Source organism: Siphateles boraxobius, unplaced genomic scaffold (genome assembly GCF_051911475.1).
Source record: "Siphateles boraxobius isolate OS27281-9 unplaced genomic scaffold, OSU_SipBor_1 214, whole genome shotgun sequence".
NCBI lineage: Eukaryota > Metazoa > Chordata > Actinopteri > Cypriniformes > Leuciscidae > Siphateles > Siphateles boraxobius.
In genome coordinates this window covers 472,709-544,797 of record NW_027508827.1, presented here as the reverse complement: position 1 = coordinate 544,797, position 72,089 = coordinate 472,709, and the positions used below count along the sequence as shown (strand labels likewise).

General features: G+C 43.4%; 2 protein-coding genes across 2 annotated transcripts in view; both read right to left on the bottom strand.

Moving 5' to 3' along the window:
- The window catches only part of LOC143746217 (sterile alpha motif domain-containing protein 9-like), a 27,597-nt gene extending 26,969 nt beyond the window's left edge, over nt 1–628 (bottom strand). The window contains exon 1 of the mRNA XM_077237979.1: nt 525–628. The gene's annotated coding sequence lies outside the window, so the exon portion shown is untranslated. The remainder of the gene's footprint in view (nt 1–524) is intronic.
- A 22,834-nt stretch (nt 629–23,462) lies between these two features.
- Nucleotides 23,463–50,434, bottom strand: LOC143746212 (sterile alpha motif domain-containing protein 9-like). Its single transcript, XM_077237973.1, has 3 exons — nt 50,404–50,434; nt 25,820–28,978; nt 23,463–24,748 (listed from the first exon to the last, which is right to left on the bottom strand). Coding segments are annotated over exons 2-3 (3,051 nt in total). The 5' UTR covers nt 28,869–28,978; nt 50,404–50,434; the 3' UTR covers nt 23,463–24,746.
- Between the last annotated feature and the right edge of the window lie 21,655 nt (nt 50,435–72,089).

Here is a 72,089-nt window from a genome sequence, read left to right as displayed (position 1 = left end):
ATTAACTTTGTGAACCTTTATATATGATTTAGGAAATCCAGCAGAAATAAACAGGACAATGCATTTATATGAACATAATTTTAAAGGAAACCAGTCCAATGAATGACAGCAGTACCCGCACAGATGTTCTGTAAAGTAAGACTTAATCAAAATAGAAAAGGAATGAAAATGAAAATAAATAAAATCTAAACTGATCAGTTCAAGGTAGTTGAGTGATGATGTCCGAGTCCCAATAGTCCTTCAAGTTCTCTTCCACATATCCAAGAAAGACAAAACAGCCCACAGAATCACATTCTTATAGTTAGGATATTTGATAATCCACAAATATAATGCAGTGAGAACAATCCATCGGGTAGAAATCACTATATCCGTATCATTACAGCCTTAGCAACTCATACGGATCCAAACCCCAAAATAGAAAGTAACATTTAAAGAGTCCATCTACAAAAAAGAAAAGAAATCTATCATATATTATATACATTAAATGAAAACAAATACACAACATTAGGAGAAACAAAACGTACAGATTGAACTGGAAAGAAAGTTTCTCAACCAGGACTCCAATGAGTGTTGCTGGAGGTGCAAGGATAATCCCATGCTTCCCTCTTCCATACAAACTGACTTCTTCTACTACCCATTTTAAATACAAGAGGTTCTGACGCTCATGCGCCCCCTAGTGGCGAGAATGAAAATAAATACCAATGTAACAGCTAACAATGTTACAGTATGTCCTCAACATCATTTACCTCTAACCATAAGTTCAAACATGTTCAAAACACTTTTTACAGTCTGGAACTGTTTTGATACATTCTGTCTGTCTCAACATTACGCACACATACGTCCAATTTTGTTGTTTGGTTAAAGTCTGGAACTCCTTTGACACATTCTGTTTTCAGTCCACATAACACATACTGTATACGTCCAATATCTGAAGAAATGTTTGACGCTTTACAGTCCATTGCATGAATACTCCACAGTTAACTTGTGTAACAAAGTCCTCAACTGTGCAATGTTTGTGACATCAGCGGCACCCTGTTTTCTCATGAGTCAACGAGTGCAAAGCAGTTTAAACTGTTCAAAGCAAGAATCTTTTTTTTGTTTTTGTTACATTGCACACAAACAGAGATGCTGGTTGTAGTATGACTGTACTGGTTGTGCCCATAATTGAGTCCTTCCATTAGAGGGCAGTGCAGCAAGGCTGTAGCAGGATGGACAGGGCTCGACATAAGCAATGGCCCGATGGCCCGGGGCCAGTAGAAGAGTATGTCGGGCTAGTTGATTGGCCAGTGACTGGCCATCAGCAAAACAAACAGCAAATGTCATACACAGTGGCGCAAAGAGTGTCAATGTTAATTCAGGTTATTTATAACATGTTAAAATGTCAAAGAACTACGAGGCTGATACGAGAAAGATGACATTTCTAGTAGGGCTGGGCAGTATATCGAGTTTGTACAATATATCGATTTTTTTTGTTTTAACGATATGGAATGAGGCAATACCGTTTATATCGATACAGTAGTTTGATACATCTGAAAAATAGCGGAGGAAGCAGTGTGATCTCCTGCAGTGAAATAACATAGTACAATTGTCCTAAACATGACACAAGCTTATATTAAGCACTTCAAAATAACTGGTAAGATATAGTTAACAAGTTTAAAGCAGCTTGACCTGTCAGATGCCCTGTCAGATACTGGTCCTGACCGACAGATAAGTACTGGCGCTGTTTAATGCGTTTGAGATGTGGCGCTTTCCTCCGTGCTTAACTAACATTTCACTGGTATATTCTCCATCTGTAAATGTTAGAAAGTCAAACAAATATTTCCATTTCACTTCCAGGAGAGGACGAGCTTCTGCAAGTGAATCTTCTTCTCTGTCTCCGCTAAAATTCAAGCCTCCGTTAATGAGCGCCGCCGCGCCCATGCGCGCCAAACAGACGAGCACCATAGAATCGTAGCGCAATAATTCTGACTAAAATATACGTTGCTAAAATGTTTGTTGTTGGAGACAATAAATGTGCCATATGTGGAATTTTAAACCTACGAGTAAATTTTTATGAAAGTGAGCATTATAATGGGGTAATCAAATGCAGGCTAAAATAATTAGTGTTTGCTTTTGTTTTTATTTTCATTTTTAGTTTAGCCTAAAGTTTATAGATTGTAATATTACAATTTTAGAATGTAATGTGATTTTAACCACCTTTTTGCACATAATATAGCCTATTGCATAGCCTACATTACATTCCCTATATTGGTTTCCATATCCTTCAATTTCAACATTGTTTTGTTCTTCTTTTTTTTTTTTCATTGACAGCTTTTTTTAAGTCATAAAGGTTAAACGAATGACAAAAAAATGCAGGCAAACTAATATACTTTTGTCTAATTTCGCCATTTTGAAGTGAAAATAGGCCTATGTAACGTTACCCATCACTCATGTAATGTAATAATTAGTTTACTCTCATTGTGAGGGGACAAGAAAAATTAATTCTAATGTATACAATAAATACAGTTTAATGGAAAAGTGCTTTTCCTTATATTGCTCTTAGGGCCAGTAAAAATATAGAAGGGGCCAGCAAAACTCTTATGTTGAGCCCTGAGGATGGGGTTCCAATTTTGTCATAACTGAAGGTCTTTGGTGGCCTACGTTGTCTCTGCGGCCACTGAGGTCTGGTCTCCAACTCTACTTCGTGTGTGTTATCCACTGAGGGCCTTGATGTTTCCTCCCCAGTCTCAAGTGCGATGTTGTCCTGGACATCCTGGTTGTCTGTTGGGTTATCATCACTGCTTTGTATCTGAGGTTGCTCTGCTGCATGTTCATTTAGATCTGTTTAATTTAGATCTCACATCCGCTGCCATGACAGGGGTCTCTCTCACTGATTCTGGTGGTTGAGCAAAGATCTGAGGCGGCACAAAATAGTAATCCTCATCATCCTCCTCTTCCTCTGAATCCTCTCTGACTTTATCAGCCACTGCAATTTTCTTTTTTGGTTTCACAGGTGGGCATACTTCAGCTTCCAGCTGTAGGTGATCGCATGGTAAAAGGAGGTTTCGATGCAGGATCCTGGTTTTTCCTTTCCCATGTTCAGGTCTCAGCTCATAAATGGGAACATCCTCTCCCACTTGACGGACTACAGTATGGATGGTGTCTTCCCAGTGATTCCTTAATTTTCCAGTTCCACCACGAGGGGTCATGTTTTGGATTAACACACGGTCTCCTGGGCACAACACTGAACTCCTCACCTTAGTATCATACGTCCTCTTGTTTCTATGAGCAGCTTTGTATGCATTTTCTCTTGCAGTAGTATATGCCTCCTGCATTCCTTGCTTCCATATTTCAACATAGTCACGCTGGCTGCAACTTCCATCTTCTGTGGCCAAGCTGAACAACATGTCAATAGGTAATCTTGGAGAACGGCCGTACAATAGATAAAATGGGGAAAAGCCTGTTAACTTCTGTACGTGTGCAGTTATAAGCGAATATGAGCTTATTCAGAGATTTTTTCCAGTTCATCTTGTCTTTGTCTGTGACAGTCTTGAGCATCTGTAGTAATGTTCGATTAAAGCATTCTACTTGCCCATTTCCCTGTGGATGGTAAAGGGTCGTCCTAGATCCAGCTACACTGCAGTATTTGCTCAACTGTGAAAAGAGTTGATTCTCGAACTCACCTCCCTGATCATGGTGAATGCATGTTGGGAACCCGAATTTCAGAGCATAATCGTTGAATATTTTGTCAGCCACTGTCTTTCCAGATTTCGATGTTGTCGGGTACGCCTGTGAAAACGTGTAAAATGATCTACAAGTACTAGTATATACTCGTAGCCGCCTTTGCACTTATATAGATGGAGGAAATCTACTGACACAAGTTCAAATGGCTGGGTGGTGACAATGTTTGTTAAAAGGGCCCTTGTTTCACGGCTTGGTGTTTTCTGTGTCAGGCAAGTACAACTCATTACATATTGCTCTATTTCACGCTGCATGTATGGCCAGAAAAAGCGGTCTCTTATCAGCGATACTGTTCTGTCAGTGCCTTGGTGTCCCTTCTGATTATGCAGCTCTTTTAGTGCTGTAACTTTGTGTTTTTCAGGCAATACCAGTTGTTTCTTGTGGGCGGTCTTTCTCCATAGGACTCCATTTTCGTCTACTTCCAGTTTTTCCCATTCTTGGAGGAGACAACAACTCTGTGCATTGAGTTTTCTCAGTTCCTGACGCACAGGCCTCACTCCGGACAACTAGCACTGCACAACTGGTCCAATATGTAAGTCGTCTCTCTGATACCTGTTGTATCTGTACTGGTGTTAATGAGACAACTGATCCACCTTGAGCATCGAACAGACTCTTAACAGAGATGGCCATCGACCATGAGGCATTTGACTCTGGCTGTGTTTCTACTGCCTGAGCAGTTGTTCCCACTGCATCATAAGACATTTCTTCTGTGCACTCATTCATCAGTTTTTCAACATCGACTGGCATCCTAGACAAACTATCGGCATCAATGTTCTCTTTGCCAGGCCGGTATTTGATGGTAAAGTTGAAGTCTGCTAATTATGCTACCCATCTACTTCCTGTAGCGTTCAACTTAGCAGTGGAAAGCACATAAGTCAAAGGGTTATTGCCGCTGTAAACTGTGAATAAGGGGGCGTAGTACAAATAGTCTCGGAATTTTTCAGTAATTGCCCACTTAAGAGCGAGAAATTCCAGTTTACCTGAATGGAGATGATAATTTCTTTCTGATGCTGACAGTGTCCGTAAACCGTGTGCTATAACACGCAGCTTTCCATCTTGTTTCTGGTAGAGTACGGCTCAGAGTCCCTTATTAGATGCATATGTGTGAAGTACAAATGGCTTGGAAAAATCAGGGAATGCCAGGACAGGTGGTTGGACCAGGCAGTCTATCAGTCGTTCGAGAATTTTTTGGTGTGAGTCTGTCCATTCAATTGGTGTGTGAGATGGCACCACTTTTGCATTTCCTTTTTTCTGCAACTTCTTTCTCTCAGATTGTGCCCTTTACATGTGCGCAGATCCCTTAGTTAACTCATACAGGGGCTAGCAATGCGAGAAAAGTCTTTTATGTACTGGCGATAATAGCTCAACAGTCCCAAATTGGTCTTAACTCGCCAACTGTTCTGGGTTTTTTGTCTTTTAAAACTCTGATGGCAGCAGTGTTAGCAGGATCAATTTTGTTCCCTGCTGCTGATACTATTCTCCCAATGTAGCACATTTCAGCTTTGAATAACTCATATTTGCTTGGTTTTAATTTGATGCCGTACTGTCTCAATCTCTGTAATACTGTTCTTACATCACTGACATGGCTTTCAAATGTTTTGCTGAACACCAAAGTATCATCCAAATATGGGACACAGATTTTGTCTCGGATGCCTTCCAGGCAGTCCTCCATGCAGCGTAGGGAAGCGTCTGGAGCATTCATGAGCGTGAATGGGATCCTGGTCTATTCGTACAGGCCCCAGGGCGTCACAAACGCTGTCAGAAATGCTGTCTTTTGCCATAAACCCCTGATGATAGGCCTTGGTCTAACAGTGAGAACATGGTGTTTCCCCCAAGGCCATCCATGATATCCTGGACTCTGGGTATTGGCTGTCTGTCAGGGTGGGTCTTCTGATTTAGCTCCCTGTAGTCTATGCACAGTCGTAAAGAGCCACATTTCTTTCTTACACAAACAATGGGTGAAGCGTAGGATGAGTGGGATTTCTCAATCCACCCTTGTGCAATCAAATCTGTTATATAATCCTTCATTTCCTCATATAAGGGCTTAGGGACTGACAGGTAGGTTTGGGCTACAGGCTCAGGATCTTTCAATGAGATTTTCAAATGGAGTTTCTCAATACAGCCTATGTCACTATCTGATATGGCGAAAGAGTTTGACTCCTCCCTTAGCATCTCACGAACAACCTTCCTCTGACTTGCGTCAAGATGGCTGAGATCGATAGAGGGATCCCAGAGCTCTGTACTTGTCTCCTGGTCTTTGGTGTGCTGGGCCTAAATGTTGTTCACATCAACAGGTGAGTGTGTTTCCTTAATAGCATTGAGTGGATATACAGATATGACTGATTGTGCTGTACCGATCACTACTCTTCCTGTTAATATGATGTCATGGTCAGTGGCATTCTGTGCACTCTAGATAATGTTTGGTTGTGCACCTTTCCTCATCTGGACAAGTGTTTCACAAAATTCAAGTCCCTCTGGCCACTGAGGATTGTCATCAGGCTCAAATAATAATGTTGTGTCTTCATTAAAGGGTTTCACATTCATACTACACTTTACTTGGACAGCACTATGACAGGGTATACTCATTCTCTGACTGGCTGTTCTCACTAGGTACTCACTTTTTCGCTCAACGCTCACTGCTTTAATGAATGCCTTAGCTGTCTTTTTCTTTTTCTCTGGTTTCGCGAAGTCTGTAGCGAGAGAGGAATCAGCGAGGTGTGCGGTGAGTAAGTAGATCAAGTGCAGATGATGACCACCTGTGTCTGATTGCAGTGATTGGCGTGGAGACCGCATATAAGCTGCAAAGAATGAGGGAGCGGGGAGAGAGAAGGACTTGGGACTTGCACGCGACCCGCGGTGAATGCTGATATCGGAAGGAGTATTTGTTCAAGTGGAAAGAGTCAAGTCAAGTCAAATATATTTATATAGCGCTTTTCACAATACAGATTGTATCAAAGCTGCTTCACAGTATCAATCAAAACAACTTAACAATGTTTGTTTATTACTGGAAAAAAAGACATCCTAGTTTGGTAGAGCTAATCAATGGTATGATTGGTTAATTAATTTGAATATCCCCAACTGAGCAAGCCAAAGGCAACAGTGGCAAGGAACCGAAAAAACTCCATCCAGTGACCTAATGGTGTCCTAACACCCCATCAGATGACCCAATGGAGAAAAAAAAACCTTGGGAGAACCCAGGCTCAGTCGGGGGCCAGTTCTCCTCTGGCGTTTATGAACTAGAGGCCGAATTTACAGTAACTGTAAGATAAAAAATGTATATGAATGCCTGGCTAAATAGATGCGTCTTCAGTCTAGTTTTAAACTGGGAGAGAGAGTCTGAGCTACGAACAATATCAGGAAGGCTATTCCAGAGCTTCGGAGCTAAATGTGAAAATGCTCTGCCTCCTTTGTTGGATCTGGATATCCTAGGAATGACCAGAAGCCTCGAATCTAGTGATCTTAAAGAGCGCGATGGATTGTAAGGCGATAGAAGATCCGTTAAATAGACTGGAGCTAAACCATTTAGAGCTTTATAAGTCAAAAGCAATACCTTGTATTTAATACGGAACTTTATAGGTAACCAATGAAGTGATGATAAAATCGGTGTTATATGATCATATTTTCTTGATCTAGTAAGAACTCTAGCGGCTGTATTTTGGACTAACTGTAGCTTGTTTATTGAAGATGCAGGACAACCAGCTAATAAAGCATTACAGTAATCTAGTCTCGAGGTCATGAATGCATGAACTAACTTTTCTGCATCAGAGACTGATAGCATATTACGTAGCTTAGCAATGTTTCTAAGGTGGAAAAAGACTGTTTTTGTAACATATGAAATATGCTTTTCAAAAGACAGGTTGCGGTCTAGTATAACACCCAGGTCTTTTACTGTAGCGGATAAAGTAACAGGGCATCCTACTATGTTAAAGTCGTGCTGTGAAGGGTTTTGTGGACGGTTTTTAGAACCGATAAGTATTACCTCTGTCTTGTCTGGATTTAATAAAAGAAAATTACGCGTCATCCAATCTTTTATATCATTAACACAATCTGTCAATTTTGATAATTTAGCGTATTCATCTGGCCGTGATGAAATATATATTTGAGTGTCATCAGCATAACAATGGAAACTAATTCCATGTTTCCTTAGAATATTACCAAGTGGCAGCATATATATTGAGAATAATAAAGGGCCTAACACAGATCCCTGCGGCACTCCATAGTTTGCCGAAGTTATAATCGATTTTTCTCCATTTAAGTAGACGAAATGGTAGCGGTCAGATAAGTATGACCTGAACCAGCTTAATGCTTGTCCTTGAACACCAGTGTAATTTTGTAGTCGATCTAAGAGTATTGTGTGATCTATAGTATCGAACGCAGCACTAAGATCAAGTAAAACTAGTACTGAGATACAGTCTTGGTCCGAAGCTAAAAGTAAATCATTTGTGATTCTAACAAGCGCAGTTTCAGTGCTATGATGTGGCCTGAATCCAGACTGAAACTTTTCATAGATGTCGTTTTCTTGCAAGAAAGAGCCGAGTTGAGCGGACACAACTTTTTCTAATATTTTTGACATAAATGGAAGATTTGAAATGGGTCTATAATTTGCTAGGTTATTTGGATCTAATTGTGGTTTCTTAATAAGAGGTTTTATAACTGCCAGCTTGAACGTTCTTGGAACATGACCTAAAGATAAAGATGAGTTAATAATATTGAGAAGAGGCTCTTCCACTGTAGGTAACACTTCTTTCAGTAGTTCAGTTGGTATAGGATCTAATAAACATGTTGTTGTTTTAGATGAAGTGATAAGTTTATTTAACTCTTTTTGTTCTATGGTTGTAAAGCATTGTAATTGTTCTTGCGGGGTGATAATTGCGGCTGAATTATAAGGCGCGAGCAGAGATCGAACGTTTACGATTTTGATTCTGATGCTTTCAATTTTCTCGGTGAAGAAGTTCATGAAATCATTACTACTAAACTGTAACGAGGTATTTTGTTCAGACGACGTCTGTTTATTTGTTAGTCTAGCCACGGTATTAAATAAAAAACTTGGATTATTTCGGTTGTTTTCTATTAATTTGCTGAGGTGCTCCGCCCTGGCCGTTTTAAGGGCCTTTTTATAACGTGACATACTGTCTTTCCACGCGATTCTAAAGACCTTTAAATTAGTTTTTTTCCATTTACGCTCTAAATTACGGGTTTCTCTCTTTAAAACATACGTAGTATTATTGTACCATGGTGCTATACTTTTTTCTCTGACCTTTTTTCATCTAATGGGTGCAACAATATCCAATGTTCTAGAGAGAATGGAGCTCATAGTGCTAGTTAGTTCGTCTAGTTCATCTGTTTGTTTGGGTTCAGGCAGCAGCTGGGACAGATCAGATAAGCTATTTGAGAAATGATCTATGATGGATGGACAAATTGTTCTACCTGGTCGATAACGTGGCGCAGCATGACATATTATAGCAGTGCATAATATGCAAGTTACCAAGTAGTGGTCAGTGACATCATCACTTTGCGGTACAATATCTATATCGGTTGGATCGGTTCCATATGATATAATTAAATCGAGTGTATGATTAAGACGATGAGTTGGTCCGGTGACGTTTTGCTTGACCCCGAAGGAGTTTAATAAATCTGTAAACGCAACCCCTAACGCATCATTTAAATTATCTACGTGTATGTTAAAATCTCCAACAATTAATGCTTTATCGACGTTGACCAAAAGATCTGAGAGAAAGTCAGCAAACTCTTTTAGGAAATTGGCGTAAGGCCCTGGAGTTCTATATACGGTAGCCAATGCTAGAGATAATAGGGATTTTTTTTCTTACATCTAAGAGCGTAACATGTAGCACAAGCACTTCAAACGAATTAAACCTATGACGAGTTTTCTGAGTAACATTAAGGGTATCTCTGTAAATTGTTGCAACACCGCCGCCACGACCGATCAGACGGGGCTCATGCTTATAACAGTATCCTGGTGGAGTAGACTCATTTAGACCGAAATAATCATTTGGTTTAAGCCAGGTTTCAGTAAGGCACAGAACATCGAAATTATTATCTGTGACCATTTCATTTACAATAACCGCCTTAGGTGTGAGCGATCTAATGTTTAGAAGACCTAGCTTTAGAAATTGTTTTTGTTCACTACTAGCGAGATTTTTTGTTTTAATAACAATTAGATTTTTTCTAGATCCCGCAGTAGATTTATTATTTGATCTTAGTAAACGAGGAATAGACACAGTTTCTATGCAATGTTCTACACTAGTATTAATATCAATTAAATTGGTGCAGTAGAGACTGTGATTTGGATTTTTAGTTACTAGTCAAACCGTATTTAACATCTTGGAGATGTTATCCGACAGAAGATCTGCCCCGATTCTACCTGGGTGTAAGCCATCAGCGCGGAAGAGCCTTGGTCGCTCCCAAAACAGATTCCAATTATTTACAAAAATCAGTTTCTGCTCATTGCACCATGACAATAACCATTCATTTGCTAAAATGGAAAGAGTGGTCGCCTGACTGAACTGTGATAGCTGGAGACACACAGCGTGAGCTGGTACAGCGGGAAGAGTGTTTTGGTATCTGTTGCTGTAGTGAGAAACTACGGTGAAGGCGCACGAGCGCACCTTTTGTTTTCTTTGATTTGTTTGTAAATAAAGTGCGAGTCCCAGTTCCGCCGACCCTGTCTTCTTCTTCCTACACCCACGCATTCTGAACCTCACAACAGTCATCATCTTGCATGAATGTGTTTGTTGCGTTTTTGGTTCAGGGTATGTGAGTGGTTTACAGTTTTCTTTATGTGCTGGCCAGTGATTACCCTAACATTCTATGGAACAATAAAGTGCTGTTTTACACACTGACCATCGGTGAAACTTCTGATGTTTCTCTTGTTCTCCACAGTTAGTGCATTTTTGGGACATATTGACCGATCTGGTCACTCTCTGTCCCTTGGGGGCAACCACTCCTCATTTAAAGGGGTCTCTCTAATAGCACTGGGCGGTCCTCTGTCTCCTTTGCAGCCTGCACGAAAATGTTCGTTACTCCCACCCCTGTAGCAATGTTTGCAGTATTTTTCCCCTCGTCGCTTGCACATAAAACATCTTGGTTTAGGGCGTGGCATTGGATATCGTTGTGGTGCAACCTCTGCTGAAACTTGGCTGTTGCTGTCTTTAGTCTTGAACCACCAGCAGTTTGGTACTCCTGCACTGGTCCACTTAGCTGGTGAAAAGCTGCGGCACTCTCTTTGTTCCAGGCCGTGAACTGTGGCTGAACATAAGCTGGGTGGTTGGCTGCACTGTAATCTATCTCTTTGCTAGCAGGAGAATACAGTTTTGGTACGGCTTCTGTCTTATGAATGGATTCTCTGATTTGTGATATCTCTGCCTTGAGGTCTTTCAGCAGAACTATGTCGGCTTTGATTTCATTTAGGTCTGAAAGAACAACTGGAGGGAGTGTGGCAATGTTTTGTTGAGCTGCCCATTTTTTGTCACCACTTGCATCACTAGACTGGACAGCGTGGACGCCAGTGTGTCGCTGTGGAGCAGTCAATCTCTTTTTTTCTTGCCTCTCTTTCTCATTAGCGCAAGCCAGATTTAACCTCTCTAAGAGCAAGTCATCAGAAGTAGTCGGCTGCAACAGGTAAGGCTGGAGATCAGTTTTGATGCTGTCATTTTGTAGGCCTGTGAGTACTGTATGCATGAACATGCTCTGCACTAGTGCGGGGTCATACTTGAGGCTAGACTCAGCATCCTGTGATGCAAACAATATGTTCTGTCTTAAGTCCATAGCTCTGATTAAGAAATTCTGTGGAGTCTCTCTATTGCTCTGAACTTCTGAGGTCAGCTGTTTACATAGCTCAGTTACACTCATCTCTTGGTAGTGTGAGCGGAGGATCCTTCTAAGGGTTGGCAGAGACAGATCACTTTTACCCTCAAGATAGCTCCGCAGCTGCAGACCAGGTGCAATGGGTCTGATGACGGCATCTACTATTTATAATTCAGGGTAGCCTTTACTGAGACCATTCTCGATTTGACGAGCCAAACTGGAGAAGGTAAGCCTGTCCTTTTGTCCAGGTTCGCCAATCTGACCAGAGATTTTATAGTCTTTTCGCCATGGCGGGCTGTTTGCATGAGCATAGGCTGCGTGAACTGGGGTAGCTTCATTGTTTACTGCTCTTTGGGTTCCTATTAGCCCGTTCCTGTATTTCAGTTTCCTTCTGTTGTGCCATGAGTTTTAGATGCTCTAGCTCTTTCTTTAATTTTCCCTGCTCCTCATTATCTTTTGCTTTCTCTGATGTGTCATTTTTGCTAGCCTCTTGCAGGGTTTTTATCATGTCCATGAAACTTAACAGATCTGACATACCTTCATCTTCGAGTTCACTTAGTTCATCATTTTCAATGTACTGCAGTGGCAGCTGGTGAAAAATATCTGAGGTGGGGCTGTGTCATATTCTCAATTCAATTCACCTTTATTTGTCCCCAAGGGGCGATTAGCTTTGCTGCAGTAGCAAAGAAATTAACATACAAAAACATGACAACAAAGACGACAACATCAACATCGATTTAAATACAAAGTCAAACAAATGAAATAAAAAAAATAAAAAAAAACACTACATATATAGAATTTTAATATAATTATGCCTTATATGCAAATGTTACCTATTCTTTAAAGAGTAAAGCAGAGAAATCTGTTGGTTTCAATAGTCTGGTAACATGGGAGTCTTTTAGTGTAGTGGCTTTGTGGTTGTTCAATGCTCTTCCTCAAGACATCCGTCCAACATACACCCTTCTCTCCTTCAAAAACACATATTTGATCTGATACTGTATATTACACTTCAGCTCACAGTCTGTAAATTAAACATTGTTATTGATATGCTACTTGTTTGAATCCCTCTTTGTTTGTATCTTTAACCTAACTCTGTAAGTATATTAGGCCTACTTTCTGCCCTTGGTGTGTGTATTGTGCTTTGGTGTTGATTGTTCTATCCCTTAACCCAGTCCCAGTGGTTCTCAATCATTTTAGAGTTGTACCGCATGAGGCTTTTAACATCTTACTTCGTACCCCCACTCTTCAGGCACACCTTTTTCAGTAAGGGACAATATTTGCCCCCTTAAATCGATTTAAATAAAATAAAAAAAATCAATAGAGAAATGTGCAATGATGGTAAAAACAAAGTGATGCTTTTAAATGTTAAATTAAAACTGCCAATAGGTGGTGAGTCATCGAGTCATTCATTCAGTAACGAAGCAAGTGGATGTATTTATGAATTAATAATTGAATCATTGACTCTAATGATTAGTTCAAAGCCGCGGATTTGTTCACAAACACTGCTGTGTGCTGCAGTTCTGCTGTGGCTTTCGTTAGAGCTGTTATTTTGTTGTAAAAAATACTGACAACTGTGTTGAAGCCTAAATGAACATCACTTAATATTAATATTTCGTTTGTTGAACTGTTGTATAAAATCAATGCCACATTTGCAATCGTGTGGACCTAAATATAATGTGATCAACATTAAACACAGGAACTCACACAGGGAATTTGTCTGTATCGAAGAGAGTTTGAATCTTATATCGATCTCCATGCACAGCCTGTGTCTATTTTTGTTCTGCATGCTAGTAAGTGCTAAATCTCTTATTTTAGAAAGGTACATTGTCTAGAATGGTAGTATAGTGCGATTAACCAAGGCAGCAATCTGCACGAGGATGTCATGTATTTACAGAATTTTACCTGATAGAAAAACATGGTCAGTTTAAATCTTATTTTAAGGTGAGGTCGATTAAAAGAACGGCAAAATTCAGCATTTTGTTCCCGTACCCCCTTCTGTCACCTCACGTACGTAACGTTACGTACAACAGTTCGAGAACCACTGCCTTTACATATCTTTGTAAAGCGACCTTGGGTGTTGGAAAGACACTATTTAACAATGTTAAATACAAATAATAATAATTATTATTATTAATAACCACCCAACCACATTTTAACACAAACTGCATGATACCAGTGCTTTGTGATAAAGTCAGTAATTATTTAATGGCATATTATTACAAGGCTGAGGCATTCTTACACAAAAACAAACAAATTGGACAAACTTTCCATTTGCATTTGAAATTCAAACAGTTTACTTTCTCAGACAGGTGCTGCTTCCCTCACTCCGTAACTGTCCATGCTGGATCTGTCACTGTTGTTTTAAAAAATATCACCAAAATAAGGCATTAGCATCACCGCATCCAGCTAGCCAGGCCTTTCTACAGCTCCGATAGTGTTGCTGTCTGATAGAGATGCACGCGCAGTTTGGGGCGCTAAAAGAAACGCCCATAGCTGACCTGATTGGAGCTCGCTGATTGGCTACAGATTATGTCAAACATTTATATCTTAAACCAGCAATTGGCTAAACTACTCCAGAGACCCGCCTTTCTGTGGCGATTTCTCCAGCGCCCCAGAGCTGATCACGTGCACAGAGCTGGAGGGGACGTGTATAAAAAAACAGACATTTTGAATTTCTATCGTATTTTCACATATACTGGGTGCATTTAATATCTCAAACACACAAATATTGACAATTTGTATATATTATTTATTTATGTATTTACATGTAATTATTTGTGTATGTGTCTCATAAACTGTGGTCTGGCTCATGGTGGGGCGGTGCCCTAGCGCCCTCTAATGGCCAGCCGCCCCTGATGTACTGGATAATATGGGAAACGAGAGCATTACGAGTTTTTCCAATATTTTTTTCTCGGTTTGTTCCTGATATTTCAAGAAAGTTCTTGCAAATTCTCAACCTCTGGATCCATCTTGGCAGGTGAGCTACAAGCAGGGCTGTGGTGTGATGTTTTGCCTGTTTCCGTGGTCTCTGCTGCTCCCTAGTGGACACTGCACCTCAGGATACACGCTTTCCTTGGCTAGGCTTTCACTCCAACCGTGACTGCACTCTCTGCCGCCTGGTTTACTTTTAAGGGATGATCGATGTGTGGTTTCTTCCTCTGTCTCGGGACGCCAACCTCACTTCTCTCATCCCAGCAGTGCCTCCAAATGTAAAAGCCCTGAAAAGGGGAATAATTGAATAAAAAGATGCACGGACACAAACTTTCCTCAGATCATGTGTGTAATGACTGAACATAAAAAACCATATGCAACGTCAGTATAGTTTACATATACAAAATCATATCACATACATTATACATACAATTCTAACCATTCTAGTCAGCGATTACACCTGCAGAAGCATAAGCATTTCCCACTTTTAACTACAGAGTACAGGGAATACACAAGAGTTCCAAAACACAATTATACTGATAACATACATACATACATAACTCTTTCCACTACAAACAATACTCAGTATATTTTAGAACTACTAAGTGCCGTTCTTTCATCCACAATGTCGCGGTTAACATTGCTAAAGGCTCATTTGGCTAGCTTACTCGTCGTCACGTAATTAACGTCCTAACTCTCCTCGACACATGTAAACATTCACTTAATAATCTGATAAACCAAAACACATATTATACAAGATCAATACCAGAAAAGGTGAATAGTTGAATGAAAAGATGCATGGAGACAAACTTTCCTCTACATGTAACTTTATAACATTGCACTCTTTCTATAAGTTATAAATAGCTACTAAGATAACGTTAAAGGATTAGTTCACTTTTTAAAAAAATTTTGCTGATAATTTACTCACCCCCATGTCATCCAAGATGTCCATGTCTTTCTTTCTTCAGTCGAAAAGAAATTAAGGTTTTTGATGAAAACATTCCAGGCTTTTCCTCCATATAATGGACTTCAATAGGACACAAACGTTTCAACGACCAAATGACAGTTTCAGCGCAGCTTCAAAGGGTTTTAAACGATACCAGACGATTAATAAGGGTCTTATCTAGGGAAAGATCGGTCATTTAAAAAAAAAAAAAAAAAAAGTTTTATAAGCACAAATGCTCGCCTTGCTCTGTTCTGTGATGCACATTCGTGACTCTCCTGTTCGAACTCGTTCCTCAAAATGAACAAATCTTTTTTCGAGTCAATTCGTTCGTTGAATGAACGAAATGACTCGAAAAAAGATTCGTTCATTTGGATGGTACGCGCTCGCGCTGTGCAAGAGAGGGGTGATCAGCGCGTACACGAGCGTGATTGACACTGCTAAGACATTCCTCCTGGCTGTGATTGGTTGTTTCTGACCGGGAGCGGTGTATTTCTGCAAATGGCAATAGGACCACTGGGAGGAGCCAGAGGAGCTTGATTTTTTCACAGATTATCAAGTCAAGTCAAGTCATCCTCATTTATATAGCGCTTTTAACAATGTAGATTGTTTCAAAGCAGCTTTACAGAGATAAAGATATAATTTAAGGTAACAGAGATTGGTTTGGTTTTATAGTGGCTCTTGAAAAATGTTTTTTCCAGCTAAAGTTAGTTTTGATTGATTCACTTCCGTCTAAATTATAGTTTGTTATTAAATTAGGGGCCGCTAAGACGACACCGTTCTCTCTAAGCAGACTTTAAACGTGAACCTGTGATAGACGCTGATGGCGTTCACATGCGCATTAAGAATTGATTCTATAATTATGTGCGTTTGAATATATGTGCGCAGGTTTGTAATTCCTTACAAACCATGCTTAAACAAACTACTTGTCTATAAATTTTGATGCAGAATTTTTATTTTAACTTATCACTTCGGGTAGGTACGCGAACCGAAATATTCCACAAGGCTTTATCTGTAGAGTGGTATAGGGATCCTCCATAGGGAGAGGCTAGTTGGCACTTCAGCACTGCATTGTCATCAGGTCCAGGCGAAAGTCCTTCGTCAGATCTGGAAACGGCCTGGATCCGGCAGGCTGCGGGAAAACCTCGGGATAAACAAAGACACTAAAATTAGCGTAGATGCCATTCTTCTTATGATGTAACGAGTACATCAGGATTTGAGGGAAGTGTTCCCAGTTCCGGCTGACCTAATCTATGCAGCCTAATATTGAATAATAGAAGTCTATAGAGTGTTATGTGAATGCTAGGTCAAAGAGATGTGTTTTTAGTCTAGCTTTGAACTGACAGACTGTGTCTGCTTCCCGGACAATGTTAGGAAGATTGTTCCAAAGTTTTGGTGCTAAATAGGAAAAGGATCTACCGCCAGCAGTCGATTTAGATATTCTAAGTATTATCAACTGGCCGGAGTTTTGAGATCGCAATAGACGTGAAGGAGTATAATGCGTTAAGAGCTCGCTCAAGTACTGGGGAGCTAAACCATTTAGTGCTTTGTAAGTAATCAGCAATATTTTAAAATGTATACGATGTTTAATAGGGAGCCAATACAGTGTTGACAGAACCGGGCTAATATGGTCGTACTTCCTGGTTCTGGTAAGAACTCTAGCGGCTGCGTTTTGAACTAGCTGTAGTTTGTTTATTAAGCGTGCAGGGCAACCACCCAGTATAGCATTACAATAATCTAGCCTTGATGTCATGAACGCATGAACTAGTTGTTCCGCATTTGTCAATGAGAGCATATGACGTAATTTAGATATATTTTTAAGATGGAAAAATGCGGTTTTACAGACACTAGACACGTGACTTTCAAATGAAAGATTGGTATCAAAGAGCACACCCAGGTTCCTAACTGACGGCGAAGACTTAACAGAGCAGCCATCAAGTGTTAGACGGTATTCTAGGTTATTACGTGTGGAAGTTTTTTGTCCAATAATTAGAATCTCTGTTTTTTTCAGAATTTAGTAGTAGGAAATTACTAGTCATCCAATTTTTAATATCAACTATGCATTCCGATAATTTTGTGAATTGGTGAGTTTCGTTAGGTTTGGAAGAAATATAGAGCTGAGTATCATCAGCAAAACAGTGAAAGCTAATTCCATGTTTCCTAATGATATCTCCTAAAGGTAGCATGTAGAGAGTGAACAGCAACGGTCCTAGTACTGAGCCTTGTGGTACGCCATACTGAACTTGTGATCGATAAGACATCTCTTCATTTACTGCTACAAAACTGATAGCGGTCAGATAAATATGATTTAAACCATGCTAGTGCAATTCCACTAATGCCAACATAGTTTTCTAGTCTATTTAAGAGAATGTTGTGGTCAATGGTGTCAAATGCAGCACTAAGATCAAGTAACACTAATAGAGAGATACAACCACGATCGGATGATAAGAGCAAATCATTTGTGACTTTAATGAGAGCTGTCTCAGTGCTATGGTGCGGTCTAAATCCTGACTGGAAATCCTCACAGATATCATTTCTTTTAAGAAAGGAACACAGTTGTGAGGATACTGCCTTTTCTAGTATCTTTGACAGAAAAGGTAGATTTGAGATCGGCCTGTAATTGACTAATTCTGTAGGATCGAGTTGCGTTTTTTTAACAAGCGGTTTAATGATAGCCAGCTTTAAGTTTTTTGTTACGTATCCTAGAGACAAAGACGAATTAATGATGTTAAGAAGAGGATCTATGACTTCTGGAAGCATCTCTTTCAGTAGTTTAGTCGGTATAGGGTCTAACATACATGTTGTCGATTTAGATGAATTACGAGTTTGCAAAATTCTTCCTCTCCTATGGCAACAAATGAATCAAATTTTACCTCGGGGAGACTATAATGCACTCCCTGATGCGATGCTGTAGTAGACGGTTATATAGTTATAATTTTGTCCCTAATATTATCAATCTTATAAGTGAAGAAGTTCATAAAGTCATTACTGCTGTGTTTCTTGGAAACTTCTGGGCTTGAAGCTTTCTTTTTCGTTAGTGTAGCCACTTTTTCAAATAAATACCTTGGATTATGTTTATTTTCTTCTAATAGGGTTGAAAAATAAGCAGATCTAGCAGCTTTTAAAGCCTCTCTGTAAGCAATCGAGCTCTCCTTCCATGAAATCCGAAATACCTCTAGTTTTGTTTTCTTCCAGTTGCGCTCCATTTTTCTGGCTGTTCTCTTAAGGGCCCGGGTGTGCTCGTTGTACCACGGCGTTGGACTATTTTCTTTAATCTTCTTTAAGCGCAACGGAGCAACTGTGTCTAAAGTGCTGGAAAGGAGAGAGTTAAAAGTTTCTGTTGCAATTATCTGTCTCATATTCTACTGTCTGGACATAATGACAGTTTTAACAAATATTTGTTTACAAAAGTTACATACTGCAGCTTTAACTGTTTATTCTACTGCTTACTCAAATGCTTTCTATGCCTTACTGGTTGAACACATTATTCCCATCTGTCACAGATGCACCAGGATCCACTGTAGAGGTTGATGTGCAACTATGCCATTCAAAACCCGTGCACTTTCTCATCTCTCTCCTGATCGTCCTCACTATCATCATCATCATCATCATCACGGAATTTGTGTTTGATGAAGGTCCTGCTGCTGCAGAAAACATAATTTTACACATTTTACAGCGTCTGCTTGAAGGGCCTGTATCTATTTTACAAGCTATTTCACTGCACATTCCTTGCGTTTCTACTCCATCTCTCTGACTATTTTGACATACACACTGACTGCACACTCAGAGCCCAAGATGTGTGTGTGTGTGTGTGTGTGTGTCTCCTGGTAAACCCTACCTTATGGGGACAAAATGTCCCCACACAGATGGCAATATCTGAAATCCTTGTCCAGTTAATATTTACTCACGTGTTCACGCATATATTGTTTTTTGTTGAAGTGATAATATGAGCTTACATGATGAAAAGAAACCGAAACCGCTTTATAACCTACAACTTCTTTCTGCTTGATGAAAAGTGTGCCTTGGAATCATTTAGTGGTGTTTATCACTGGCTGTCTGATCCAAATGCTATAAACTCTGCTCAGATTGAACATAGGACCAATTGTATGTTTTAGGGAACGGTATGGCCATAGTCGCATATGCTTTTATTCATCGTTGTCCACAACTACCATTTACTGAAATCAGATCCCACACCGTGTATGAGCCTCTCGTTTATAGTAGGTGATGTGGCTCTTAAAAGAGCCGTTGGGGTTTGACGCGCGTACACAGCAGCGGCGGATGCACCAGGATCCACTGTAGAGGTTGATGTGCAACTATGCCATTCAAAACCCGTGCACTTTCTCATCTCTCTCCTGATCGTCCTCACTATCATCATCATCATCATCATCACGGAATTTGTGTTTGATGAAGGTCCTGCTGCTGCAGAAAACATAATTTTACACATTTTACAGCGTCTGCTTGAAGGGCCTGTATCTATTTTACAAGCTATTTCACTGCACATTCCTTGCGTTTCTACTCCATCTCTCTGACTATTTTGACATACACACTGACTGCACACTCAGAGCCCAAGATGTGTGTGTGTGTGTGTGTGTCTCCTGGTAAACCCTACCTTATGGGGACAAAATGTCCCCACACAGATGGCAATATCTGAAATCCTTGTCCAGTTAATATTTACTCACGTGTTCACGCATATATTGTTTTTTGTTGAAGTGATAATATGAGCTTACATGATGAAAAGAAACCGAAACCGCTTTATAACCTACAACTTCTTTCTGCTTGATGAAAAGTGTGCCTTGGAATCATTTAGTGGTGTTTATCACTGGCTGTCTGATCCAAATGCTATAAACTCTGCTCAGATTGAACAAAGGACCAATTGTATGTTTTAGGGAACGGTATGGCCATAGTCGCATATGCTTTTATTCATCGTTGTCCACAACTACCATTTACTGAAATCAGATCCCACACCGTGTATGAGCCTCTCGTTTATAGTAGGTGATGTGGCTCTTAAAAGAGCCGTTGGGGTTTGACGCGCGTACACAGCAGCGGCGGCTTTAAGCGCGCTTAACCTTTCAAGGGAACTCGCGTTGCGTCGATTGACGCTAAGGGAACGCTTTGCGCGATGATGTATTGAAGCACATGTAAAATCAGTCCAATGGCGTGATGGGACGTCAGAAGGGGGTGACGTCATGAACCAGGAAGTATATAAGCCGGTTCAAACCCAGCTGCGACAGCTTTCTGTGTCTTCACAAGCGCTCTATGTGAAATTGTCTTTGTTATTTGGTGTTGTCTGTTGTCTATATATATATATATATATATATAATTATAGACTATGGTGAACAAGCAGCAGTTTAGAGTGTGTGTGCACCCCTGCCCGCCTTATTTAACGGGTGGACACACACACACTTTATGTGTTGTTTGTTTGGGAGAGGGCGCTGACTGTGAGCACTGTGTTGTACTTCCATTGCGGACACTCCGATCCCGCCTGGCGTTTTTTAACGAGGACGCCCAGGCTCGCATTCCCCAAGGCTCAGGTCCCGCTGCTGCCGAGGCACAGCAAAGACTTCAGACTTGGGGTTCGCGAATGGATCTGTCAGCGGTGTAAGAGATGGGCTCTGCCTTATCTCTGACTTCACCTGACAGATCTAATGCCTCGTATCAGGATACGGAATCACGCACTGCGGTTTCTTCCACCCCGATATAGGCACAAACACTACAGCTATCCCGTTCCGAGGGACTGGATGTTGTTAGTGTTTCGTGATACTGAGGATTCGCCACCTCAGTCTCATGCTTTTGAGGAGCTCGTTGAGGTTCTAACGAGAGCGGTCGAAAGATTACATATCGATTGGCCGGCAGATAAGCAGGACGTTCGTTCAAAAAGCAAACTAGACGAACGTTTCCTGTCCTCTCGTTCACAATCTCAACGCCTGAGCCTTTCGCTTTACCCCGATCTCCACACTGAGCTGTCGAGACCGTGGAAGAAACCTGTGTCATATAGAATGTACAGTGCACAGTCATGCAGCCCTGGTGACCACCGAGAGACATTTCTGGCTCAATTTGAGCAATATTAAAGAAAATGAGAAAATTTTTTTTATGGATTTTCCTATCTCTTTATCTGGCCTCTTCGGCGACGCAGTGAACACGGTCGTCGAGAGGGTTCAGGATTCAGCCATACAAGAAACGGCTGCCTTCCAAAAACTTCTCCCTCGCCAGACTCATGTCTCCAGGGTTGCTAAAAGAGGGAGCAGCCCCAAATTTAAAAAAATAAAAACTCTGCCACACAAAAACAGAGCATGGCTTCCCGTGTTCCCCCACAAAAAGTCTGGGGACACGGAAATCGCGCTCAACAGCAGCCTTCAAGGGATAAGACGGATCTGAGGACCGTCGTTATTTCCAAGAAAACTGCAAAGAATAGGCCTGACGCCCGAGGGCGCAGGCCATCGAGGGCAGTTCCCCACCGAAGCAGAGCGGTTAACACCTCATTTTATGGTGCCCGTCTCCCTTCGGTGCCACCCGGAAACGTAGTGGCCCTGGGATGCCCGCCCCCTCAGAGGAGGGTCCTAGAGCAGTCAGTTCAGTCGTTCCCTGCCGGTTCGCCGTTACTGGGCGATGGGCTGATTGCTCAACAAAAACTGAATCCAGAAACCAGTCTCGAGAAGCTGGTACCTCTAGTAGAATTCTTGGCAGCGCGGAAGCTACTGCCAAATATTTCTTGTTAGGTCCTGCAGACCAAAAGGGGCTTTCATCCCACCGTGGTGAACCCCGGGCAGGTTCTGGTAATGGAACAAGAAGTGAAAATCCTGTTGGACATAGGGGCCATAGAATATGTACCTCCCTCCAGCAGGGACACCGGGTTTTCAGCCGGTATTTCATCGTTCCAGAGAAGGATGGGTTTTGTACGTTTCCGTCATGAAACTAAAGTTCAAAATGTTGAGACAAATCGTTCCACAGATCAGCTCCGAGGACTGGTCTGTCACAAAGATCTCAAGGACGCATACTTCGACTTTTCCATCCTTCCATATCACGGGAAGTTCCTGAGGTTTGCTTTGGGGGATAAAGCATACCAATATCGAGTTCTTCCGTTCGACCTAGCACTATCACCCCGCACTTTCACGAAATGCGTAGATGCAGCTCTGGCGCCACTGTGTCCTCAGTGAATTCACATCATGAGCTACATTGACGATTTGACGATTCTAGCTCAGTTGCATCGGTTGGCGGTTCGGCATCGAGATGTCGTTCTCACCCACATGAAAGAGCTGGGGTTACGGCTAAACGCCAAGAAGAGTGTGCGTTCTCCATTACAGAGGACCACCTTTCTAGGGGTAGTGTGGAATTATATGTTGATAATTCCATTTCAAAACAAACTTCCTGGTTAAACATTAAAGCAGTGTGATAAATTGTAGAGAATTTTTAAAAAATGTATTCCATTTTGTCAAAATTACCCTTAAATAATGCTTTTCTCAGTCAAAAACTGAGGTGTGTAAGTTCAGATGAATGAGGCCTGCGATCAGTTAGATCCAGAAACACAACACTTGTGCTAATGGACTAAACTCTTTACAGTCAATGAAGATGTGGTCTGTATTTTAGTTTTTCTTTATTTTGCTAATGTATTGGGGATTTTCCCATCCCAATCACAGAATATACTCTTAAAACAAATGTTTTGACTCAACAAAAATACTTTTGACAACTTCTAATGAAATTGTGTTCGAACAACAAACTGCACTGAGTTTGAGGAACTTAATTTGATGCATGAACACAAATTTTTAAGTCAGTTAACACATAAATTAAGTTCAAACTATAGTTACAAAATCATAAAATCATAAATGGACTGTTGGCCCTGGATCCAAATTAATCTTATCGGTTTTCAAATTAACAGCTGGCATAACACATACTATATATATTATTTAGCATGTACATTTATTAAACAAGATATAATTTGTCACTGGCATTACAGTCATTGCTCATAGAATAACAAATATTGTACAGATAAATTTGATCACCATCTGTGAAATATTATGTATTGTAACTGTAACAGACCACACTTGGGTTAAAGATTCACATGCAGCTTTATTGGGACAATCCATAATGGTAATCCATATATCGAGCAAAGACTCAAACACAGAGGAAAACTATTTAAATACTCAACAGGGCAGAAAACAGGCAGAGAATCAAAAAAACCAAGACCCAGGAAAACACTCAGAAATGCCGTGTAACAACATACAAGACTTAACAAGGTGAGTGGAAACAATGATCTTAAACAGACCCGATTAAACGAGATAATAACACACAGGTGGAAGACATCAACCAATAATGAGTCTGTAGGGATGGTGTTGGCAACTGAAGATCATAAAGGGAAAGCAAGCGAGTCTGCTCATCCAGCTGGATGACATTAAATTGCTGACATTAACATTAATAGAGATAAACACTAGTTATTTCCTTAACCTTTAAGACAACATGTTTAAAGGCTCTTAGATCATTAATTGATAAGATGAGGCTAATCCAGCAATCAAAGCCCAAACTCAGGAGGCGTTTATGAGGCGACGCAGGTAAACTGAAGAGAGGAGCGGAAGGGAAAATCTTCCACAGTCTTTGTTTTCCAGAGATGCGGATTCGAGAAGAACCATAGGAGTTACAGACTATAAGAAGTGGAAACTCTGTCTGTGTTTTCAAACCAGCATTTGAGTCTTGAACACGAAGAGCAGCTGGTGAGATTATAATTATGAACAATACAGAATACAGACATCATTTATGTAATTACTTATTTTGGACTTGCTGCAATGTTTTAATTTAGCCACATTCAGAGACAGCAAGTGATAATGTAAAATGAATTTTATTGGAGTAAATTTAGCCGCATCACAACTGAAAATATGCATCTCAAAGTTACATATTGCGCATAAAAATTAATCCACTCAATTCACTGATGTGGATTGTGATGGAGCGAAAACTTGTTGGCCTGGTGTTCAGACAAAGCAAGAGTTATTGTGAAATAACTTATTTTGGAATAAATGATCCACAACCGATAATAAATACATCTCAAATGTACATGACATGAATAAAAAGGAAGTTTCCCAACAGCATTTCTTTTGACTTCCAAAATATTAAGAGGTCAAAACTAACAATAATTTTAATTTACAGACCCACCACCAGAATTATAAATAATGTTTTTCACATTTTTCTCTCTGAAAAGAGGTGAATATTACAGACTGAACTTTTAATAACTATTAATCATTATCTAATTGTCTACTTGCAATGTTCAGCATTTTCAGAGTCAAAGAAGAATGTCATTTAGATTATTTTATACTCTGAATCACAGCTTTCGATAATCCATAAACTCTGCAGAGAAACAAAGAATAAAATCTTTCACTAAAAGTTAAATACAATTGATGCATTACATACAGTCAAACCAAAATTTATTCAGACACTGTAACTGCCTTTGTCGCCAGTTTATTTCTGTATTAGCACTTTTACTGTTTTTGTTTCTTCTGAATTTAATGTTAACAGCAAGACGGAACTAATTATTGGTTCCGCCCGGAGGTTTCCGGCCGGGCGCTTTTGAGCGACGCGCTGAGAAAAAACTTTACGGCGAAAGAGACTGATTTATCCGCTGTTTTCATGTTTAAGTGCATAAGTTTACAAGAAAATAGGCAGAAGAAGATACAGAAGATTTGAAAGAATGTTTAGCACCTCTATGTGATAAGCAGCAATGAGGTTTGTTGACCGTTTATTTTGCTGTGAGGGTGTTTGTGTTTACATATGTTTTCATGTGCAATTGTTTTGATGTATAACATATAAAGTGTCTAACGTTAGCTGTATATGGCCTTGATTATTACACAATATGTGTGAGACATGCATATAGCATTATTTTTTGTTAATTTATATTTTCTTTCTTCAACCAGTTCTCACGGGTTGACCAGCATTAAAGCCCTGTATTCTAACCAAGACCTCTTGCCTCATGTCTGTCACTGGAGGAGCTACAGACACCTTCAACATTTCTCACACTATCACAGTTTATTCGGTATAGGTTAGAAAATGGTAATAAAATATTTATATAATAAATCTATTTCTAAAATAAAAAAAACAAGAACTCAGAGTTATTAAAGTTGATATTTCACTGGTTTTGTCCATCCTTCTGTTAGACTCTCACATAATCAATTATGTTGAATATCTGTCAGCTGATAAATTTAACTACACAATTAGATAATACCAGTTTTGCTCTCCTCACTTACATAAATGAACTATAGTGTTCTGCACACACTAGTAAAACATATAAAAAATATATATCTGGAGTCTGAAAAATTTTTTGTTTTGACTGTATATCATCTACATTTTGAGCACAATCGAACTACTGACAAATGCTTGTCAAATATGTGATTTATGAGTCTGAAATATAAAGCATATACTCACAGTTGGGATATGTGATGTTGTAGGCGACAGGACCTCTGATTGTGAAGCCGAGGTAGAAAGACACGTGTCCTTGTTTGCAAACGCTGGCCTGATTGTAAGTGTCGACTTTAATCCGTTGCCCATTTCTAACAGCAAACACTTGATGATTCTCCACATTCCCATCGATTCGCTGAAGACATCCAACTTCTACACGTTCATCTCCTTGAGTGAGGAGCTTCAGATCTGTTTGGTGTGGTCTTGAGGGAACTGGTCTCTCCAAGCCGTTCTGATGTGGTTTTAAGGCATGAACGAGTCTCTGCAAGCCTTCTCCTTTCCCATAGAAGAACAGTGGTACCAGGAAGCGACCGCGAAGATGTTTCTGATATGTCTCCTCGTAAGACTGACTCATATATTGCACACAGTCTCCAAGGTTTGGAGGGTTTGGCTTTTCTTCATCAGGCCAAAAGAGCAAAAGGACCAAGAGGTAAAACTCTGGGCTTCTGCCTTCAGCTTCTGTCGACCAAAGTTTCTGTAACATGTCCTGAAGCTCTTCCGTTTCTCCAGCAGGTTCACCAGCCTGACTCAAGATGATGTTGGCAAGAACGTAGAGGACGGTTTGGGTTTCATCTTCAGACTGGGGTTTTTCAATCGCACTCAAATTCTGTTTAAGCACATTGATGTCAGATTTTAGGAAATGAAGCATTCCTGCAAAAGACTTCAGTTTTTTCTCATTCAGGGTCTCTTCTTCAGTCTGTGTTCCCTGTGTAAAGTATAGCTTGTAGCAATCCTCAACATCTCTACGAACGTATTCTGGTTCCTCTGTTTTGTTGCTTGGGCTTGAGAATGTCAGGTACCATTCAAAGAAATCATACTTAGACTCAACTTTACCTCTGAGACCATTGATGAAATCATGGTATTTTTGTTCAAGAGGATTTTTTGGACTGATTAAATCATAAATCTCCTTGCAAACATGTAGAAAACCAAGGTGGCCCCTGATATTGAATCTTGTGAATCTGTCATCTAACTCGTCTTCAGCTGTTTTCTCTTCATCTTCAAATGCTTTAATGGCAGACTGTGCAATGCTTAAATGCGTGTCTGTACGTGTTTTTTTCACGTTAATCCATATACTTCCGATCCAGATCCTCGACAAGTGGTTTTTGTGAACTTGCCCCAGAGTGTCCCTAATATAATACTTTTTGGGGTCTCTTTCAATTGCTTTTTTTGCCCATTTTTCTGCCTCACGATATTTGCTTTCCTCATTATCCTTGATGTAATACAAACGTGCAAGTGCTTGAGGATAAAAAGGGTCTGTGGAGAACAAATGTGAAGCTGTCTCCAGCAATTTAATGCATTCATTATTCTTACCTTCCTTCATGATGTCAAGATTCAGTCTGGAAAACATCTCCTTTCCTGTCAGACCCTCAGGTCTTGTGGATAACAATCTATTGCAGATTTGCTCATAATTACTCTCATTTCCTTTCACCATCTTGTTCAAGAAGTCAAGAGTAATGTCAAATCTTGACAGTTTGTTCTCAGTGACCATTTTCAGACATGCATCAGCAATCATCGGATGTTTCAGACGTAAACAGTTTGCTGTTTCCTCTCCGTCAGAGAAAATGACTATGAGATCCATGAAAGGCTTCATTAACTCTTCCACCGAAGGTTTTCCCTCATCCATGGGCCATTCTGTTTGCTCAATGAATTTCTCGCACAATGACATCGACAAATGTGAACCCGGGACATATGAATTTATCAAAGCCAAAAAACTGAGAAGTTTTGTGCTGGTGGACGTTTTGTCCTTTTCAATGTGATTGACCATTTCTCCAGTGATCACTTTCTCTGCATGCTCTTTCTGGAAACCTCCCTGTATTATGTTAAAGGCATGAAACGTTTTTGACATTTCCTTGTGTTTTTCTTCAATCTCCAGGCTTTTCTGAGCAAACCTCTCCTTCTCCTCTGGTAAAAGCTCCAGTTTCAGCTTCACAGGCCCTGGCCCTCGAACAACACTCTTTCTCACAGCATTAATAATGACGAATGCAGGACCGTCGGTCTGATCTTGCTGAAGCTTTGACTGCAGATTCTTTAATAAGTGACGGAGTGGCTTGTCATCTTTGTGATCCAACAGGAGAAGCACAGGTTTTTTATGTGTTTTATATTTTCCGAGCAGTTCATCCGTCATATTTTCAATCTCTCTTGTAAACTCATCTTTATTTTCTGAAATCTCTGTTTTGAACGGGTCTGTCCAGGTTCCACATGTGAACTCGTCCCTCACGTCCTCCAGTATCTCTCTGGCCAGTGCTGATCCGCCGCTGTCTTCATCGCACAACAGATTTGTGGTTGTAACTTTCCACTGGCTTTTTCTCTGTAGTCGGACCTGTTGCAAAAGTCTTTCCTTCAATTGTTTGATTTTCTCTTCAGAGGGTTTGGAACCAAGAATCAGTGTGTCTTTTAGACTGAAGTCTTCAGTGTTCCAGTTCAAAATGATCACAACTGGAGTTTGAGTGTTAATGTCCCTATTATGGATGTCTTTAATCAGGTTTTCCCTGAGCTCATTCTTGACAGGTTTGTCCTTGGGGTCTAGTAGCAGCAGCACAGTTTTCTGGGCTTGTTCTGCATGTTCTTCATTAGACAGCAGAAACAGGTCCAGCACTTGTTTCGACAGCTCTTTGGTGTCGAAGTCAGAATCGATGACTCTGGCACATCTGAGATCTCTCCGGAAGTGCCAAAGCACCTGCATGCCGAGGGTTGATCCTCCACTGCCAGGCTGGTATCGTAAAGAAACATCACTGATAAGACAGCTTTTTTCTTTTTTCCTCTCGATTAACTGTATTAAATAATTAAAGCCGTCCCTTTCGACCAATGGTAAGTTTGCTGATGTGTAAAAGTTCAGCCAAGTTGGTGGGGCTCCTTTGAGAAAGTGGACCTCTTGCTGTCTGGCTCTGTCCGGGTTTATCTCTTCAGCCTCAAACATATCGGACCATACAATGTTGAGGTATGATAGTGAATCTCTAAGTTCAGGTGGAATTGAGATTGTTTCACCAGGATTGCATGAAGGTAATTGGTACATCATCAATCCTGTTTTATTTTCACAGTTGTCTCAAAATTGTGTCTCAAAATTGTGTTTTCCAGTGCAGAGATTGGAATCAAGTAGAACAGGATAAGTATAGTTCTTAGCAATGGCTAAATAAACACAAAAGAACAATAATAAAAGATTAAGATGTGTCGAGTGAGAACAAAAGAAACATCCATGGCATAGACATTAGACAAAAATCACAACCATGATTCTACACCTAACAAGAAACGCAGTTAAGACATTTAAGTTCAGACATTTATGTTCAGACATTTAAGTTCACATAAGTACTAAAAAACAATACATTTAGAGTTTGCAAAATTCACACTTATGGCCATGGATGTGGCAATAATAATCCTTTCCATTATAATTAGACGACACACATCAGATACACATTGTATATGTAACTTTCAAGTATAAAGGTGTTTAAACAACAAAACATCCACTTGCACATATTTGACAATCGGAATATCAGATATTACCAATTATAGCTAACAAATTTGTGTGTATCTTGAATAAAAAAGGTAAATAAAATAAAAGAAGATCATCAGTCATTCAGCGCTATTGTGGCTGTGGTGTGTCACTTGACAAGCAATGACTCGTCACCATGGAAACCATAAAGTGATACGATATAAGTAACGGTCACCTTGAAAAACTCAAACTAACGGGTCAGACAGAATATTTTACAATTACGTGTATGAAATGTTAAGTAAGGCTTACATTTAAATATGTCGTTGTTTAGTTTTGAGTGTATGGTCAATAAATAAAGGACTTAATAGATAGAGGCACAAAAATGACAAAATTGCATCCAGTTTGTCGCGCCCCACTTGTCATGTCTCTATTCCCCACCATTGTGACTAGCCCCACACTTTGAGAAACGCTGGCTTAGATGAAGGGGCCCCTTTGTTAGGGGGCCCGAAACACACAAACAATTGTTCAGACAACTGCCCACATTAGTGGGGACCTTAGGAATATAGCCTGGTCTAGGGTGAAGAAATGCTTTGACTATACCAGGTGCAAATTCCAAGCATGAGGGTAAAACCGACAATTCTTGCAAATCTCCTATTCTTTTGAGAGAAGTGATAGCGAGGAGGAACAAAGCATTTAAGGTCAGAAACTTGGCTGGAACCTCCTCAATGGGCTCGAAGGGAGCCAGGGGAAAGGCCTTGAAGGACAATGGCCAGATCCCATGTCGGTACCCTGGTACGAGCTGCCCTACCAGGGTCCCTCCTGACGGGTAACTCCAGCGGAGGTCGATCAAGGAGAGATACTAGATCGGGGAACCATACTCGGCCCGGCTACTGTGGGGCTATAAGAAGTAGGCATAGATGGTACCTGCGAACTGACTCCAGAACTCCCGGGAGCAGAGCGTTCGGGGGAAAAACGTACAAATGTATCCTCAGCCACGGCTGTACCATAGCATCCAGTCCCAGAGGAGTTCTATGCGTGAAGGAGAACCAGAGTGGACAGTGAGACGTCTCTCGAGACGCAAATAGATCCACTTGTGCCTGGCCGAACACCCTCCATATCTGCTACACCACCTCGGGGTGAAGCCTCCATTCCCCGGGCCTCAGCCCCAGTCTCGACAGCATGTCTGCTCCAATATTATGACCACAGAGGGATTTGGCGCACCAGTTTGCAGAGTGGAAGCAAGCGCAAACCCCTACGGTGATTTATATAGGCCACCACCGATGTGTTGCCAGTGCAGACCAACATATGGTGGCCCCTGAGATCTGTGAGGAAGTTCTTCAGAGCAAGGAATACAGCAGGCGGTTGATGTGCCATGAGAGATGGTGGTCCCTCCACAGACCCTGAGTCGAGCGTCCTACTAGGATCACTCCCCAATCCGTGAGAGGCAAAAGGTATCACTTTGGACGCTGCTGCTATCAGACCCAACAGCTTATGAAACTGTTTGACAGTGAGTGACTGGCCTAGCTTTATTCTTTTCATAGCCGAACATTGCATCGACATTGAGTCCCAATCCACGCCTAGAAAGCTGGTCCTCTATAGTGGAGAAAGCACACTCTTCTTGGCGTTTAGCCATAACCCGAACTCTTTCATGTGGGCGAGGATGACATCTCAATGCCAAACCGCCAACTGATGCGACTGAGCCAGAATCAACTAATTGTCAATGTAGTTCATTATGCGAATACCCTGCAGATGCAGAGGCGCCAGAGCTGCATCTATGCATTACGTGAAAATTCAATTCAATTCAATTCAATTCGATTCAAATCACTTTATTCATCCCCAAGGGGCAATTTAAATGACACAAAGAGCAGCATATATTCAACTACTCACAGTACATCATCAATAAATAAATAGATAAATATATAAAAAATAAGAATAAAAAGTGGATAGGATGAGTGCATCAGTCTATGGCATCTTTTAGTGCAGTTCACTGATTTGGGGGGCGGACGGTGGCTTGGTGTTTAGTAGCAGGACAGCCCTGGGGACAAAGGTCACCTTCCTCCTCTGGGTCTTACAAACTTAACAGCGGAGTCTGCGCCTTGAGGGTAGCCACTCAAGCATAAAAACATAGCATGTGATGGATCACGAAGGATCCTACAGGCAGTCTTCAAGGTTTGCTGTTCACATAAGATGAACAGAGCTCTCAGGGGGTGTCAAATAATTCTGGAACACACTTTGACAATTTGATTTAAGCAGTTTCTGTTTTGCAGATTAATGGAGCAAAACCAACACGTGAAGGAAAAGGTCATCACACTTTCAATAAATGAATAATAAAATGTGGTTAAAATGTCCTTGTTCACATCAAATTATTTTAATTTCCTGAGCACATATTGCCGCTGATGGCATTTCTTCAGAATTTCCTCTGTGTTAGACGAAAACTTCAGCTGGTTATCAAAAATATTCCCTAGGTATTTATACTCCTCTACAAGCTGTAAGAAATTGTAGTCTGCCTCGACCTAGATTCCACTCCAAAATATATTTTAGAATGAGCTCATCCCCAAAATGGCTTAATTATCATAGAAATGAAGGAAGTGAAGTTATATTGTTTCTTCACCATTTGGGTTGATCACATCCTGAGCTAATGGTAGTCAATTGTAGAATGGGAATGGGTGTGGGACACCGAGAACCTTCTCAGACAATGGGGTGTCTCAACTTCATTAAAGGGCACCTATTATGCAAAATTCACTTTTACATGCTGTTTGAACATAAATGTGTGTTGGCAGTGTGTGAGCAAAACCACCCTAGAATGATAAAAATGCACCCAGTGTTTTTTTTACAATCTCATTAATTCATATGCACTCTCTCAGAATGAGCTGTTCTAAGATTCAGCTTTTTGTGACGTAGAACATGGGAAAGGGGTTTGATTGACAGTGTGGTTGGTTGTTGGTACCTCCCTCGGTGATCTGATCCTCCATTGTTGTTTCAACGACAGCCGGACCGCTGTTCTGAAGATTTGTGCTGCCTTCTAGAAAATGCCTCCTAAGAAAAATAAGTGTTTTGTTGTGGGCTGTAATACTTCGCATAGTTGTTTGCACTTGCTTCCGACATCAGAGCCACTGAAAACGCAGTGGGTGGATTTTATTTATGAAGGAAATGCGCCTCTTACACTCCCGAAGTACGTTTATGTTTGCTCAAATCATTTTGAGAGTGACTGTTTTTTGAACGGCGGTCAATTCAAAGCAGGTCTTGCTACAAAATGAATCCTCAAGGGTGGATCGTTGCCTAGTGTTCGCGATCCAACGACAATTCCTGAAGAAGTAAGTGTATTTTATGATTTCTGAGGTAACGTTAATAGTCATCGACAACAAATGTTGTTGTTGTCGTCGTCGTATGATTTATGTAATTTAAACCTTTCAAATAACCACACGTTTTCATATGTTTTTTAAGATATTGTTATTGTTATTATCGGTATTTGTGTTTGTGTTTTCAAACATTTGCGTCAACGTTATCACAGTTTGTGTGTGTCTGTGTGTGTGTTGCACAGCGATGACAATGCAATGAGTTCATAAATGTATCAAATAACCATTCCGAGACATCTCGATCGTGTTCGTAGTCATGGACTGGTGTATATGGTAAATGCAAGTTTGAAGAGGATATTTGAAAAGCTGGAGACGATGGACAAGAGGTTGGATAAGATGGAGGCTGACATCAATGAGCTCAAAGACGCAAAAGAGGAGCCTGCTTCAAAGAAATTAAAGAGAGCTGGAAATAATTCTGTTGCGGTAAGTTATTTTCTGACCGTCACAAACATTTGGCGGTGTCCGCTTAACTTCGTGTGGTTTATTTATTAATGTATTTGAATTGAGCCCTCATACTATGTTGGATGTTTACAGGAAGCTGTACGGAGATTGCACAATGGGGAAAACAACATACACAAATATGACCCACAGACAAGGTATATCTTTAAAACTATTGTTTCATAACAGTCCTTTCTTCTAAATTATATTTTTAATCAATCTTCTTTAATTACTGCTCCACAGTCTATCCTCCCCCCACAACCTCGAGGTCACAACCTATCTTTATAATGGCGTCTCCATGGCTGTACCGGACGTAGATCCTGCTGTTTTTAAAGGTAAGTCACAAGAGAATGTCCCAAGGCTACAACTATTTATCTGTATAGATTAGTTAGTTATAAATAAACACATTCTCCCCCCTCACTATCTTCCTCTCTCTAGCATCCTGCAAGACGTATTTTGAAACTGTTAGAAGGGGTTTCAGGATGGCCCAAGATGAGAACAATGACAAGATGGAGGACAGCAAGATCATTGTGCGCATGAGACAAAGAAAAAGAAGAGTAAGTGTAAATAAATATAAATCTCAGTAAAAGACTCAGCCTGGGAGAGGCTCCCATCCCAACCAATTTGATATTTTCAGTGGTTTAATTACTTTTTTCCCTCCTATTTTGCAGCTGCTGAGCAGCAGGACTGGCGTTCTCCAGACAGAGGAAGAGGCAGCTATCTGGAAGACTACAACAGTTGACCACATGTCTAAAGAGGAGGATGCTATCTTGGATGGAAAGTCGGTGTGGGTTGTTCGGGCTCCAACCCGCAGTACAGATTTGTCTGCGCTGTGTGGGGTGCTACAAAAAAGACTGGAAGCAGACCAGAAGTACTTGGGAACTCATCATGCACGAGTTGGTGCAGATCGAGTCGCGGTGGAGACCACAGAAGCTGGCCTGTGAATTATTTTAGTATTACGCATAAAAATATTATTCTATAGTATAATTTGAATATTCTGTTGTTTTTTTATATATAGTATTATTTATATTATAAAGTATTATTTATAGATTGTATTATATATAATTCTATATAGTTTTCTATATATATACTGCATTTATATATTCTATACAATTCCATATTGTTATCTATTTATAAATTGTATTATTTATATATTGTACTATTTATATATTCTAAAGTATTTATATTATATTGTTTTCTATATATTATAAACAGGCCTTATATATTATATGGGGTTATATATTGTATGACTAATAGTAAAGTGTATTCTGTGCTAATGTATTTTTATTTATAGAATTTTGACTGTGTATATATATATATATGTCATGTGCCCAGTGTCATTTACAAATAATAAAAATAACAAACTCAACTTTGTCTATCTGATTGTCTTGACATTATAACCATGAACACCAATGATAATAAATATTAATAATGAGTAAAAATAAACCCAAATGAGGCCATAAACTGGACCAATAGTGTGGGGGTTTAGAGGAGGGACAAAGCATCGAGCAGCCAATCCTATGTAAGACCTCTGACCAATTGAAGGAGGCCAGTGCCTTGTGTCCCAAAGGTGTGAAATGCTAATGTTCCCTTGCATTGACCCCGACCGGGGGATTATTCACCATGGTAACTGATGGCCCTTAGTGGCTCCCTGCTGTGCCCCAAACTTGGTACATATCCAGGAGTATTCGGGATTGTGTGACGGGACAGCAAACTCCCGTACACACACGTTTATTTGTGGAGTACACAGGAGTACTCAGGAGTTTTACATGCCCGATTACAGCTCTTTTCACGCAGTGGAAGTCGTTCAGGATTTTGGTGGTACCCTTCTTGGGTATGGGAATCACTGTAGAGTGTTTCCACGGCTGGGGGACTTGTGCTGCGCTTAATGCACTGAAACAGGTATTGGAATACACCCCCCAATTGCTCAGCACAGTGCCTAAGGGTCCGCCCACAGATCTTATCTGGGCCAGGCGCCTTATTTACTTTAGTCCTTTTAAAGGCGCTGACCACTTCTCCAGTGTCGATAGTGATACCACAGTCATCAGGATCGAGTGAAGAAATTAGCCTTTTGAGATCAGAGCTGTTATCTTTCTCAAATCTGGTAAAAAAGATGTTCAGGTCATTAGATAGTGAGGTCGGGCTACAGGATGGAACCTGGATGGGCTTGCGACTGCAAGGACTGAAGTTAACTGCTGCCATACTTTTAAGGCCCAGCCATGCAGTACGGAGGTTGCCCTGGGAAAATGTTGTCTCCACCTTATTTTTGTATCTCAGTTTTGCCTTTTTTATGGCACACTTCACCTCTCTGTTGACATATTTCTATTCTAGCTCCAAGCCGGTGAAGAAGACCCTCTTTTTTTTATTCAAAATTTCCTTTAGGTCCTTAGTCACCCAGGGTTTGTTGTTAGGGAAAATTGTGACCCTCTTAGTAGGTATAATACTGTCCACACAGAAAGAGATATAAGATGATACTGAATCCACTTGCTCATTTAAGTCACTAGAAGAAGATGTCAGTATGGACCAGTCGGTGGTCTCGAAGCATCCTAGCAACTCCTTAATGCTGTCGGCAGTCCACTGCTTAATGTCCCTCATTATTTTCTCTGACCTCTTCACAACTGATAGGTATGCTGACGCTGGTGAGTCCCATGAATCTAGTGCTCCTCGACAGGCTATACTGAATGTAGAGAAACAAGCTGATCGACTTACAAATCGATGGCACAAACAGGGAGCGAGACCCAAAGGCACTCGAGACATCAGATTGTCACGAGCATCACATATTGCCGCAGTAGCATCCTCTACCCCAGATACAGCTCTGACAAGGATTGCAAACACTGGTCTCCTACCACCGCCTATACATCTTGAGAACAGATTTGAAGTATTAATGAATGAGGACTCCCCAAATTTGATGAATGTGATTGAACACAGACTGAATCAGCCTGTAGCTAACACTGATGCTAACTGGGGCTCAAGGTCGAGCAGACAGCGGCACTCAGCTCAGAGCGCAGCCGGGCCCAGGGCTCTGATAGTGGGCGACTCCATAATCAGAAACATTAGCAGCAGGGATACAACTACGTGCTGCCTTCCACAAGCAACTACTTCTGATGTAAACAGAGAACTTCACCAAATTCTTATGAAACATAAGACTGAAAATCGACTCATGCTATTTTGCTGATCTATAAAACACCCACTGACCAGAAAAAACTAGTCTAAAGTCAATGGCGCGTTGCGCGTACATTCAGATACTATTTTAAGCGCGCATGCTTGGCCATAATACAGAGTGTGAACAACGCGCATACACTGTAGATGATTCTCTCATCTACACAGATGCATTTAACTTTTTGCAAATGATACATTATTATAAGGAAAAATATTAAAACACGAGGGAAATCATTGTTGTGTCCATGACGATGGGCAAAATAGGCATAAAGCTTACACATTTACCCAAATTATTATATGCATGTTTAACCGAAACTAATTTGGGTGGGTTTGTCCCAACCCCAATGTCACTTCTCTTTCTTTTACGGCCCTGGCGAGAACATCGATCTCCTCGGCTGAGAACCGATTCTGAAGCGCGCCTAGTAAATGCGCCGTTGTAATAGTATTGCGCCATGGAACAAGCGCACCTCGTTCATCATGCTCTTAAAGGGAATGTGATATGAAGCTCTTATTGGTTTGTTTCCCGTTACGCCCAAACCACACCTATGAATAATGAAGCTACTTCAGACCAACCCCTTTTAGATTTGCGCCAGGCGCAAGAGGCATTTATCCCGCCAGGAAAATAGCAACAGCGCCGGGATCCGCCCACAAAGTTACTTGCGCTTTGCGCTTTGAGACTTGCGTTTCAGATCGTTAAAATAGGGCCCATAGAATTGATTTTAAAGTATTATTACTGGTATATAAATCACTCAATGGCCTAGGACCTCAATACATTGCAGATATGCTCAGTGAATATAAACCCAACAGATCAATCTGATCACTAGGATCACATCAGCTAGAAATACCAAGGGTTCACTCTAAGCATGGCGAGTCCGCTTTTAGCTACTATGCCAGCCGCAGCTGGAACCAGCTTCCAGAAGAGATCAGATGTGATCCTACAGTAGTCACATTCAAATCCAGACTCAAAACACTTCTGTTTAGCTGTGCATTTACTGAATGAGCACTGTGCCACTGTTCGTCCGACTGTTTGTACTGTATTTTATTTTATGTTTTAATTATTCTGATTTCATTTGATTATTTCTGTATTTTATCTTTTATTCTAAACTGTTTTAATTATTTTGATTTCTTTTGATTATTTAAATTTATTCTATGTAAAGCACCTTGAATTACCATTGTGTATGAAATGTGCTATATAAATAAACTTGCCTTGCCTTGCCTTGCCTAATAGAATGGCAAGGTGATCAGCAGAACCAAGAGGGGGCAGGGGGACAGCTTTATTTGCATCTGACACTGATCCATAGCATTTATCCAGTGTCTTTCCTGAGCGGGTGGGACAGTTGATATATTGATAAAAACCTTTAAGAGATCTGTCTTTTGAACAGTGATTAAAATATCCTAAAATAAATTTAGGGGCATCTGGGTAGATAAGTTCAAGTTTATCTATTGTCTTTCTAGTACAGAGATCAATCGTGACAAGCCAGTCCTCGGATCTGATCTGTGGCATGATTTGTCTCAAAGTTAACGTTTTTAACTTTAGTTGCATGACTGACTCGTTCAGAACTCTCAGATCCAAAATGGGACGCAACCCCCCATCATTCTTTGGAACTATGAAAAACCGGCTGTAGAACCCGGTTTCCCTGCTGGAGGGACGTACACATTCTTTGGCCCATTTCTCCAACAGGGTTTCCCTTTCAAGGGAACTCGAGCTGCGTTGAGAACTCTCTGCGTGATTGTGTCGTGAAGCATGTGTATAATCAGTCCAATGGAAGAGCGAGACGTCATAGGCGGGTGACGTCATAGACCAGGATGCTATAAAGCACACCTGAAAACAGACCGCAACAGCTTCTGTTGCCTTCAGCAAGCGCTCTCTGTATTCTGTCCTTGTCTATTTATTGTTGTCTGTCACAAGCACACTATGGGCTCTATTTTAACGATCTAAAACGCAAGTGTCAAGCGCAAAGTGCTATTTTACCAGCGGGATAAATGACTCTTGCGCCCGACGCAAGTTTAAAAGGGGTTGGTCTGAAATAGCTTCATTATTCATAGGTGTGGTTTGGGTGTAACGTGAAATAAACCAATCAGAGTGTCATCCAACATACCCTTTAAGAGCAGGTGCGCATGTTGCATGGCGGATTGTTATTATTATGGCGCATTTACCAGGCACGCTTCAGAATCGGTTCACAGCGGAGGAGATTGATGTTCTCGTCAGGGCCGTAAAAGAAAGAGAAGTGACATTAGGGATGGGACAAACCCACCCAAATCAATAGAAAAAAATATGAGAAAGCTCAACTTAACTGGTAAGTTAAAGAGTAAGGTTTTTAATGTACTTACATTATGGTAAAGGTGATTTCGCAGTCTTCAGATTATTTTTTTTTTCCTGGTTCTTGACGGACAAACTAATTTGTCAGATGTCCTTATATACATACGTGTCTTGCCACTATTGGGCAAACAGGTCTGATCCGTCATTACAACAATTTGCCTGAAAAATTTGGGTAAATGTGTAAGCTAGATTTATGCCTATGTTTTCACATCTTCATGGACACCACAATGATTTCCCTCATGTGGTAATATTTTTCCTTGTTATAATGTATGATTTGCAAAAATAAAAACTGCTGCATCTGTGTTGATGAGAGAATCAAAGTGTATGCGCGTTGTGCACCCGCTACATTATGGCCAAGCATGTGCGCTTAACATAGCATTATGAACAACACGCAATGCGCCACTGACTTTAGACTAGTTTTTTTTTGGTCCGTGGCGGAATTGTTTTCTGGAACTGCAAAATAGCACTAGGAAATATTTGCGCCGAAATGCGCCTCCTTTTTGCGCCGACCTACCCAGGGAGCACAAGTTCATTTCCTAGTTTACCAACGTGCGTCTGTGGAGGGAAAAGCCCGCTTTGCGCGGGTGCAAAATAGGAATGATACATGCGTCAGTGTACAAAGACATTTGCGCCGGGTGCAAGATAGAGTCCTATATCTATCTATCTATCTATCTATCTATCTATCTATCTATCTATCTATCTATCTATCTATATATATATATATATATATATATATATATATATTATTATTATTATTATTATAATCAGACCTGCAAACTCCTCAGAGTAAAAAAGGTGACAGTGTCGGGGGGGGGTTGGGGGGGCGAAAAAAGATTTCGCTTTTCGCAAAAGCGAAATCTGAGCGCTTTATTAAACAGAAATTTGCTGTTGGTGTGTTAGCCTAAAACAACGTGCTCGCCAGATTGTTTATCGCCAGATTGTTTATCTAAATAGCCCTATGTTGTTAGAATTTACTGTTTACCAGGTTTTAGGTTTTTGGTAATTTCCTTGATTTAAATTTTTTTATTCTTTTTTAAATGAAAACTAACATCATAAAGTATGATTGATATTTGTTTTTCTTTGAGCAATTCTGGAGCTATAATTGACTCTTCTTAGGAGCATATAAAACAAAACAGCTCCTTGGAAAAAATTAAATGCAATATTGTAGTAGTTATAAATAAAGGTTTATTTTAGTTCAGATTAGTTTGAGGGCAGCAATTGTATTCATAATGTCAAAATAAAACCAACGTAATATTACTTGAAGGCATTATAGCCTACTATTCCTGCCAAACTTCCATGGTTGCGGTTAGTGTTACTACAGTATATCCATGGTTAATGTTGCTGATCTGTGGAAACTGGATAGTTAATTCATGGCACAATGTTTCTTCCTGGTTTCCACGTCAGTGCTATTTGATCCGTTAATAACGGAGAAATGTGAATGTTTCTCACTAGATCTCGCAGCAATGTTATTACTTCTGTGGCAAATTCAAATTCTTCCTTTACTTGATCTCTTATTAGCGCTGTGTAGTAACAGTGTCGCTTGATCAAGATCGGCTCGCGCTGGTTTGGTCCAAACTGATAAACGGTCCGTCAACCACATAATAACGAGCAGTTTCGTTCCGCTTGCATTACGTTTGCCATTTGATGTTGGGCAATGTTGTGGTGGCTCCGGCGGATTATGAGCGCGCTTACCACGCGCAACGCGGCTACATTTGAAATAACGAAATTTAGGTCGGAAGGAAAAATGGCTGGCTCCCCCCCCCCACAAAGAAAAAACTCTCCGGTTCTACGCAATTCACGTAAATGACCCAATTGGCCAAGAAAACGGCGATTGTCGCCGAAAAGCGACAAGTTTGCAGGTGTGTATAATGGCGAAACAAGAATTCAAGTATTGTGTTGTCCCTTGCCCTCGTTTCATCATGGGTGGGGACACACATCAGCTTTGTGTTGCTTGTTTGGGAGAGGAGCATGGCCAGTCAGTTCTCGAGGGAGCTGACTGTGAGCATTGCGAGAAGCTGTCCATGAGGACGCTCCGCTCTCGCCGGCCGTTCTTCGAGGAGGACGGTTTGGTTTGCGTTCCCCGAGGTGGAGGTCCCGCTGTTGCCGAGGTACAGCAGCGGGTTTCATCCTGGGGATCGCATATGGATCTAGTAGTGGGGCTTGAGACGGGCCCCGCCCTTTCTCAGCCCTTACCTGCTGGATCCAGTGCCTCTGCCCAGGAAGGAGCCCGCGCTGCGGCTTCTCCTTCCCAGGTCGAGGCACCAATGCTGAGGCTATCCAGTTCTGAGGATCTGGATGTCGTCAGTATTGATATGGGGGATTATGAGTCTCCTCTGAGGAGGGTCATAGAACGGTCAGTTCGGTTGTTCCCTGCCGGTTCACCGCTTCAGGGCACCGAAGTGTCTGTTCAACCAAATCCCAAGGCCAGTCTCGAGAGACTGGTCCTCTTAGTAGAGTTTCTGGCAGCGTGGAAACTACTGCCAAATATTTCTCGGTGGGTCCTGCATATAATAGAAAAGGGTTACAGAATTCAGTTTGGTTCTAGTCCGCCCAGATTTCAAGGGGTTCTTCCCACAGTGGTGGACCCAGAGCAGGCTCGGGTCATGGAGCAAGAAGTACTGACGCTTATGCAAAAAGGGGCTATAGAAAGGGTTTCTCCTCCCAGCAGAGAGTCAGGTTTTTACAGCCGTTACTTCATCGTCCTCCTTTAGCCAGTCCTCCTTTGGCCAATGAACGAACAGTGTATGATTATGATTCAGGCATAATCAGGTCAGAAGTCAGATGAGTTCAGAACTTTCACAATATTTATCCAGTTCATCTGGTTGGGGTCGGAGTCATTATGCCGGTATGGAGACGAGTTTGTTGAGGTGTCCATGAGGCCTTCACAGGGTTGATGAGGCTGGCACTTCAGGGATGTGTTGACGTCGTGTCGAGGCGCAGGTCCTTCATCAGATCTGGATATGGCCTGGATCCGGCAGTTTACGCTAGACCTCGAGATAAACAGAGAGACTAATATTAGCGTAGACGCCATCCTTCTTATGATGTACAAAGTACCATCTTATGATACAACCCATTGTCCGCTATGGTTCTCCCTCACTTATCCAGCTCCTCTCGGACTGGACGCTGTGGTGCAGGTGTGGCCGAGGCTGCACCTGTACATTACCCCCAATATCAATGCTCCCGGGAGGTCTGGAGAGGGTTCGCCAGGAAGGGGCTCATCTATTATTAGTAGCCCTGCACTGGGCGGCCCGAGTGTGGTTCTCGTACCTAGTGTCCCTTCTGGACGGCTCTCCCATGGAGATTCCTGTCAGAAGGGACTTGCTATCCCAAGCGGGGGGCACGATATTTCACCCTCACCCAGAGTTGTGGAAACTGTGGGTTTGGCCTCTGAGGGGGCCCAGCTCATAGAATCTCGTCTCTCGACTGAGGTCGTTGAGACCATCCTTCAATCCCGGGCTCCTTCCACGAGAAAACTATATTCATTTAAATGTAAACTGTTCTCTACATGGTGTGGAGAACGTTTTTTAAATCCTGTTAACTGCCCGGTTGGTACAGTTCTCCATTTCCTACAAGACCGTTTCTCTGCTGGATTATCTCCCTCCACATTAAAGGTGTATGTTGCGGCTATATCTGCTTTTTTACACCCTAGGCCTGGTTACATTCCTAAGGTCCCCACTAATGTGGCGGGCCCTATTGTGCTGCAGGCTTTTTGCCCTCCCCCTTTTAATACCCCAGATCAGGAAAGTCTCAATCTGTTATGTCCCGTTAGGGCTTTGGATGCCTACGTTCACAGAGCTGCCCTGTGGCGTAGATGAGAGCAGTTATTTGTCTGCTTCGGTTCGACCAAGAAAGGTTGCCCTGTATCGAGACAGGTAATGAGCAAGTGGGTAGTTGAGGCTATCTCACTTGCTTATGAAGCGGCCGGACAGCCCTCACCTATGGCTGTTCGGGCCCATTCTACAAGGAGTATGGATGCCTCTAAGGCTTTAATTCCGAGTGTTTCCCTTCTGGACATTTGTAATATGGCAGGCTGGTTCTCACCTCATACATTTGTCAGATTTTACGACCTAGACCTCTCCACTCCCGGGGCTAGGTTGCTTGCTTCTTAGTGTGCGCAAGGACTTCACACAGAACGGGCATTTCTCATTATGGCGTAGTGGGTATAGGGTTCCCACCGTGTCTCAACGCAGCTCGAGTTCCCTTGAAAGGGAACGTCTCAGGTTACGTATGTAACCCTGGTTCCCTGAGAGGGAATGAGACGCTGCGTTCTCCTGCCATACTTCCTGCATGCCCTGATCGACTTGCTTCAGGCTTTTCAGAAGCTGTCGCGGTCTGTTTTCAGGTGTGCTTTATAGCTTCCTGGTCTATGACGTCACCTGCCTATGACGTCTCGCTCTTCCATTGGACTGATTATACACGTGCTTCATGACGCAATCACGCAGAGCGTTCCCACCGCGTCTCAACGCAGCGTCTCGTTCCCTCTCAGGGAACCAGGGTTACATACGTAACCTGAGACGTTTTCTTCTTGTTCCATTACCAGAGCCTGCTCGGGGCCCACCACGGTGGATAGGACCCCCATAAATCTGGGCGGGCGAGACCCGAACTGTATTTGATAACCCTTTTCTATGGTCTGCAGGACCCAACTGGAAATATTTGGCAGTAGCTTACACACTGTGTAAAATTCTATTAGTGGAACCAGCCTCTCAAGACTGGCTTCTGGTTTTTGTTTGTCAGCCCGACGCCCTGTAAAGTTTCAAAATTACCCTGTAGCGAGTTAGCTCAAAGGGGAAATATTAAGAATAACTCATAACTTGTTATGATTAATTATGAATATTTGGGTTGTTGTGAAGTTTTTTTCTCCCAAAGTGTAGAATACTCAGAAGCGCAGACCAGGAGACTTGGGTTGTATTTTAAGAAGGTTTCTTTATTGAGAACATGGGCTGTGCGTCGCTGTAGTCTTCCAAGCTTGTCTTGAGTCCAATAAAAGGGAACTTTACATTGTAGTATACCTTATAAAGAGGGAGGGATTACATGGAGGAGGATAATCGGAACAAAGCATGTCAATGTCGTATACAGGTTTAGGAAACCTGTACTAGACTGAGAGCGTTACCAAACCTAATCCAATCAGCATAACTATTCAAACAGTGAGACTTAAAAACAGGAATGGCAGAACTCTCCCACTGAGACAGAAGCTACCAAGAGTTTCAGTAATCTGCTTACAATAGAGAGAAACAGGAATGGCAGGCTCGATAGAGAGCAGTAAACTGACAAATACAGAAAACAAGATTGGCAGGACTCTCTTGCTGGAAACTGTTTCACAGCTGATATCATCACCATCATAACCTTAAATGCTAAATTTAATTTACTCTACCTTCATTTTTCATGTGATGTTATGTAAAGAAAATAGGATCAGCAGATCTTAAACCTATTCTTAAATTTGTAATCCTTCAGGGTCAGTTAAGTGGATTAACTTAACTGATGTAGCTAAATTAATATTACAATATTAAGTATCGTCCAGCGAACCTCTTTTGATCATTAATTTATTCTAAGAAAAGGGTATTTTTCATGGCCACAGAAAAATAATTCTTTCTTAGCATGTACAGCGCCTAGAGCGTGTAACAAGATCCAGATCGTAAAATTGACTTTGATACAAGCGTGAAACAGACCAAATACATATTGTGAACAAGTTTTATTAACTAAATCATGAACACATATCTAACATACAAATAATTACACATACATGGTGTAACGGTCATCAGCTTGAGTCCCTTGAGAAACCACCAGAGGGCACTCCACATCAGACTACTGTCATTCCCTCACATACCACATCTCCCATAACTCACTGCCTGGACTCTTCATCCATTATCACATTCACCTGTGGCTCATTATCTTGTTTAGCTCACCCCATATTAGCCTGGTTCACCCCATCACTCACTGCGAAGTTTTGTATGTTGTTGCGCTGCATTTCTGAGCATTCTCCCTGGTTTCATTGTCTCTAGGTTCTTGGATTTGTGCCTGTTTTGTGGAATCCCTTTTTGCCTCTGACCCTTGTTTGTTTGTTTGTTTGTTTGTTTGTTTGTTCTGTGCTGGACCCTTTCCCTGTGTTTGACTACGATTCTTGATTAATCTAATAAACTGCATTTGGATCCTCAACCTTGTCTCAGAGCAGTTCATAACACATGGGTAGATGGTAAGTGACAGAATGAAACCGGAAATTAAATTAAGCTACGGCAAATTTTCATTGAACGTGAAAAGAACCATCAGATTATTATTTTCAGAGCACCTCATTAAATGTATACTTGCATCGCCTTTGCAGTGAAAGCATTTCGTGAAGTTCCTGAAAAAGGGTTTTGATGGTTCCGTGAGTGTCAAACGTTGAAGTTGCAATCGTTTTCTTCTCCGTTGGATGAAGAAGATATAATGAACTTGTGTGGTTAGTTCGACTCTGTTCTGGTTAAAAGTTCTCTCTCTCCATGAGCACATGGCTGGTTGTGAGTCAAGGCCGACTGAGGCCAAGCAGGACAGCACAGCATCCCGAATGTACCGAGAAGGCCAAGAGAGGGAAGGGCTTGTGTAGAGGCCGTTTAAAGCCTGAGAAAGGTCCCACCTTTCAGGGTTGGCTCAACTAATAAGAAAGGGGGAATTTCTATGTTGGGATTGAGATTTCTCTGTTGGGAGGATTTATGACTCTATCTCAAGTGTGGTTAGACATATGCCTTGTCGTTTGTGTCCATTTATACTCAGATAGATATAACAAACACATACTGCATTCTAAGAGAAGGTGATGTACACTAAAGAGTGAGTCATTAAATGAGGATTAATTAGATAGGAGACACGATACAGGTAGGGTTACACTGACCGTTGGTTGTATAATAAAATACATAGTGTAGTATCAAAGACATAATAGTACACGAGAGTAAGGCCACATCCACACGAAGCCAGAGCTTTCCCGATCCGATGTTTTTTTTTTTCTCGTTCTAGAAAAAAATTCCGCAAACACGGCGCGTCTCAAGAAATATCTGCGTACACATGAAACCACTGAAACTGAGTCAAAACGATGTAGTATACATGCCAGACCAGTATGTAGCGCTGTAATTCTGCGACAGAGATACACTAAAAACAGAGAAGAAGACTTAGAGCATGCGCATAAACCTTGCACGATGTATACAATAATCCTAGGCACAGTAGCTTTGTCACGGTTGTGGTGTAGATGAAGACAGGCTGAGGCAAAAAAGCTCCAATTCAAAGATTTACTCAAAAGCAACAACAAACAGGTACAGGCAGGCAGAGGGTACACTCACAAAACACTATAACTTTACATAGACGAGAACCGACCAAGACAGACTGAACAGAAGAAACTAAATACAGAGACAAATGAACCATAATGAGGTGAAGACAGGTAACACAGATGATGATAACGAGGAACAGGCTGGTAAGTGAGGGAGTGAGTTCAGGTGTGGAGACAAGGAGGATTCTGGGAAGTGTAGTGAAGATGACTAAGACAGACCGGTGCAGACGAAGACTGTGACAGAATGCCCCCCTTCAACAAGGCACGACCTCGTGCCGTAGAACATCAATGGGGTGGGGGGGGGCGGGCGCCCTGAAGGCTGGCCAGGGCGTGGCCAAACTGGGACGGGAAGCCTCCAGGGCGGATCAGGAAGTGCAGGCGGCCATGGCGGAGCAGGACGTGTGCGTGGCCATGGCGGAGCAGGACGTGGGCGTGGCCATGGCGGAGCAGGATGTGGGCGTGGCCATGGCGGAGCAGGACGTGGCCAGGGCTGAGCAGACGAACCCTCGGGCGTCCAGGGTGGAACGGTCGGACCCTCGGGCATCCCGGGCGGTGACGACCCTTCGGGCGGCCATGGCGGTGCGGACCCTTCGGGCGGCCATGGCGGTGCGGACCCTTCGGGCGGCCATGGCGGTGAGGACCCTTCGGGCGGCCATGGCGGTGAGGACCCTTCGGGCGGCCATGGCGGTGAGGACCCTTCGGGCGGCCATGGCGGTGAGGACCCTTCGGGTGACCGTGGGTCCTTGGGCGCCCACGGCGAGGGCCTATGGCCCCCCCCCAAAAATTTAATGGGGAGAGTGACAGAGTCATTACAAGTCTCTGGGCTGGACGGAACCAGCGGTGAAGGCCCGGCTATGCTGGACGGAACCAGTGGTGAAGGCTCAGAAGGGCTGGACGGGACCAGCGGTGAAGGCTCTGTGCTGGACGGGACCAGCGGTGAAGGCTCTGTGCTGGACGGGACCAGCGGTGAAGGCTCTGTGCTGGACGGGACCAGCGGTGAAGGCTCTGTGCTGGACGGGACCAGCGGTGAAGGCTCTGTGCTGGACGGGACCAGCGGTGAAGGCTCTGTGCTGGACGGGACCAGCGGTGAAGGCTCTGTGCTGGACGGGACCAGCGGTGAAGGCTCTGTGCTGGACGGGACCAGCGGTGAAGGCTCTGTGCTGGACGGGACCAGCGGTGAAGGCTCTGTGCTGGACGGGACCAGCGGTGAAGGCTCTGTGCTGGACGGGACCAGCGGTGAAGGCTCTGTGCTGGACGGGACCAGCGGTGAAGGCTCTGTGCTGGACGGGACCAGCGGTGAAGAGGGCTTCGAGCTAGGTTCATGGGCTGTGACGAATGTGTGTGCTGCCCACACACACAAAACAGCCATGGATCTCACAAGGAGCACTGCCTCCTCCAGAGCTGGCTGGACGTTCTCTGGCTGGACGGTCCCTGGCTGGACGGTCTCTGGCTGGACGGTCTCTGGCTGGACGGTCTCTGGCTGGACGGTCTCTGGCGGAAGAAGCTCAGGAAGGTCGTCAAAAAGCTCAGACTCAGGCTCGGCAGAACATGACTCAGGGCCCACAGTGAGGGAGGATCCACAAACCCACAAGGTGTGGTCGATGAACTCGACAAAAGGGAGATGAAGATCTCCCAACAGCAGCATCTGGGCGAGTAGATCGTCTATCCCACTCCAGAATTGCTGCTTGAGAGATTCCTCATCTCTACTCTCGTCCTGATACAGGTTGATATAGACCTCCACATACTCCTCCAGTGATCGCCCATCCTGGGAAATCCAGTGATCTGCCTTCTTGCCAACCCTCCTTTTCCTCATGGTCGGTTCTTCTGTCACGGTTGTGGTGTAGATGAAGACAGGCTGAGGCAAAAAAGCTCCAATTCAAAGATTTACTCAAAAGCAACAACAAACAGGTACAGGCAGGCAGAGGGTACACTCACAAAACACTATAACTTTACATAGACGAGAACCGACCAAGACAGACTGAAAAGAAGAAACTAAATACAGAGACAAATGAACCATAATGATGTGAAGACAGGTGACACAGATGATGATAACGAGGAACAGGCTGGTAAGTGAGGGAGTGAGTTCAGGTGTGGAGACAAGGAGGATTCTGGGAAGTGTAGTGAAGATGACTAAGACAGACCGGTGCAGACGAAGACTGTGACAAGCTTCTTCTTTTCTTCTCTTTTTTTATGAAGAGTTTAATTGAACAATATGAACAATCATAAATGGCCTGGTACAAAATATGGATGAGTCAAGATTTTCTATTAGTTAGCTACGCATAAAGTTTGCCACAAAGAACCGGCAAAAGTAATCATTAAGAATGTGTCAAATATAGCAAGAAGACATTTTAATTGTTTATTAATAAACTGTTGTTTTCTGTATCAGTCTCGACTGCAATGATGTTGACGATGCTGACTTCTCACCTTTGCAGTATTATGAACGTGCCTATAGAGAGAAATAAGATGGTAATGAAATTAAGGGCTCGTGACGTTGCCTTTTTGTTTCCAGCAAGTCATGAAATTACCAAGTACGAATATTTAATTTATGAGACGAGCTCCAGTTCATGTGCAATGCAAGTTATATTGCGCCGGCACCTCTCTATTATATGTCTGCTATATTTGCTTCTTATTTATTAAATCCAGGCAAGTGGTTGATGAAACATGGATTCAAATTAAGATACAATTTATACAAAACGAAATTCACTTTAAAGAAATGCTTTATACAAAAAAAAAAAAACGTAATGTTGTCAAAATGATGTCCTCCGATATAATGGTCATCTTATGATTACTAGTAACTTTTCATATAATCAACATAGATGCAATTAAAAAATAACATATTATTTAAACATAAATATGAAAGTAAATACGGTTTATTTAATGGCTAAGGCCTAGCCTACTGAATAGAGAAATGTAATGTCAGAGTGGAATTTGAGCGGTGAGCATGCGGGGCAGGGGTGCGTTTTTTGAATAATAATCAAATAATTCCCAGTGATCGTCGAATATTATTTTAGCTTGAAATGCCCATCCCTAGAAAAATACGAAATTTCTTAATCAGACAACAGACAGGCATCACAGCATAAGAAAGAAAATCTAAATAAAGTAAAATAGAGAAATAAAAGAGGCTCAGTGAACAACAGCATGTAGTCGGCAGTGGTTGTTGCTGTTACGTGTTAGCGGTGTCTGAATAGTCGACATGTGGGGTGATGACATCATCGTTTCACAAAATATAGGATTGGCTGTACACACGAAAACCCAAGGGTTTATCCACTCTGGGACCCGGTTTCGGAAAATAGTGGTTTTCAGGTATCCAATGATTATTACCGTTATTGTGCACCAAATATTGAAGTCTTTGTCATCGTTTGGTACTTCATTATTACCTATATTGTGTATATATGTTGTCTGACAAAGTGTAACAAAATCTACTGTTGTTTACTGAAAAGTTTCTAATTTGCACTGAATTAATGCTGTTAAAGTTTATGGCTTACATTATTTGAGTTTAATGTAAAACAGAGCATTGCAAAGGAAACTTCAAATAAGGAACTAATACTTATTGTTTTTTTCAGAAAGTCTCTCTCTCTCTCTCTCTCTCTCTCTCTCTCTCTCTGTCTCTCTCTCTCACTCTCTCTCTCTCTCTCTCTCTCTCTCTCTCTCTCTCTGTCTCTCTCTCTCACTCTCTGTCTCTCTCTCTGTGTCTCTCTCTCTCACTCTCTCTCTCTCTCTCTCTCTCTGTCTCTCTCTCTCACTCTCTGTCTCTCTCTCTCTGTCTCTCTCTCTCTCTCACTCTCTCTCTCTCTCTCTCTCTCTCTCACTCTCTGTCTCTCTCTCTCTCTCTCTCTCACTCACTGTCTCTCTCTGTCTCTCTCTCTCACTCTCTCTCTCTCTCTCTCTCTCTCTCTGTCTCTCTCTCTCACTCTCTCTCTCTCTCACCCTCTCTCTCTCTCTCTCTCTCTCTCTCTCTCTCTCTGTCTCTCTCTCTCACTCTCTCTCTCTCTCACCCTCTCTCTCTCTCTCTCTCTCTCTCTCTCTCTCTCTCTCTCTCTCTCTGTCTCTCTCTCTCACTCTCTCTCTCTCTCTCTCTCACTCTCTGTCTCTCTCTGTCTCTCTCTCTCTCTCTCTCACCCTCTCTCTCTCTCTCTCTCTCTCTCTCTCTCTCTCTCTGTCTCTCTCTCTCACTCTCTCTCTCTCTCTCTCTCACTCTCTGTCTCTCTCTGTCTCTCTCTCTCACTCTCTCTCTCTCTCTCTGTGTCTCTCTCTCTCACTCTCTCTCTCTCTCTCTCTCTCTCTCTCTGTCTCTCTCTGTCTCTCTCTCACTCTCTCTCTCTCTCTCTCTCTCTCTCTCTCTCTCTCTCTCTCTCTCTCTCTCTCTCTCTCACTCTCTCACTCTCTCGGCCGTTCGACATTTAATGCCAAGGTTATAAAACAAAGTACAGTGTTATAAATGTATGTTCATTTTTTGTTTTTTAGATTTGCAATGTTAATAATCGTGGAAACGCATCACAGTCTGTGAAAAACAATGTATTTGCCAAAGTTAAATATTAAATATATGTGAAATGTGTGTCTCACCGATCTGCAATAGTCCGCTGTTGTTGTGTTCAGTAAAAGACGAGAAACACAAGCTTTATTGAGTAAAATATGACACGCCTTGTGTCATAAACCTGTTACACCTGAAGTGTTTTTGATCTTGTGAGAAATGAATGACTCATTTACAAAGAAAAAGTTATATTTATGTTTGATCTTTAAACCACTTATGACACTGACATTAATATTGTTGCATTATGGATACATGACAAGTAATATATTTATCAAGCCATTAATAGTAAGTCTATACACACAAAAATGGTTACAGTACGTACATGCAAATATTTATGCATATATTTGTTTTCCATTTTTCTTGTAGAGATAGTCAAATCAAGTCACCTTTATTTACATAATGCTTTTGACAGTACATATTGTTTCATAGAAGCTTTACAGTGATAACAAAACAATGCAACAAAGTTTTGGCATCATCAGGTTGTGCTTCACATCATTGAGGAGATTCACCATCATATGAAGCGCTTTTAGTGCAGAGAAAAACACTATACTGTATAAATGTAACAAATTATTATTTTTTATTATTATGTGATTTAGGGAATATGCTGGAGATTTTAAAGGGCAATAGCTCTAACTAGAGTTTGAGGGACAAATTTAATGGTTTTACACATTATGCATCACAATGTATTGTATTTTATGTCAAAGACAATATATATATACACTACTACTCAAAACTGGTGGTTAGATTTAGCAATATATACAGTATGTTGTATATAGTATAACTTATATATATTCTAACCTTTATTTCAAAGTGAAGCTGAGAAAACATGATTGAGGAACAGGAATATTGATTGTCAAACTTCAAAAACTCGTTGTATTGTCATTCTTAGGTACTAATGTTATGATTTATTTATTTGTTGTTTGTTTGTTTGTTAACAGGGTCTATATATGTGTGGCGGTACTAGGTACGAGAATTTTGAAAATACACTTTAATTTATATCCGACTACGCCACCCTGGTGGAGGACCCGGGAAATACTCCAACGAAGGACACACAGGTAAGTATTACCCACTGAGGGCAAGGATATAAGCCAGTGAGACAGGGGTAACAATACAAAATATATTTTATTTTGCTAAAACAGACACATCACTAAAAACACATCATAAGAAATCATGCTTCTCCAGGGCAGGCCTCGCAGGAACAAGGCAGGCCGGGCGCACTCAGAGGTCGTCCAAACTTTTGAGTTTAAGTTTACCGTTGACCTTCAGGCATGGTCCACTGCAGCCGCATCCTGGCGTGATGAGAATTAGAGTCCGGGCAGGAACGGAGATTTTAAGTGTTATTGGTTCTGCCTGGACATACCATTGCTGGAAGTGGTCCGGGGGAGGAAGAAATGTTAATATTTTTATTAATTGATTTCTTTAGTTATACATTTATGGTATTTGACTTCATGTTGCTTTCCTTATCTTTATTTATTATATATCTCTATTTTTGACTTGATTTTGATTTACTTAAGGTTGTATGTTGAATGTGTAGTTAAAATTGTTTTCCCTCTTAATTTGTAATAGGCCTATCCTTTCCTTTATAAGCTGTTGCTTTGTTCATTTGAGCATGCAGGTCAGTTTTAGTTTGTTTGGTTGTTTTTGATTAATTGTTTTCTGACTTCATTTTCTGTTTGTTTAGTTTATTTCATTTCGGTTGTAAGAAGTTTGAGTTTTGTAAAGTTGTTTTTTTGGGGTTCAAATAAAAACCCATTTTTCATTACAAAGCTTGTGTTCCTTGTGCCTGACTTCTCGGTCCCTCACAGCACTGCAAGGCAATTGTGTTACTACCCATCACACACTGTGAAGCACACACACCTCTATAGAAAGGCAGCCCGGAATCAGCAAGACACACCAACTGACATCAAAATAAAGGTCCTTAAATACTAAAGGTGCTACCACCTCATTGGTCTTCAACCCATCCACTAATAAACCAATAACCTAGCTCCTTTAATCCTGTCACACATGGAATACCATGTGGCATAAAAGTTAATTAACATTTTATGTAAAATATGCAGTATATTGTATAAAATCCACCGGGCTGAAGGAATGAGACACTTTCTGAAATGAGTAAATACATGCAGCTATCTAAATGAAAGATGATGAAAAGTGTAACCCTTATTTCTTGATACACGTCCATTTCAAGTATCCAACGTGCTCTTCTACCTGTCGGATCATTATCAACTGCTGCCTTTTTCAGATACAACAAGGGTTTGTGGTCGGTAATTATTTTGAATGAGGCCCCTGACAAGAAATGTCTGAAATGTCGGACAGACCACACCACAGCCCAAAGCTCACGGTCATAAGTTGACCATTTCTTTTCAGAAGGAGTCAGAGTGTGACTGGCATACGCAATTACTCGTTCCTTCCCCTCCTGCATCTGAGCAAGCACCGAACCTACACAATCATGAGAAGCATCAGTGTATAGCAGAAAAGGCTGTGTGAATAAAGGGTGAGCTACAATAGGAGGATTAGTGAGGGCATGTTTCAGTGATCTAAAAGCATCCTCACATTCACTCGACCACTTAAAGACAGCACCTTTTTGGGTTAGAGCATGAAGAGGTGTAGCTATTATAGAAAAATTCCTGACAAACCTCCTATAATATGAGCACAGACCAACAAACGCTCTCACCTCTGTGACAGTCCTGGGGGTAGGCCATGACCGGACCTTGTCCAGGTTCTTTTCATCTGGCTGGAGACCCTGACTCGATACAACATGACCCAAGTAAGACACTTCACTGCGAGAAAAATGACATTTACTACCCTTCAATTTTAGACCTGCTGAACGAAATCGATTGGAAAGCTCCTCAAGACTGTTAAGATGGTCACTGAAAGTCCGACTGAACACCAATACATCATCAAGGTATACCAGACAAACTTTCCAATTAAGTCCACGAAGCACCAGCTCCATCAGTCGTTGGAAAGTCGGTGGGGCATTCGTCAGACCCATCGGCATAACCTTGAATTGATATAAAGCACTGCCTGTATTGAATGCAGTTTTCTCCCTACCATTAGAGTCTAGCTCAACTTGCCAGTATCCACTTGACAGATCCATTGTACTAAACCATGCACCTGACAAGCTGTCTAGAGCGTCTGATGGTCAGGGCAAGGGGTACGAGTCTTTTACAGTGACTGCATTAAGCTTCCTGAAATCAATGCAGAACCTGTAAATGCCATCTTTCTTTTTTACTAAGACGACAGGGGAAGCCCAAGGACTACAACTTTCTTTGATGACATCATGAGAATGTGTGGTGATGTTCTATAAGCCCTCTGCTTGATGGGCTGCGCATCCCCAGTAAGGATGGTATACTTGACCAAATCTGTACGACCATAGTCATAATCATTTGCACTGAAGATGTCTGCATATTTGAAAATCATGGTCTCTAGCAGAGTCTCTTGTTCTCTGTCCAGTGCAGATTGACCGAGGTCTACCTTGGGTTTTGGGCAGGGCTCAATTTGAGTCTGTATTTGATCTACTGTGGGTTCCAACATTGTGTATTCTTCACCTGGTTGAGAGACTAAAGAATGGAAATCACCTAGCCTCGTGCCACAGGGAACATGGAAATCCTCACTAGTCGGATTCATAGCTCGAACACAAGTCACGCCTGCTCTTACAGAGGTTACGGTACGTGCTACAAAAAGACGTGGTACTGTCTGAATTTCGAGGTCTAAAATTCCAACATAATTGCATGTGAACTCTATTTCCCAATATTGGGCTGAATTTTCGCCAAAACGTTCATCTGTGACCTGGCTGGGATCAAAATGGGGGATCTAAAGTCACAGCACTACTCCTAAGAGGGACTATATGCTGTGAACACAAGAAAGGAACAGTCTAGTTCCACAATTTTAAATGATTCTCCCTGAGGTCAATTACAGCATGATGTTTGCTAAGAAAATCCCAACCAAGGATAACAGGCTGTGTAGCATTTCTAACCACCTGGACATTATGGAAGAACACTTCCTCACCCAGCCTAATAGTAATAGGCAACATACCAAGAGTGTCCAGATAGTCACCCGTCACTGATTTTGCCAGCAGAAAGGATTTCTGAATAGGCTTTTTCATTAGAGAGGGTATCGACATTCTCAGTGTTTCACTGATTAAAGATATTTCTGAGCCTGTGTCTACAAATGCTTGTACACCAATGTTCTCAATGTTAGCAAAAACATAAGGTGTGGGAGTGACAGAAGTTACCACATCAGTTTGTTTGGGCCCACTCATAGACTCAGCAGATGCTTGGCCCATAGTACCTGCTTCCAGACGTTTCCCTGCTGTTCAACATCCTCATCGCCGAAACTGACATGATTCAATTCAATTCAATTCAATTTTTATTTATATAGCGCCATTAAAACAACCAAACAGGTACACAAAGCGCTTTCCATAAAACACACATAAAAAGACAGCAGTGTCACGACAATAATGGCGAGGAAGCAAAATGCAAGTGAAAACTCTTCTCTTTATTAACAATGAGTAGTAATAGATGAAGCCTGGACACGGGGAGTGGCGCAGGGACGTCGATGGTCAACAGAGTGCAGGTGGAGTGAAGAGAAGAGGTGATGATGAAGACGGTGAATAATCCAAAACACGGAGACGAAGACACGACCGGAAACCAGGAACAGGAACAAGGCACAGAACTGGACGCCAACCGGGATCAGGAAACACACACGCGACAAACACCAAACAACGATCTGACAAAGGAGAGGACAAAACGGTGAGTATATGAAGGGTAAGGTGAATGAGCTGCAGCTGGTGATGAGAGTGAAACCAGCTGCGCGCTGATCAGTGCTGATGGGTTGGTCACGCCCTCTACTCACACACGAATAACAACAAAGACACGAGACAAGAAGGAAACAGTGAATTAATGAATCGTGACAAGCAGTATATAAAAAATTGCAAGTTAAAGCTAATTTATGCAGTTAAAACAAAATAGCTAGCACAACGACTAAGAACCAAACAAGTGGTTGCGTGTTGAAAGCCTTCCTTCAAAAGAAACGTTTTCAACTGCGATTTAAAAACACTAAACACAGTTATGTTACGAAGGGAAGTAGGTAAGGCATTCCACAAAGTAGGTCCCTGGATGGCAAAAGATCGGCCTCCAAACTTTTTATATCTAAACTTAGGAATAATCAAAGAGGTGTTCTGAGAGGATCGGAGGGTTCTGGCAGGTTGGTATACAGTGACCAGCTCGGATAAGTATGCCGGGGCAAGACCATTGATGGCCTTAAAAACAAACATCAGAACCTTATACTCCACCCTAAACCGTACCGGAAGCCAGTGAAGTGAGCATAGGACGGGGGTTATGTGTGAGCGTTTATGGGTATTGGTAAGGAGACGCGCTGCTGCGTTTTGAACCATCTGAAGACGGTTGAGAAGTGATTGGCTAAGCCCAATGTAGAGGGCATTACAGTAATCTAGCCTTGAGCTGATAAAGGCATGAATGGCTTTTTCTAAATCAGCACGGGACAGTAATGACTTCACCTTACTGAGGAGCCTTAGCTGGAAAAAGCTAATGTTAACGACTGCACCAATCTGTTTGTCAAAATGCAATCCATTGTTGAACGCAACACCCAGTTTACGAACAGTGGATGCAAACTGGGGCGTGAGAGGGCCGAAACTAAGAGAGCTACAAGGTGAGTCCGGGGTAAATAATATATACTCTGTCTTATCTTCATTCAAATGAAGAAAGTTCTGAGAAAGCCACCGTTTAATGTCCTGGGTGCAGTTATGGATGGGGTCTAATGCTGAATGATTGTTCAAAACTACAGGAAGGTAGACTTGAAGGTCATCAGCATAGAAATGAAAATATTAAACGTTGTGTTTTGAAATGAGTTGACCAAGTGGCAGCATATAAAGGGAGAACAGTATAGGACCAAGAATAGAACCCTGGGGCACACCAGATGTTAAAGGGGTAGCTGAGGAGGAGAAGTCATCAAGCATAACTGAGAATGTTCTGTTGGTAAGATATGACGAGAACCAGTTGAGCACCGTGCCCTGTAGACCCACAACATGTTGTAGACGGGTGATGAGGATTGCGTGGTCCACGGTGTCAGAGGCAGCGGTAAGGTCAAGCAGCACCATAACCACTGATTTTTTATTATCCAAGGCTCTAAGAATGTCATTATGAACCCTCAGTAAGGCTGACTCTGTACTATGTCTAGACCTAAAGCCAGATTAAAATTTGTCCCTCATACCATGTAGATTGAGGTATGACTGAAGCTGGGCGAATAACGCTTTTCCATAAATTTAGCCAAAAATTACAGATTCGAAAATTAGACAGTACTGAAGGATCAAGGTTTGGTTTCTTAAGGAGCGGTCTAACAATGGCGTGCTTGAGAGGAGTAGGAACAACGCCCAAACTAAGACAGCAATTCATGAAGGAGACCAGGAAAGGGCCTATAATGTCGATGGCTTCTTTCAAAATCCTAGCAGGAACAGTATCTTGAGGGCAAGAGGTTGGCTTCAACTCCTGAACCGCTTTTTTGAGATCAACAAACGAAACCAACTCAAAATTCTTGAGCACACATTGTGTCGCTTGGGAGGGAGTAATGACAACAGAGGCTGGTATGATAGTTTGCCTAACAGACAGAACCTTATCAATAAAATATTTTTTAAATACATTGCATGTATTTACTGAGGCATCATTCAATACAACAGGGACTGGATTTATAACAGAGTTTATAGTACTGAACAAGATACCAGGGCGGTGGCTATTATTATTAAAAAGCTTGGAGAGAAACTGACTTTTAGCTTCCTTCACGGCTCTCTGATAGGTGACAAGGCAGTCTCTAAATACCTCCAATGATACCTACAACCTGTCTCCTCTCCATTTCCGCTCAGCCTGCCTGCATTGGCGCCTGAGGGTCCATGTCGTCTCGTTCAGCCAGGGGTCTGAAGAGCCATTTGCAGACATCACTCTGTAGGGCGCAACTGAGTCCATAATCCGAGAGCAGGTGATGTCGAATGAGGAGAGGAGAAGCTCTGGACATAGAGGCGAGGCCACTTCTACAATGGAGGTTATGTTAGAAGCAGATAAGGCGGCAGTGAAGTCCTCAGCTGTAGATGGAGTAATAATGCGCCGACGTCGGGAAAAATGGACATGGGTGGAGGAGGAACAGCACAGATGTCAAACCGTATGAGGGAGTGATCAGAGACGGGAAAATCCAGAACCTCGCAGGATGACACTGTCACCCCACGAGAGATAATAAGGTCAAGAGTGTGACCTAGCCTATGAGTAGGACAGGATATGGACTGGGCCAGGTCTAATGAGTCTAAAAGAGCCTTAAAATCATTAGCAGATTTATCAGAGGGGCAACAAACATGAATGTTGAAATCTCCACAGATTAAAATATTGTCAAACTTTGCCAAAAAGTCAGACAAAAACTCAGACTGAGAAATCAGTTAAAAAATTCCCATTTAGTTTTGGGGGCCGGTAGATTACTGCACACAAGATTGGATTAGGTAGAGTGAGTACAAACGTCTGCAACTCAAAACTGGAGTACCCTCTAGTAGACAGTTGACGGCACTTCAGGGACTGTCCGTATATACTGGCTATCCCCCCGCCCCTACCCGTTTGCCGTGGAGTGTTCAGAAACAAATAGCCAGAGGGAAGGATTTCATCAATTAGTCATCATCGCTCCCGTTGAGAGACGAGGCGCGTGCGGGAAGCGCGCAAGAATCAATTGACATTTTCCCGTCAATTAGGTGCTATTAAACTTCGAACGGAGCGAGTGATGAAATAGTCCCTTAACTGACCAAATGTCACTTCAAAGTTCACTCACCACTACGCTTCGCGGTGCATTAGAAATGATCCGTGGTATTTAAATGCTACTGCCGTGAAACTTCCAGAAACGCTTGAACTTGAAACCGCTGCCACCAGTCTGTAACCCTTATTTCTTGATGCCGCATCGGCGATTACTCCAGTCTCTTCATCGTGTGTAACATAAATGAAACACGGGTTACAATGGTGATAATTCACGTTTCTTCTTTAATCAGAAGCATCGGCATAACAGCATGAACAGCCGCCTAACTCGCATACAACTCACTTCACCTTTCTTTTTTTTTTTCAGCACGCTCTGCCTTAAAGAGGCAGGAGCACAAAATAACCTCCACACCAATATATATAAAACTTTGTATAAGACAAATAAAAATGTATAAAAACATTTTCTTAAATAAATTATTATTGTTTTACATCTGTTCCTTTTTCCCCAAATAAAATAATCAACTAGTGAAATAAAATAAAATAACGAACTAGCAAATTTAAAGGTTACAAAAAGCATAGAAATGTATTTACTGGGAAAAGGGGAGGTTTTTCCCTGAAACAATATTCATGAAAGTAATTTAAGTAATTTAATTTTTTGAAAATGAAAGTTATGACACAATAACACCTGTGAGAGATCATGTACAATATTATCTAAATCAGTTCTGATGATTGGATTATAATTCAGACATCAGAGTCCTCAGTAAAGTAGATATTGAACAAAAACTTTGAAATTAATTTATATCACACTATGCAGTGCAGATGCTTTTCTGTAGATTCATATTTCCATTAGTTTTCAGTTCAATAATGTTGGATCAGGCATTAGTTTGTTTATATTTATGCCTTTTTTGGGTATTTGCACTCAAAAATTTGAAAAATGAATCTGTTAGTAACCAGATTTTTGTTGCAAAACTAAAGTTAACCTGATTATAAGAAGTTAAAACATCATCAAACTCTCAGAGAATCTCAGGAATCTGAAATATTCTGGGTTTAGACTAACAATCTGCCTTTGACTGAATGAATGAGGATTTAATTTCTCTGGAAATGAAAGTTCTCTCTCAGCAAATGTGAGAAAGCATTTTTTCCTGAAGAGGCATTGGATACACATACGTTCAGTTTCAGATTCGTTTTCTTGGAACTTCAGCATGCGTTCCATTGTTTCATATGTTTCCCTTTGGTTGTCATGGTTGAACATTTGCACAGCATGACAGCAGGGGATAAAGGCCTCAGTAAACGCATGCATCAACACACATACACACACACACACACACCACTAGCGTAGCCAGAAAAGCATCTCTGGGTGTGCATAAGAAAAACTGGGTGTGCCACATTTATTGTCAGATTAATGTGCAAAGAAACCTTGACCCGGCGTATATACAAATAGAATTGTAAAGCGCGTGAGTTATCCTCTGCATTGAGTTCTTACCCAGCGCTGTTCCGTGGGTTCTTGGCTTCGTTCTGTTATCACCACAGTAGGGAGAACACTGACAAGGAGCTCCGGTGATTACAACACTTGTTTATTGAACAATCTCAATATCGTGAATTGGCCGCAGCCGATTAAAGAGTGTGTCTCATACAGTCTCATATCTCACTCTCTCTGATCACAACAACAACAACTGTTCCCTTACGAAGGGAACTCAACGATGCGTCCATCGACGCCATGGGAACGCCCCCAGCGTGACTGCGTCTGAAGCATCTATGTCAACTAGTCCAATGGAAAGAATGAGCGTCACGGGCGGGTGACGTCATGACCAGGATATGATAAAAGCACATCCGGTGCAAACCGGCATTAGCTTCTGTTGCCTCAGCAAGCGATCTGTGTCAAACTGTCTGTTATATTTACTGTTGTCTGTCTGATATATATATTTATGGAAACTAAACAATTGCACAACTCTGTGTTCTCCCTGCTCGCGCTATTTAACGAGTAGGGACACACACGAGCTTTGTGTGATGTGTTTGGGAGTAGAGCATGCGGTATCAGCCTCCGAGGGGGCTGATTGCCAACATTGTGAGAAGCTTTCGCTTCGCATGCTCCGCTCCCGCCTGTCACTTTTCGAGGAAAGTGGCCGGGCTCGCAATTCTCAGGGTGACAGGTCCCGCGTCTGCCGAGGCAGCGCGGAGAATGCATTCCTGTGGATCGCGAATAGGATCTCTTTACGGGGTTGTAGACGGGTCCGCGTATCTTATCTCCTCCCTTTCCACGAGGGATCCAGTGCTCTCTCGCCGGTCTCGGAAGCCCGCGCTGCGGTCTCTTCCGCCCGGGGAGAGAGAGAAATCAATGCTTCAGTGCTCTACCTCCGAGGAGGTAGATGTGCTGGGCATTGAAAGTGACACAATCATGGGGGAAGTGAATTTGCCATCTCTTTCCCCAGCGTATGAGAAATATATATAGCCTATATATATATATATATGATAGTTTATATATTATATATAAAATAAAGTGAATATATATAAAAAATATATATAAAAAATAATAAGCTGGTGGAAGTGTTTACTAAGGCTGTAGATAAATTAAATATTTATGGCCAGCAGAAATAAGGGGGCACTCGTCCTAAAAATAAAATAAATTAAACGAGTTTCCTTCCCTCTATTTTTCCACCTCCATCACGGGGCCTTCCAATTTTCCCGATCTGCACAGCGAGCTGTCTAGATCATGGAAAAAGCCTTACTCCTCTTGTCTTTTAGCCCCCACATTCATGTATATTCAGATATTTGGGGGTTAAGAGGGTATGGCTATGGGGCAATACCCCGGGTAGAACAGACGCTTGCGAGCTATCTGTCTCCCGGTTCAGTATCGTACCTGAAGGCGTCGGCTTCTCTCACTAAACCATTAAAGAAAACTATTTTTTAATCTAGTGGGAAAAGCATATATGGCAGTGGGTCTAGCATGGGCCTGCTTGCACACCATAGCAGTGCTACAAGCATATCAGGCTGACCTGCTGCGGTATTTGGACAGAAGTGAGGGAGTTTGGCCCGATGGGGTTTGAGAACTCCGTCGGGCCACAGATTTATCTCTCAGGGATGGCAGCCCTTGTGGTCACTGAGAGACACCTCTGGCTCAATTTGATGGGAATCATAGAGAAAGATACAAGATAATCTCTCCCTCGCTATGTCCAACCCCCTGGGGCTGCTGGGCGTGAGCAGCTCCAGCCGTCTAGTTTCTCATACACAACACAGCAGCCAAAGCCTTCAAAGCAGAAGCCGGATCCGAGGACCGTTCTTCACGCTGAGAAGGCTGCGGCTCAAAAGAAAAGGTCTGGCGCCACCGGCGTCAGACCGGTGAGGGCAGCCCCAACCGGGGTGGAATGGTGTACACCTCATTATACGGTGCCCTTTCCATCTCGGTGCCCTCAGGGGACCGTTCTGCCAACCCCGCCACCCTTGGTGCTTCGGGGCGCAGCGGTCTCCAGCGAGCTTCTGGCGCAGCGTCAACTCGACATTGCGTCGGAATGCGCCCTCTGAGGGGGGTTCGAAAACAGTCAGTTCGGGTGGTTCCTGCCAGTATGCTTCAGGTCCCCGAACTGGCTGTCTTTATTACACCAGAGGCCAGCCTCGAGGGGCTGGTTCCCTTGGTAGATTTTCTGGCAGCGCGGAAGCTACTGCCAAATATATCTCTATGGGTCCTGCAGTTAGTAGTAAGAGGCAGATTTGGTTCTCGTCCTCCAGGCTACAACGGGGTGTTGCTCACGTTAGTGCATTCCGAGCAGGCTCTGGTAATGGAGCAAGAGGTAAAGGCCCTGTTAGCAAAGAAAGCTATAGAGCAGGTGTACTCACCCGACATTGCGTCGGGTCTTTACAGTCGTTATCTCATTGTTCCAAAAAAGGATGGAGAGCTGCGTCACATACTAGATCTTCGTCTGTTGGAGTGTTTGGTGCTGGAACTCAAGTCCAAAATGCTGACACTCAAACAGATCGTGACTCAAATCAGATCCGAGGACTGGTTTGTCACGATAGATCTAAAAGACGCATACTTCCATATCTCCATCCTCCCTCAGCACAGGAGGTTCCTGAGGGTTTCTTTGGGGCAAAGAACACCAGTATCAGGCACTTCCTTTCGGTCTAGCTCTATCACCCCGCACATTCACGAAGCGTGTAGACGCAGCTCTGGCCCCGCCAGGCTGCAGTGCATATGCATTCTGAATTGCATAGATGACTGGCTGATTCTAGCGGAATCAGAACAGTTAGCGGTTCGGCACCGAGGTGTCGTTCTCGCTCCTATGCAGATGTTGGGGTTGAGGCTCAATGCCAAGAAGAGTGTGCTTTCTCCAGTACAGAGAACCACTTTCCTTGGTGTGGTATGGGATTCAGTGACGATGCGGGCCACTCTGTCGCCCGTTCGTGTAGCTGCTATCCTAACAGCCACAAAAGAGCTGAGGCTAGGCCAGTCACACACTGTAAAACAGTTAGAGAGACTGTTGGGTCTTGTGACAGCAGCGTCCAACGGGATAACTTTTGGCCTGCTGTACATGAGACCTTTACAGTGGTGGCTCAGGACCAGAGGGTTCTCCCCGAGGGGAATGCCACTTCGTATGATCAAGATCACGCGGCGGTGTCTCCGCACCTTGGTTATATGGAGGAAACACTGGTTCTTAACCCAGGGTCCGGTGTTGGGAGCTCTTTGCCATCGAGTTGTGATCTCGACAGATGCTTCCCTCACCGGCTGGGGAGCGGTATTGGAAGGCCGCTCAGCTCAGGGCTTGTGGAGGAGTCATCATCTCTCTTGGCACATGAATTGCCTAGAGATGATGGTCGTCTTCAATGCGTTGAGACATCTCCTCCCAGACCTGAGGGGCCATCATGTGTTGTTCTGGAACAGTGACTGTTAGGCGTCAGGGCAGCAGCGTCCAATGTGATACCCTTTGACCTGCTGTACGTGAGACCTTTACAGAGGTGGCTCAGGACCAGAGGGTTCTCCCTGAGGGGAAACCCACTCCTTACGATCAAGATCACGCGGCAGTATCCCCGCGCCTTGGTTATATGGAGGAAACTCTGGTTCTTGACCCACAGACAACACGTTGGTGGCCTCTTATTTTGGTCCCTCAAGAAATTACGCTGTCTGAGGGCAGTGTATATTCCAGGGGGGGCCAGAATATTGGAGCAGACACCCTGTCGAGGCAGGGGCTGAGGCCAGGGGACTCCACCCCGAGGCGGTGGAGCAAATATGGGAGTTTTACGGCCAGGCAGAAGTGGATTTGTTCTCGTCTCAGCATACGACGCACTGTCCACTCTGGTTATCCCTCACTCAACCAGTCCCCTCGGGGCTGGATGCTATGGTGCAGACGTGGCCGAGGCTACGTCTGTACGCATTTCCCTCCGTTGCTCTGCTCCCAGGAGTTCTGGAGTGAATCCGCCAGGATGGAATAAGCCTATTTAGTAGCACCACCCTGGCCGAGCTGAATTTGGTTTGCGGACCTAATTTTTCTCCTCGACGGACTTCCCTTGGAGGTCCCGATCAGGAGAGACCTTCTGTCTCAGGCAGGGGATGCAATATTGCACCCCCGGCAGGGGATTTGGGAACTGTGGGTTTGGCCTCTGAGGGGGCCCAACTCATAGAGAGTGGTCTCTCAACCGAGGTTGTTTAGACCATTCTAAGCTCCAGAGCTCCCGCTACGAGGAAACTATATTCACTATTTCGAGAGTTTTTCACTTCTTGGTGTTACCAGCGTCAGTGGGATCCGGTTAACTGTTCAGTAAACACAGTATTCGAGTTTCTGCAAGAACGCTTTGTATCAGGTCTATGTCCTTCCACGCTTAAGGTATAATATGTGTGGCGGCCATTGCGGCTTTCCACGCCCTGGTGGGTAGTACATTTTTGGGTCGAGACCCCCTGATCACTCGTTTCCTTCGTGGCACTTTGAGGCTGAGGCATGCAACTTGCACTAAGGTGCTGGCTTGGGACCTTGCAATAGTTCTAGAAGGCCTATCTGGGGCTCCCTTCGAGCCCTTAGATTTGGTCTCAGAGAAGTTCCTTTCTTTTAAGACTATTTTCTGCTAGCTATTTCGTCCCTATAAGAGTCAGACCTTCAGGCCCTTTCGGTCCCCACCTGCCTTGAGTGCACCGGGATGGCCAAGGCAATCTTACCCGAAACATGGAGATGTTCCAAAGGTGCCTACCATTATTCCGAGGCCTATTGTGCTGCAGGTTTCTGTCCTCCCCCATTTTTCGGACCAGGAAAAGCTGAACCTCTTGTGCCAGTGCGAGCACTGGACACTTATGTTCATCGGACTTCTCTGTCGAGAAAATCCAATCTATTGAGCATATAGATAGTCGAGACTATTCTTCTTGCTTGTGAGTCTTCTGGCCAACCATTTGGTGGTCAGGGCTCATTCCACTAGGAGTATGGCTTCTAAGCGTATTATCTGGAGTTCTCTCCAAGATGTTTGTGATGCGGCGGGCTGGTCCTCACCGCTCACATTCATGAGGTTTTACAGCTTGGACCTGGATGCTGCCCCAGGTTCTCAGGTGCTTAGTGCTTAGTTACAACAGACTGACACTCAGGTACTTGGAACTCTGGCGCTTTGGGTATTCTCGTTCCCATGGCGTCGATGGACGCATCGTTGAGTTCCCTTCGTAAGGGAACGTCTCAGGTTACTATTGTAACCATAGTTCCCTGAGAACAGGGAACGAGACGATGCGTCACCCTGCCATACTTCCTGCATCCCTGTGATCGGCTTGCTTCGGCAATTTTCGAAGCTAATGCCGGTTTGCACCGGATGTGCTTTTATCATATCCTGGTCATGACGTCACCCGCCCGTGACGCTCATTCTTTCCATTGGACTAGTTGACATAGATGCTTCAGACGCAGTCACGCTGGGGGCGTTCCCATGGCGTCGATGGACGCATCGTCTCGTTCCCTGTTCTCAGGGAACTATGGTTACAATAGTAACCTGAGACGTTTTCTCCCGCGTTCTAAATCGCGGGGCGCCGTTCTCGCGATATTATCCCAAATCCTATTTAAAGTCATAGAACATTATAACCCTTAAATTTCACTTCCTACATAATACTCCCTTACCCAACAAGAAATGTCCTCATTTCTATAACACAGTCCTTAAGACACAAAAAAGAAGATAAAATGTTTTGCAACATCTGTATCAAAAGAGGTCGAAATTAATAAAAACATGTTTAGCAATACTGAAACATATAATAAATCAAATAGACCCCTAAAGGCATCAATATATATGAGCATGCTCTAAATAAAGATGCCCATTGATTCAACTTTGCACCTAAAATAAAGAACACATGAGAACAAAGAACATTTAACAAATCAGTAAAGTGCAAATCCTTCAAATGGCAAGGCAACCGACGTGTCCTGGGGAGCACATCCCGAGTGGACACTGGAGTGTCAGGAAACTCATAAGCACCTGTTGACGGTCCAGCTTCAGGTGTGTACCGTGTTAGAGGAAACAGTTCAGGGTTCAGGGTATCACGGCTATCCTGTGCATTTTGCGTAGAGCTGGAGGGTTGTGGGGTGCCATGTTGTTGAATGTGAGGTTGCAACTGGGGCAATGGTGTGGGCTCCAATGGAACCTGGGGTGCAGCAGGGAGTCCCGTGGGCACCAGTTTAGTGGGAGGTGGGAGGAGTCCTGATAATGTATTCAGGGTATTCGGTTTAACAGTGGAGGAAGGGGGAGTGAGGGCATGTGTGTTCTTTGAGTCTGTGATGTAAGGTTTCATGCGATTGTAGTGAATGATTTTTGCTTTTGCACAAGGTCTTGAAACATCACATACTTCAAAATTAACAGGGATGAAAATACCCTAGGGGCATATTTGTTGCAAAACCTCATAGGGACCCACCCAACGTGGACACAGTTTATCGTGGCGGTGGGCAGGATCATCCACTAACACCAAGTCACCACGGTTATAGGGAGCGTATTTTAACCCTCTGAGGTCTGAGGTGTTTTCTGGGTCCTGGAGGTGTTCTGACATGCTCTGACATTTGTGCTTTTTTCAGTTATTTATAAACATGTTAATGGCAAAGGTGTAAATTCACTCTATATAGCACAAACGGGGCTATCGTAATATGTGGGCAACAGGTATGTACATGTTTGTATTTTTAAGAAAATGATGTTTATGCGTGGTTTGTGAAAAAACAAAAAACAAATGTCACTGAAATAAGGTCATAAAACCCATAGTGATTATTTCTTCACAAGACTTTTGAAAATTGTATCACGTAGCCTAGAAAATTTGCTCCAAAACTATGTGAAAATCATCCTGCATACTCATTTAGATAAGACAATATATTGATTTAAAATTTGTATGACGTGTTTTTAGGTGAGAAAGCTTTATGCGAAGGGGCGTGATCTCTCATTAATATGAATGCATTTTACACCTGAGAAAGACAAAGACCCTCCCCTAATGGCCCTATCAGGTGCTATCAGGCCCGATCATTATGAGGAGCCTTGCACAAAGAATGAGGAGAAATTAAAAAAAGAATGGCTTTTAGATTGTATGGATTTATTTACAACACAACATAATCCAAAGATACACAACAAAGGACAAAAAGCACATTAGTAAACGCACTGATCTAAAGAAAAATACTTAAACAGTCACACACCTTTGTGCCATTCCTGAAACATAGTAGCCTACATACCTATCATGTCCAAGGTGTTTGACTTTTCATTTTACCATATTCATGTACAGAGACTCATGTGAATGTTGAAGTCAGCAGGACTCATCCAGTAGCATCTGGTCCCTTTCTAAAAAATAAATAAATAAAAGCACCCGTAAACATGTTGATATCAAGACAAACTATAGGGCTGCACGATTCTGGGAATACATTTTAGATTTTTCACTTACACACACACACACACACACACACACACACACACACACACACACACACACACACACACACAAACACACATATACATTATATATATATGTATATATATATATATATATATATATATATATATATATATATATATATATATATATATATATATATACACACACACACACACACACACACACTGCCGTTCAAAAGTTTGGGGTCGGTATGATTTTTAATGTTTTTTAAAAGAAGTCACTTATGCTCACAAAGGCTGCATTTATTTGATTAAAAATACAAAACAAACCCAGTAATATTGTGAAATAATATTTCAATGTAAATCAGCTGTTTTCTATGTAAATATATAGTAAAGTGTAATTTATTCCTGTGATCAAAGCTGAATTTTCAGCATCATTACTCCAGTCTTCAGTGTCACATGATCCTTCAGAAATCAGTATAATATGATGAGCGTATCTCCGCCCCACCTCGTGGATATAAAAGGAGGACGCCGGCAACAGGCAGATATGTTTCTACGCTGAGGAGCCAAGACTGAGCTCAGGCGATCCCCGCGGTACAGCGGAAAGTGGCAGGCAGACGTAACGTCTCCGTTCCCCTACTCAGGGAATGAGGGTTACATACGTAACCGAGACGTTCCCTTTCGTTGTCACTCCGAGTTACGTCGGATGACGACGAATGGGGTTACCAGTCTAATCACGCCACCTCCTCGGCTGTCTTCCAGTGCCCTGCGTAAATCTGAGATCCTTGTCGTGAGACTGGCACGGATGAAGGACTCCTATTTAGAACAGGAATACCAAGGTACACTGGGGAGCATATCCCATAGCTTAGAGGAAATATGCAATTATTGCCAACCCAGAGGGGGGGACTTAGAAAATACACATATGACCCAGAGGGATGCATATGGAGAACACTGGGGTGTCCGGCCGCAGGTGGAATATTTCAACCCCAGGGGTGGCAAGGTGGCTTGCCAAGGGAAAGACACATGCTCAGAGAGGCTTACATTGGAAATACACATGTGGGGGTCGCTCAGAGGAGGGACCATGCACACGGGAGGCACCTAGCCAATGCGCAGGCAATAGACACTGGCGCCGACGTCAGGAGTGCTGGAGGAACTCAGGGCTTTCGGAGAAGCTCACCTGAGGAGAATATTGCACGTATCCAGTCCGTGGAGTGGAATGGCGAGCAAGCGAAGACACCTGAGCGGGTCCAGTACTAGCTGGTTGAAGCGAGTACATGAGAGGACACTGGCTCCACTCGGAGATTGTAGAATCTGGCGAACGTGTTAGGTGTCGCCCAGCCTGCAGCTCTGCAGATGTCTGTTAGCGAGGCGCCATGCGCTAGAGCCCAAGAGGACGCCACACTCCGGGTGGAGTGGGCAGTCACACCAAGGGGGCACGGTCGACCTTGCTGCTGGTATGCCAAGGCAATGGCGTCCACTATCCAGTGAGACAACCTTTGCTTGGAGAGAGCCTTCCCCTTCAGCCTCCCACCATAACAGACAAAGAGCTGGTCTGAGGTCCTGAAACACTGCGTCCTGTCTACATAGGCGCGGAGAGCGCGTACTGGACAGAGCAGTGCCAAGGCTGGGTCTGCCTCCTCCAGGGGCAGCGCTTGCAGGTTCACCACACATATCCGAGCCGGGGTCTCAGGATCACGTGAGAGTAAGCCGGCCCGAATTCCAGGCACGCTTCGTCAACGGAGAATGCGTGCAGGTCCCCTACCCTCTTGATGGAGGCCAATGCAACCAGGAGCGCTGTCTTCATAGACAGGAACTTAAGCTCCACTGATTGCAAAAGCTCAAAGGGAGCACTCTGCAGGGCAGTTAGAACCACTGAGAGATCCCAAGAGGGAACGAGAGGAGGGCGAGGAGGATTCAGTCTCCTCCCTCCTCTCAGGAACCTGACGATCAGGTCGTGCTTCCCAACAGACTTACCTTCGACCGGGTCATGGTGTGCGGCAATAGCGGCAACATAGACTTTCAGGGTGGAGGGAGACAGCCTTCGCTCCAACCCATCTTGAAGGAAGGAAAGCACGACACTAATCGAACATCTACGGGGGTCTTCTCGGTGAGAAGAGCGCCAGTTGACGAAGAGGTTCCACTTCAACGCATAGACGTGTCTAGTGGACGACGCTCGAGCGGAAGTGATGGTAGCCGCCACAGCTGGGGGTAGGGTACTCAAACCTGCCTCGTCCCGTCCAGGAGCCACACGTGGAGGTTCCAAAGATCGGGACGAGGGTGCCATAGGGTGCCCCGTCCAGGAGATCCTTCCTCAGAGGAATGGGCCAAGGAGGTGCTGTCGCGAGGAGTATGAGTTCGGAGAACCAGGTCCGGGTGGGCCAGTAGGGCGCGACCAGAATGACCTGCTCCTCGTCCTCCCTGACCTTGCGCAGGGTCTGCGCAAGAAGGCTCACTGGGGGAAACGCATATTTGCGGCCCCGCGGCCAGCTGTGCGCCAGTGCATCCGTGCCGAGCGTGCCCTCGGTCAGGGAATAATACAGGTCGCAATGGGTCGAGTCAAGAGAGGCAAACAGATCTCTGTGCGTCCCCGAACTGGTCCCAAATCAGCTGAACCGACTGGGGATGGAGTCGTCAATCTCCCGGGAGGGGCTGAAGCCGTGAGAGCTCGTCGGCTGCACAGTTCAGGGCTCCGGGGATATAATGGCATGAAGTGACCTCAGATGCTTCTGACTCTCCTCAATCGCATCCTTCGCCAGTAGGGTAGCAACCTCCGCTCTCATGATAGGGGCATAGCCATCGACCAAAGTGGAGCGGACTCCCCTGAAGCGGGGAGGAGACCGTGCGAACTGAATCGCATAGCCGAGCCGATGGTTCGCGCGACCCAGCGGAACAGATAAGGAAGCTCTAGGCAGGCTCCCAACTGTGCCAGCGGCGTCAAGAACCACAGACGTCCCCCCGGTGGTGCAGCGAAGCGGAATGACCGGCCCAGACATGGACGGCATAGCGGCCCGGTGTGGGGGCAAGGTCAAAACCGCACCCTGACAGAGGAGGCCAGGGAAGGACCAGCGTTCCATGGGGGCCTGCTCTGTCAGGGGTCTGGTGACAGAGGGGGACAGGGGCGAAGCGGTCCATGGACGGCACGACGTGTCAACCGCCTCCGGGACAGAGGGGGACGAGGAGAGCACGGCTTGTGGGCGGCGCTCTGTGACGTCCGAACTCTCTGTGCTCAGAGACGGGAGAGTCAGTTCTTTGGAGAATAAGGATTCTTCCCCGGCCCTCTCCCGGGGAAGGGAGTGGTCCTGCTACCAACTCCTGGAAAGAAGTCCCATCTCTGAGGAGCCCATCTCAAGAGCGCCGCTTAACCCGGCGTGTAGCGGGGGGCGGGGCTGGAGAGGACTGTGGCGTCCGACCGCGGCCTCCAGAGCCGGCCCGGGAAAACGGGCGGGGTGGGAGCCGTGGGGGGGGGGGGGGGGGGGTGCCCTCGGCTGTGGGCAGACCGAGGGATCTGAGCGGACGGCGGGGCCGTCGGGACAGAGTCAACCTCAGTCTGCTCCATCCCCGAAGCGCCCGTCTCATGAGCGCCACTTAACCCGGCATGTAGCGGGGGGCGGGGCTGGAGAGGGCTGTGGCCTCCGCCCGCGGCCCCCAGAGCCGGCCCGGGTGAACGAGCGTGTGAAGCCGCGGGAGGGCGCCTTCGGCGGTGGGCAGACCGAGGGATCTGAGCGGACGGCGTGGCCGTCAGGACAGAATCAACGTCAGTCTGCTCATGGGCGGCTGAGAGCTGTTGGTCAAGCCCTCAACCGCACCGCCGGAGAGGCCGACCTGGGATATGGGAATGTCGGACAGACAGGTCCGCGCGACATCCAGCACATCAGACAGGTTCAGCCACAGAATGGTGAGCATCACCTGACCCAGGGAGCGTACGGCCACTTTCGTCGCTCGGAGAGCAAGGTCAGTGACGGCGCGCAGCTCAGTGAAGAGCCCTGGGTCAGTCCCGCCCTCGTCCATGAGCATCTGGGTCAGGTGGACAAGCAGAATGACCATTGCATGCAGTGAGGCGGCTGCCAGTCCCGTGGCACTATAGGATCTCGCCACAAGCGTTGACGAAAAACTACAGGCCACGGGCGGGTGCTTAGGATTGCGCCGAGAAGAAGCACTCTGAGGACACATAGCATTGCAACAGAGCGTTCAGCCGGGGGAACCCCTCTGTACCCATGGGCAGCGGCCCCATCGAGGGGAGAAAAGGCGGATGAGATCAGCGAGCGGTCCTGAGAAAACAAGGGGGTCTTCTAGGACTTCGAGATCTCATCATGCACGTCAGGGAAGAGAGGTATTGGGGTTTGCCGTGGACTAGGGTCGGCGGCCTTACCCAAAACCAATCGTCCCAGGAAAGCATGACCGTCATCTCCGGATCAGACTCAGGCACAGCCGTATGCACACCGGAAGGTGGCAGCTGTGACGAGCCCTCACTTCCAGAAGACTCAAACCCACCTAGTGATGCTGCAACAGACATGGCATCTTCCTCTGTAGCTTCAACTACATTTACATTTACATTTATTCATTAGCTGACGCTTTTATCCAAAGCGACTTACAATTGCTATGTATGTCAGAGGTCGCACACCTCTGGAGCAATTAGGGGATTAAGTGTCTTGCTCAGCGACACATTGGTGTCTCACAGTGGATTCGAGCCCGGGTCTCTCACACCAAAGGCATGTGTCTTATCCACTGAGCCAACACCACCCCAACTGAAACACGCGGGCCACCAGAGGGCAGACTCGTGGGAATCAGCAGTTCACTAGCAGGCACCGTCATTGAAGAGGGGGGCTGGGGTCGCGGACACATAGTCGGCGCCTTGTTCCAGACCGTAACCCTCAGGTCACCCTGGCCACCAGCCGAAGATCGGGGGGTGGATGAGGGGACTCTCACTCTAGCGAGTTCACCGAGTCTCGACCTATATATGACGCGATGATCACGTTACCAGCGAGAACATGAGTCACCCACGATCGCTGTTCAAGCATGATCAAAGCCCAAACACACTAGACAGCGATCGTGCCCATCAGAGTCCGATACCAGTCCGCTGCAACCAGAAATGCATGGGCGAGCCGTCTTTAAAAAGACGTGCCGCGTGCGAGCTCTTTTATGAGAGGAGAAAAAAACTCTGCGATGTTGAAGCGCAC

Bases quoted from the DNA above. Each gene is read 5' to 3' on its own strand.
- LOC143746212 (XM_077237973.1), bottom strand. From the start codon at position 28,868: ATGATGTACCAATTACCTTCATGCAATCCTGGTGAAACAATCTCAATT.